Here is a 72089-nt window from a genome sequence, read left to right as displayed (position 1 = left end):
CTGTTTGCGCAATTTTCTCAGTCAGCGGAGCGGGCATGGTCTGCAGCCTCTGCACAATTTTTGAGGGGAGTCAGTCCTAGGCTGATTGCCCGGTCAAACTCTCTAGTTGACCAGCAGGAGGGTTGATTGATGAGCTTGTGGTCAGCACAACTTGAAATGGCTTATTGGGTGCTTCCACGCTATTCTAGTGAGAGTCGATCGAGTCGATGACGGGTGATGGTCCGGCTGTGAGAGGGTGATCTGGTCATCAAAATTTCAGCAAAAATGACTAAGTGTGTGAGCGAGTGAAATGGTGCATACATGACCTTGCAAACACACACTCACATGAGTTGATGACAAGACGCCTCAAAACATCAAGACACACATGCTCAACATGACCAACCGACGGTGCAAGCGACAAGCGCGACGCTTGTGATAGATTATTGGAAAACCACGACGATGCTTGCACGACAGTGCATACGACTCCGTGTGTGAATGCGACCGTTGTTTACCTAGCAAACACAACACGTACCCACGAAGTGAAGACCTTGTGCACGACCAGAACATGGTCGCAAGCGAGACATTGATACCAACATACAAAATTTGTTCGTTGAATGATCAAGCAAGGTGGGTGCAAAGACTCACAAGAGCTCACAGTGTGAACCCAAGTGCGTGTAACCATCAAGTAAAACTCTCAAAGGAGGCTCTGAAATTGGACGTGGGCCAACATTTTGGAGGGTGTTGTAGCTGTTACAACACTTGGTGACACACCAGTAGAACTCCAGCTTCTCTATTTTGGTTCATTGACAATACAGGGCCTTGGTCTTTTGGGAAGTATTGAATCATTGTGCGGGTTGCTCTGGTTTCCCCACTTACCCCATGGGCATACACAGTTCACCATTTGCCAACTCAGTAAAACACAAAAAAAAATTCAGCTTGATCACAATGTTTCGAAATCGGGGAGGGTAGTTTGGCTCGCGAGTTGAAAATTTTCAGAGTATAAGGTTTCATCTCTGGTGTTGCTCTACTGCCAGCAGGCTTGGACAGTACCCCGACGGAGTCACGTAGGAACACACGCATTGCTCCACTACCAGTGAGCCTGGTCAACACCTCGGTGGAGTTGCATGCTTCACCTCTCTGCGCAGGAAGCCTTTCTCTTCTTTCTCCTATGTATATTTTCAAGAGGATTGTGCATTGGAACTTATTTGTTTTTGGGCAGAACAGGGATCCCGACTTATTGACAGCAAAAGAAGTTGTTCCTTCAGATAAGCATATAATACCTCTGACATAGGTTTTCTTATTTAGATATTTCTCCTTCTCTGTTTCTACTAGTTGGATGAGCTTGAATACACAGAGCAGAAGGCTGAGTACAGGCATGGGGTTTCCCATTGTGGACACAGGTTCATGGTTGGACCAAAGTTCCCCTTGCAAATGGCTCGTATTTTACGTTAAGACTTCATTTGCCGAAGGTTACAACTAAGCACAAAGAAGATGAACGCAAGACTGGGCAAGTGTTGTAGTGTCACAAGTCTCTTAGATTCCAGAAACATACTCATTCAAAAGCCAGAACTTAGTAGATTGCAACACTTATTTCCGGAAAACCAAAATAGCAATATATCAATCAAACGAAACAAAATAGTAAGCAAAGCCAACAAAACAACAAGCAAGCAAAGCAAACAAGCACACAAACTAAACCAAGTCAGCAAGCAAAGAAACATGCAAACCACAAAGCAAAGACAAGAGAAAAAGCAAACACTACTCCTACTCCTACACTAAACAATCGGGGTTACGTGAAATGAAATTTCCATTGAAGCTACCGTAGGCTTACCCGACCTGCAGTCACAAAGATACGAGCGATTAAAATAGATAAAAAATAGTGTGCAATAGAAAATGAAAAAATTGACAAACTTGCACATGAGAGAGAAGGTCTCGCCAGTGGGCAGAAGAATGTGTCACAACCACCCAACACACATGCTTACCTCTTCCGTGACTACTGTTTTTCAACAAAACTCGGAGGCCTCTTGCAAGTGTGTGTTGTTCTGCACCAAGTTTCTTAGCGAGTGCGAGGAAGGACTGAAGCTTGTTACCTGCAACACGACTCGCCAAGTAAGATTGTTCCAACCATTCAATGATTGGATCATAAAATTCGTGATGGTTGTTTTGAAAGATTTTTGATCTTTGAGAAGATGGATTCTTGATTTGAGAGAGGGGATCACGATGGGAATCTAATATAGATAGATAGATTTGGTCATTCTCATCGGTCATGTTAAGATAGTGAGGGCTTGCCATAGCTATCATCGCAGGCCGAAGTGCCTCATTTGCTTGACAAAAGTCTAAGAATAAAGATGTTACACGGTGAAGATCATAGTGTACGAAGCAACTGTCATTGGATGTAATGTTGGGGAAATTATAATCTGCATAACATCCACCCAAGATAGAATAAAAATTAGACCAAATGGTCGAGATGCTAGATTCCCATTTTGACATGAACAAAGAAAATTTTTGAACAATCGTGCAAATGCTTTGAATGAGGGAACCAAGTTCGCTATGTGCTAGACATGATAGAACACCCACTTGCAACTGGTGAAAAAGTGCGCAGGCATCATGGTCATCACAGAAATGTAGAAAGGATGCCAGCACTGTGAATGTGTGAAACCAGTTGGGGTGTGGTGAAATGAGAGTAACTTGATTCGTGCGATAGGTTGTGCGCTTGTCATCACACAAGGAGATTGCTGGTGTGATGAGTGGGCAAATTTGACGTGCAAAATTTGAAAAAAGACCAAGGAGCTGATTACGAGAGAGAACATCTAATAAGTATGATTCCGGATAAAGATAGTCTTTGAGATGATCAACTTCGTTGTCCCATGATTGCATGAGGGACGAACACTCCCAACCCGAATTGGATGTAAGAGAGGTGCATGAAGACAGACATGCTGTAACGGACTCGTGGATTCGATCATTAGCAAAAATCTGAAATTTTGAAATATCACACCCAGAATAGTAAATATTCTTTACACGGGGATCCACGTCGAGTGCAACCATGCAGATAGACGGATTGTGCATGAGAAATGAGATCTGATTTGGTTTGATGGGCTTACCAGAGTCGCGAGGTCCTGACATAACCATCAACAGACGTTGAATTGCCTCGACTCCTTCGCATGTCCCGAAACTTTCCAGATTTGAAAAATTGCGTTTTGATATGTGAACCAGATCATGCATGGCTTGAGGATGGTTGTTGTCACTGATTTCAAAACTGCTCTTAGGATGACAGGCATCTCTTTCACAGGCTTCATCAAATTTTTTTAGCAAGCTGACTTGACAAGATGTCTTCATGCAACACACAAGATGATGACGAGTGGGAAGAGTCTTGTTTTTTGAGACTATTTTCATCATGGACAACCTCATTTCCTTGTGTCGATCGAGGATATAACTCATAAGATGAAGAAGCAAGAGATTTCAGAGTACCTCCGATGCATGTTGATGTGCTGTGAATGATATTACACACATGCAAGTGAGGTGCAAAGGAAGCTTCGATATGGATGTCTACTTTGACCAGTGCGCATTCCAGATTTGAGTTAGAGTGTACATGAGATGATAGTATATCATATGATGTGCTTGGGTATTCATCATAACATACAGAAGCATGTGAGTGATGACAACCCAAGGCTGGAAGTTGATCGAAATAATTGATTGTGCATGATGTTTCACCAATATTCGCGGATCGAGAATTGATCAAGAATGGAAGATCAATGTTTTGAGAGGAATTTATTGTGTCTTCACCATCTTGCTCCTCTGCTTGTATGATGAGACTACCTTGCACATGACTGCAACTTGAGCCAGTAGCTCGAGAATCAAGAGAGTTAACGTAGCCAGCTTGTGAATTAGATCGCTCAAGCGAGTCATGGTGCAAGGAGTCATGGCTTGTAGATGATGGAGGATGGCAGAGATGCAAATTAGACTGAAGACTTGGGTTATGAATGGTGATGTCCTCTTGCAGAATAGAGGGGTGAGTTTTCGCCATAGGCTTTCTCAACCATTCTGGAATTTCCTTCGTTGGGGCGGGAGATAGTTGAGTAGATGGATTGGGAACATGCTGCGCAGATTTTTCATCTTTGCAATCGTTGTGAGGGGGTACATCTGCACAAATTTATTAGCTTTGTGGTCGCTTCGAGGGGGCACCCTCTTCGAGACATGAGGTGTCTTGTGATCCTCAAGAGTTGAGGAAGAATGTAAATTAGGAGGTTCACCATTTCGGGAGACATCAACCAAACATTTCAGCTCTTGGCTCATGAAGTCAAGTTCCACAAACCATTTAGGAATTTCGTGACAGAGGTGAAGGAAGCAGGTAAGAAAGTCCTCAACTAATTTTCCAGGCTTCATTCTTAAATGAGAGATTCTTTCATAGACATCTTGGTGGTCACACTCATCGAAGGCTTTATGGATCTCCTTAACGAAAGTGAGAAGGGAATGGACAAAAGCAGGTGGTAGGGTATGACACCACCGATTAGCACGACCTTCAAGGGTGAGGAAGAAGAGTACGCAAACAAGATCATCACTATCGATTTCATGAGATTTGTAGAAATGAAGAAAATCAGAAATGTGCTCGGTTACGGACATTCTGTCCTCATTGTCAAACTTTAACAAGGACAAGTGATTGAGGAGCTCATTGGGGATTGATAGTTAATTAAGGGAGAAATGAGAGAAACACCTAGGGAGCACAAATTGTGTATGATTCATTGGGTAAGATATTCAACCCAGATGCACGTGCTCATCTTTTCATCTAGCCCTCCTTCTAGTGCCAAAATGTTGATGTTGTTGGACCCACCAACATCAGGGGATCTCCCCGGTATGAAGTCCCAACTAGAACTTACATTGTTTGGTGTAGAAGTCCCATCCGGTATGATGGCCCGGTTACCATTATGTTAAAGATATGCCTTAACTCTTGCTTATCAGCACGTGAGAGTGGCCTGCTTTGTCTTTGAACGACAAGGTTCGTGTGCCTGGTGAGTGCTAGTGTTACTTGTGTCAAGGCTCTTTCACCGCAGAGAGAGAGGGTGGGAGTGAGTCTCAAGTCGGAAGGGAGGAAGTCCCAACTCTGTCAAAGACACACAACACAACAAGACATGCACAGCTTCTGGAGGAGCAATCCACACAGATGCGACAGTCACAACACACAAGGGAAGGTAGCACATACAACACCCAGCGGGACAGTCTGCGTGAGTGCGACGGTCGTTATAACAGGTTTACGTGAAAGGTTCTGTCTGATGTCTAGGGAGGTAACCAACATGGGCAGGACAACGTTAACAACTTATACAACACATTTTCATAAATATATGTATTAGAACAACTGAATGAGTTCAATTGTTTAACACAAGTTAAAGCAACATGTATTACAAGTGTTCAAGATAAATCTTACAAATAGTTACAACACATGTGTGAAAACGTGCTGGCCTGTTAGCAGGCTTCTAAATTAAGTGAAAGTTCCAAGACACATTGGTACACCATTACATCACTAACCCTGTGGGCAGGGAGTTGGAACCACTTCTTGCTCCTCAAAGAAAATATTACAGACTCTTAAGGCTATGTGGGAGGAGCCAAGGTGAAAAGTCCTTTGCATGTACAAATGAGGGTTATTTATAGCCAAGGGTAAAATTGACCCTTGTGACTATTCGACTTCCCTCATGACTGTTTGACTTTCATGAATTTTCAACTTTACATGACTCTTCATATTACAAGTGAGTCTCTTGGACTTCCACGTTACATTACATTGATTGACACGTATGGCTCACAGTAGTGATGTGGCCGACATGACTCATGACACTACTCAACATGACAGTGCTGGTATGTTCGTGCTGTTGTTGGTGTGCATGTCGAGCTGCAGTGTTGCTGAGTGATGGATGTCCTCATGGTGTATCACAACTTCACCTCCGCATGGCAAGGTGTGCGGAGTCTTCGATGGTCATTGGGTTCACTTGATGTTGCATTTGCACGTTTCTCCTTGCTTGTACTTTGGCATGCTTGACATGTTCGTCCATTCATCCATCCGCGAAAACATCTCCACATGTTCGTCTATCCATCCATCTGCGAACAAATCTTCGCATGTCCTTCCGTCCACGAACACATCTTCACATGGTCATCCATTTGTGAACACATCTCCTTACATGGATTGTTTGTTCATCCATTTGCAAACACATCCTTTTGCATGTACTCTCCTTGTTCATCCCATTTGTCATCGCGTCATGTCTATTCATGTACATGTATCTGCAATCACTCATGACGAGACGACATAAAATCCATAAACCTCCTATTCTACCATGATGCATGATCGTTTTCGGATGCAGGTGATCGGGAGAGAGGACAAGGTTACGAAACTGCACAAGGCAAATTTCAAGTTGGGATGCGGGCTCCGGCACTGCTGGTGAAAATTGCATAGAAATCACTGGGAGGCGGAGAAGGGCATTTTGGATTTGCAGTGACTATCTACAGGATCTGGCTCGGCTGGAGGAAAATTCTACACAATTTTTTGGAGAAGCTGTGCGGGTTGCAGGAGGACTGGGCACGCAGGATTTGCATAATTTTTGGAGTGAGTGGGAAGTGGGAACTTGGCAGCAAAAATTGCGTAGTTCCTGGAGGGAGATGGCAATGGGCTGCTGGGAGCTGCTAGCGGGAAAAACTACGCAGTTGTTGGGAGGTTGACACGATGACCACCTCTACACAGTTTTTGAGCTGATTGGACTGTTGGGCTACAAAGGGCTTGCTCATGAAATCTATGGAGTTTTTCGGGTGAGCAGCCAGCCGATTGACTGGTGATTGGCTGGGAAAACTGCGCAGTTGTTGGGAGGTTGACTTGGTGACCACCTTTGCGCAGTTTCTGAGTTGAACAAACTGCTGGGATGTAGAGGGCTTGCTCATGAAATTTGCGCAGTTTTTTGGGTGAGCAATTGGTCGACTGACTAGTGACTGGCTAGGAAAATTGCGAAATTTTCTGAGGGAGATAGGGATGGGCACTAGGTGTTTGTCCATCATGTCTGCACAATTTTCTCAGTTAGCGAAGTGGACATGTTTTGAAGCCTCTGCGCAATTTTTGAGGGGAGACAGTCCCGGGCTGACCGCGCGGTCAAACTCTCTAGTTGACTAGCAGGAGGGTTGATTGATGAGCTTGCAGGCAGCGAAGCTTCAAATGGCTTACTGAGTGCTTCTACGCTATTCTAGTGACAGTCGATCGAGTTGATGACAGGGTGATGTTCCGACTGTGAGAGGGTGATCTGGTTGTCAAAATTTGAGCAAAAATGACTAAGTGTGTGAGCGAGTGAAATGGTGCATACACGACCTTGCAAACACACACTCACATGACTTGACGATAAGACGCCTCAAAACATCAAGACACACATGCTCAACATGACTGATCGATGGTGCGAGCGACAAGTGCGACGCTTGTGATCGATCATTGGATGACCGCGATGATGCTTGTGCGACAGTGCATATGACTCCGTGTGTGAATGCGACAAATGTTTACCTAGCGAACACAACACGTACACACGAAGTGAAGACCTTGTGCATGACCAGAACATGGTCGCAAGTGAGACATTGATACCAACATACAAAAGTTGTTCACTGAATGATCAAGCAAGGTGGATGCAAAGATTCACACGAGCTCACGGGGTGAACCCGAGTGCGTGCAAACATTAAGTAAAACTCTCAAAGGAGGCTTCAAAATTGGACACGAGCCAAAATTTTGGAGGGTGTTGCAGCCGCTACAATAGATTATTAATAAAATGCTTTCATTGTGCTTAAGGATGCTATTAGTGCCTGCCAATCATGTCAATCACCAGTGATCAAATATGTCATCATGATTGTAAAAAAAAACATGTCCATCATGTGAGTCAGTGGGTAAAGGGAGTTAGAAGCTTAGGGAAAGAAAAATAAAGGTAAAGGTAATGTTTTATTTCAAATAAGAAAATGTTGCAGTACACTACCTCCTCTCATCATTTCTCAAAAGGACATATGATGTCCTACCACTACCAAAGAAAAAATAAACTTTCAAACTACAAAGGACCATTCAAAGAATCAGAAGGGTTTCATTTTAGTGTTCACATGTTTAAGCATCTCCTTGGCAAGTAAGTAAACATTTGGCACCTCTTATGCATCCTTCATTTTTAAGAACTTAGTGAAAATCCCTCTCTTAGGGTTTCGTTGTACTTTTGGTCTCCAAATGATTTTGCTTCAATATAGTGAGAAAAATCCTAGTTTTTTGTGTTCCATAACCCCCATACATACCTTATATACCCCTCCCAACCATTTCCTATACCCATTCCCTTCATTTCCCCTCATTTTCCCTAAAGCCTAGCTCAATGTTGTGTTTTTGCAAATTTTTAGGCTAGGACTATGTTTTGGACTTTTTCACACATTTCCCTCACTCTTTTCAAGAAATTCCACCTCCCTACACTCCCTAACATCTATCCCTACCACCCAAAATTTCCCCAAGAATTTAGACAACCCTTAACCCCTTCATTCCCCTCCATCTACAAGACTGTCCCAAATCCCCTGTTTTTCCCTACAACTAAAACCCTAATTTCTCTCCCATAGAGCTAGGTTTTGCCATGGAGTCTGAATCATATGAACAAAAGAGGCACAAAGGAGGTCATATCAGTAGATATGAGCCAACTTCAACACAAGAGATAATGTCTTCACCATTTCTCAAGAAATCATTCCAAGAGACAAATCATTTGCTACACATAGGGATAATTTTGCTTCAAAGTATGTTTCTAACCAAATGGAGATGAATTTTACAAAAGTGAAAGAGATTTTTGTCAATAATAGACCAAGGAACACAAACCTCCTTCAGTTTATACACAGGTGTTATGATATGGGATAAATTCCCAAAATATAATTGCTACAGGAGAGTTGCTCCACTTCTGGGAGTAGTCTTGGGAAAATGCATTTTTATCTATCATGGAATGTCCAAATGACTTTCTTGATGAGTCAAATGATAACTAGACATCCACATATTTCCAATGATCTATCAAGAGCTGAATTTGGAGTAGGGGAAGGCCCTCAAAAGTCCTCTAAAATCTAGGCTTTACGCATATCCCTGATGGCACTACGCTTTTCCAATTTTAAGTGACCAACTTCAAACTTCGATTATGAACAAATGGGGAACTATTTTGAAAAATGGAGGATTTTTTTCTTCCTAAAATACCAAATAACAAAAACCTCTCTCATTTTTCCAAAACTACGTATGGGTAGAGATATATTGCTTCATCTTTGAGCCCTATTTTTACAAAAAACTCAGAATTTTTGGTGACTTATAGCCTATTTTAAAACTCAGAAACAGTTATATGCACAGCGCCTAGGTGCCACACTTTTTCCTCAGAGCTCCTTTTTCCAAAAACTCACCACCATTAGATAGATAATGTCATAAGAATATCAACTATCCAGTTTTCCAGACTCGTCAGCAGAAAGGTTGGGAGAAAATGTCAAAAAAGGGGTCAAAAAGTCACTTTCTGCCACTGTTTTGAAGTAGGCGCTGCGCATATCGGAGCAGTCCTGGGAAAATATTTTTTCTCCCTACTGAAGTGTCCAAATCACCTTATTTAAGAGTCAAATGACAACTAGAGATCCATATCTTTCCAATGAGCTATCAAGTTCTGAATTTGGAGCATGGGAGGGCCTCCAAAATCCTCCCGCAAGCTGGCACTATGCAAATGCTTGAATGCACTACGCAAATGCCTAATGGCATTGCGCATATCCCTGTAACAGTTTTTTCTCAACATGTCTTCAACAAATCTTTACTTTATGATGTAATTTCATTAGTTTGATGTTTTGATGATGTAATCATGAATAAATTAGCATAATAGGTTGTTTTTATGGTTAATTAGGCCTCATTAGTGAAGAAAAACTCAAAACAAAGTCTAAGAGAAGAGTTTGTTTTCAACCTTCTCACTCTCTCTTGTTGGTTGAGATATTCTTGGAAACTATTCCACCAGTCATGGATTCGACCCTTGAAGGTGGGGAAATTATTTATCTTAGTATATATGTATCATTTTCTAAGTCAGAGAGAAGGGTTGGACATTTGAGGAGAGAACTCTTGTAACTTGTGCTTCAGCATTTTCAGGAAATCAAAGAACAGTTGCAGCTATTATCTAGGAATTCATGTGCAGTGATTTTGTGATCTTGTTTCTTCTCTGTTATAGTTTCATATGATAGATATTCATCTCTTCTTTCTATTCATCAGTTTCTTCAGTGATTTTTCCTAAGTTTATAAGCATAATTCTTTTATTAAAGCTCTGTTTTGATGGAATTATCATTATATGTTATTTTCTTTCATGCTTAATGAATTCATGACATATATGCTCATTAAGTCCTCTTATTTCTTCTAAACACTACACTACATTGACAAACCCTAAGCCATCACAAAACTACTGCTACCTTGCTCCTTTATATTTTTGCTGCTGTTACTTTTTGATCTTTTGACCTAGTTACCTAGTTTTCATCCCTTGTTCAGCATCAAAACCCTAAATTTTCAAACCTATCTGAGCCTAACATATCTAGCCTAAAATCCTTTTATATTCCAATCAATTCTTTGGTTGTGATCTCATAGAGAGAGCCCTCTCTGGTTTGGTAGGGCTAGCTACCAAACTGAAAGCTTGGTCTGTGGTTACCTTCGTTGATTCCTCTCAGCCCGGGACATTGTGGGGGATAACAGATTCATCAATTTTTGCAAGTAAAATGAAGAGCTTTTATGTTAATTTTATGAGCATTAACATAAACCAGAAATTGAACAACAACATAAACATGTACAGAACATCATCAAAAACAAATTACACCAAACATGTGATAAAGGAGTTCACCCCTCTTGTGCTACGTCTCTTGGTCCAGCTTCCAATGGCTTGGGCCTCTCTATTATGCTCAAAAGTGTAAAAATATGTGTTTTCAATGCTCAAATGCTTTTGAAACTTGCTCCAATTAGTGCAGAATACTAAAAAATGGTTATTTAGCCTCTTTTGTCATCCAATTTGGTGAAAAACTGAAGAATTTATGACTTTCCCTTGTTTTTCCATTATTCGCTCCACAAATTGTGTTATGAAACTAGCTCAAAAAAAGATAGAAAAGATAGATGAACGCCTTATAAATAAGCCTCTTTGAGGGGGAAACCTCCTTTACATTACACAAATGAACAATTCTTAGATGATACAAATGACAAGACCTCCTTTCTATATATAGGAGTCTAAGGGATCATAATATAATCAGAGCTGACATAACAATAATAATGTAAGGGCACAATAATAAAAATATGGGGAATACATGGGCACAACAATATAATAAGGGGGTTGTACTAATAACAATAAGGGGTTACACTAATAGTATAGGGACCTAACATGCCCCTCTCCTTCAAAAAGTGTTGTCCTCAACGCTTGAGTAGTTTTTGCTACTTCTGTATAAAATTCTTGTCCTCCCATGTGGAATCTTTAGCAAGTAAGTTCTTCCACTTGATGAGATACTCTGAAATTGATAGATTTCGTAGTTGTCGGGTTCTTATTTTTTTGACTGTTCCAGGCTCCAATATGATTTTTCCTTCCTCGTCAAGTTTTGGCAATATTGTTTGAACTGGGATCTTCTGCAACTTTTGAATGAGTGGCCACACTTCTTCATCCTTCTTCCATTCATACCTTGCTTCATTTGTCCAATCTAGTTGGGTAATAAAAATGGCACACAACAATGCTTCCACATCCTCACCCTTTCTTGAGAGTGCATATGCCACAACATTTTTCTTCCCTTTTTTGTAGATGATTTCAAAGTCATAACCCAACATCTTTGTGACCCATTTTTGTTGCTCTTCAGAGGATAATCTTTGTTCTAAAAAGTATTTAATACTATCATGATCCGTTTTTACCTTGAAGTGTCTTCCCATTGGGTAAGGTCGCCATTTCTTAAGTGTATGTAGTATTGCCAACATTTACTTCTCATAAATAGCTTGCTTGAGATGTAGCCTTAAAAATACCCAATCATCTACATCAAAACTCTTTTCACTGCGATGTTGATCTACCTATTGTTTCATTCGATTCTGCACCAAAGTGGCGTTATCCTTTAAAAGTTGGAGAACTTGTTGTTGATTCTCGATGTGATCTTTCACTGTTTGAACCTTTTTCTTCTTGATATCTCCTTCTATCTTGAGAGTTTGAGGAGTGGTAATTTCTTCCAATGCTTTACAAAACATGGTCAGATTCATTTCTTGATGCTTGATGTGATCTTTCACTTCTTGAACATTTTTCTTCTTGACATGTCCTTCTATCTTGATAGTTTGAGGAGTGGTAATTCCAGCCAATGCATTACAAGATATGGTTGGATTCATTTCTTCTTTCTCGATGCGATCTTTCGCTTCTTGAACTTTTTTCTTCTTGATATGTCCTTCTATTTTGAGAGTTTGAGGAGTGGTAATTCTTGCCAATTCTTTACAAGATATGGTCAGATTCATTTCTTCTTTCTCTAAGGTTGGTTCCTGGTGTATATCCTCTTCTTTTGATGTTTCTTGATCCTTTTCTTCCTCCTCTTCATAATCTATGTAAAATAATTTCTTCTCAACAAACTTATGACCTTTAATGTATTTGTTATCACAATTGTAACAAAGCCCTTTTTCTCTTTTTTCTTCCAATTGTTGTGGTGTAACCCTTGTAGGTTGTGGAAGGCTAGGAGAAGCAACACTTCCATCTTTATAGTTGTGAGGGGTAGACTTTCTTGTTGCCATAATTTTGATTTCCACTTTGTAACAAAGCCCTTTTGCTCTTTTTTCTTCCAATTGTTGCGGTGTTACTCTAAAGAAGGTGTTGCTCTTTGTATCCTCATAATGTGCTATCATTTCCTCCGTGAAAATTGACCACGTAACAAGTTGTTTACGAGAACAAAGCCCTTTATACCATAAAAATTGATCCAACTCTAAATATGAAGATGTAATACATACCTTTTGTAACAATGGTACACCATGTAGATCAAAATATTGCTCCATCTGTAGTATCCAATTTACCGGATCCTTGCCATCAAACTTCCTCATATCGCATTTTCTTGATTTTAGGAGCTCAATTTTGAAACAATTGTAACTCCGTAATTTTGGATCTTTTAGTTCTGAAATCATGACCTGAAGTATCCCTCTGAGTCCTCTTTCTAACCCCATAAGTCTGATCAAGATTGGATTCTTCAAGGAAGAGTTATGCAAATCTCCCACGGTGACCTAATTATGGACTAGTTCAGTAGAGCGAACTTGTACAATGTGCCACGTGTCACTGTTTCGACCTTCGGATCTGAAAAATATATACAGGAAACTACAATCTATCCTCTTTCTGTAACTTACGAAATTTCAATCTGATGCTCAAAACGAAGATTATGATGATTTTCCCCAGGTCACCTGTTTGTAATGTAATTCGAGAGTCTGCAAAAATGCCAACTTCCTCAGATCATATCTCTGCAAATATAGTGAGACAAGATCTAAAATTTGGACCCGAAGTTCAGAACGATTTCAGCCCAAACGGTTTTTTTTTTAGCTTCTGGAACATCACAGAAAAAAAGGTATAGGGAAAAGGCCCTGATGACCTGTTTGGAGCAGCGAAACCCTAGAATCCACAACTCTAATACCAAATTTTATGAAACCAACTCACAAAAAGATAGAAAAGATAGATGAATGCCTTAGAAATAATCCTCTTCGAGGGGGGAACCTCCTTTACATTACACAAATGAACAATTGTTAGATGATACAAATGACAAGACCTCCTTTCTATATATAGGAGTCTAAGGGGTCATAATATAATCAGAGCCATATAACAATAATAATGTAAGGGCACAATAATAACAATAGTGGGCTTCTATGGGGCACAATAATAACAATATGGGGACTACATGGGCACAATAATATAATAAGGGGGTTGTACTAATAACAATAAGGGGTTACACTAGTAGTATAGGGACCTCTAACTTCCTCAGATCATATCTCCAAAAATATAGCGAGACAAGCTCTTAAATTCGGACCCGAGGTTCAGCGAGATTTCATCTCAAATGGGTTTTTTTTTTTAGCTTCTGAAACGTTGCAGAAAAAAGGTTATAGCAAAAATGCCACGATGACTTGTTTGGAGCAGCGAAACCCTAGAATCCAAAGCTTTGATACCAAATGTTATGAAACCAACTCACAAAAAAATAGAAAAGAGAGATAAACGCCTTAGAATTCAGCCTCTTCGAGGGGGAAACCTCCTTTACATTACACAAATGAACAATTATTGGATGAGACAAATGACAAGACCTCCTTTCTATATGTAGGAGTCTAAGTGGTCATAATATAATCAGAGCCGACACAACAATAATAATGTAAGGGTACAATAATAACAATAGTGGGCTTCCATGGGGCACAATAGTAACAATATAGGGACTACATGGGTACAAAAATATAATAAGGGGGTTGTACTAATAACAATAAGGGGTTACACTGATATATAGGGACCTAACAAATTGCCCCATTTCCGGCATGATCCTGCAAATTAGCCCCAAAAATGTGTTGTCTGGGCAAAAATTTCGCTGCGTGACGGGCCATAATTTGCCTGCACTGACTGTCTTATCGCAAATCGTATTCGGTGAAGTCCTACAGGGTTACGGTCTATGAAGAAGGCGAGCGATGTGCGATTGCGATATTGGCAGACCCGAAGGGACATTAAATTGTAGCCTATAACATTATCGCATCCAGGATATCGCAATTGGCGAAAAACTGGTGGTCTTATACATATACAGGGCTTGTCATGTTGCAATATGCGATTTCAATATCGAATCGTAACCCTGATCTTGCTGGGGGCCGATTCTGTAACACCTCCCTTCGTCGATGTGCAATTGCGATCCATCACATTGCGCCTCCGAGTGATTCTTGAAAGCCTTCCCGCCTGCCTATCACATCACACCCTTGGCTGTTTTGGGGCCAATTTTAATGTCGACCCAATTGCGATTGTGATTTGTGACATGCGGGGGCCAATGGCAGCTTGCCACTTGGCACCTCCTCATTCGCTGAAGGATATTGCCACATCATCCAATCCTGCCATGTGTCCAAGTCAAATCTGAACTTCGACTTGCTCTAACTTCTGCATATGAGCTCGAATTTGAGTGTTGTTCACACCAATAGAATCAGAATGATGAGCTATTCGATATGAAGCTAAGTTTATCAAGATTCCGTTACTTTGATTTTTTAGACTAAGTTTGAGCACCTCATCAGTCCTACATTATTTTTTTCTCTCATACATTAGATTGTCATTCTTATCTCCAATCTTCTCACATATTTAGAGAAAATTGTGCAAGTATCCTCTTTTACCAAATCAATTCTAAGCTCGACCTCTTGAGTGGTCAACAATGTGTCTAATATATGATGTATGAACTATTCCCCCTAGTTTATGGTGACCATATTGGAATTATTCAAGTATGTCCGAAATTGAATTTATGTTGTTTAGATGGCTTATTTTTAACTGTGATTACTTAAGTAAGTGGCCAAAATCACTCTTTTTGTTGAACTTAATCTCCATTCTTTCTTGTGAATCTGCCACCTATTGGAAGGCCTTCTATTTGCATACTTCATTTATTGTAGTTGTTCTTGCAAGTTGGTTATTTCTACAAGCCTTGCTTCCTTATTCATTCCACATGTTCAGAGTACATTTCTTTATCACATTTAGGCTCAAGATATGTTATATTTCTACTCAACTCTAATAGCTCATACATACCCCTTTCTGGCGTCATTCTTATATGTTTCATTTTTGTTGCTATGTCCTATTGGTTGTGCTTGCTATCTTTGAGCTCTTGTATTTCCTTATAGATTTCGTTATTGATTTTTTCCAATTGTGGTGCATTGTGTTTGTTTCTTCTCTTGTTGTTTTTTCCACCCTTTCTAAGTAAATCCTTGATGATAGTTCCTCCAAACTTGATCAAATTGCTTCATCTTCCATGTTTCCCCTTAGAACTTCCACTTTAATAAATATGTATCCAATATTTTCTCTAACCTTGCTAGTTTTCTTTGCAATGACTTTATCTCCTTGTCTCCTTGTGTGTTCCTTTGTAGCTTCTAGTCAATATATCATGTCACACCTAACCAAATTATAGGTTTCCATTCCTTGAAGTATATGATAGCACTTCATGTATTATGTAATTCAATGCTTGCATCCAAATCCCAAGTTTATTTGATACCTTAGGAGTTATGACGGTTGCCCTCATTATGCCAAAGACTTTGCCATAAGATAGATGTGTGTGTATCTATCTCTTATCGCTCTGCCTTTCCCTTCAATTGTCAATGTGGTTTAGAGGTTGATTTTCTATCTATAACATTGTTGCTATATGTTTTGGATTTATTTCCTTCTTCTCACGAGGAATATATATCTCAAAGAATGTTGGTACTAGCAATATATATATATATATATTTTGCTAGTACCAACATTCTTTGAGAAACAGGTTGAACTAAAAGGGTTAATTTGTTTTCCCAATTTTTTTGCCACTTGCTCAAGTGCTTGCTAGGTCCTATGTTGTTCAAATTTCATTCCTAAAGGATTTTTCTTCCCCCATCCCATTCTCTTTCTCCTTTTTCTTCTTTCTTTCTATGTTATTTTTCTTTTCATCCTCCCTTTCTTCTATTCTTCTTTTCTTCTCCTAATTCATTTATTCGTCCTTATTTATTTCTTCTTTCTTTGTTTACTTCTTCTCCTCTACTTTCTTCTTCTATTCTTCTTTCTTTTACCTAATTTTTTTTCTTTCTTCCTTTCTCCCTCCTCCTATTATAGTGTTATTTTCTTTTCTTTTTGTTTCTTCATGTTTTCTCTCTTCCTCTTTTTTTCTAGCTTCTTCTCTCTTCTTTTCGTCTACTTGCTCATCCTCCCTTGTTTTCATCTTTCCTACTTATCCCTTCCTCCACTTTATTAGTTTCCTCTCCTTTCTTTTAATCCTCTACCTTTTTTTCTTATTCTTCTTTCTCTTGTGCCTTTGCATTTTTTTCCTTATTCCTTCCTGTTGGCACGAAAGAGTCATTAGGGGGAGACCATTGGTTCAGGTGCAGAGGGCCAACAATTGTTCGTTGTAGTTTAGGACAACGCCGACATTTTCACCTTACCCAAAGGATAAGGAGTCTCACCTGAGGCGTGCCATGACTAGAACGAAGAAGGGTTCGTCATGGGGTCAAGGGTATGCCAAACATCAATATATATCTAACATCATACATGCAACTAATACAACAACATATCGTTTAATCACCATGAAGCCACTACATGCCTATACTTGCAGGACAATTTAAAATTTAAGTGGGTTCATACATCATAAGTAGTCACATACATTGTATCGAGAAACCAATCCAGATCTTACTTCATATTAAGTCCATAGAAGACAATACATAATAAACTGGGCTTAGCCATAGATGATTACAAGGAATACTCAGTTACAGACTCTATCTGCCTATGCCAGATTCATAGGTTCAATCTTCGATCCAGAGGTCTAGCTCGCCTGCATCCTGACACTCTTGTTCTATCATTCTGCAACCAACCAACCCACTAGCAACAACAACCTTTCTCCTTACGGGTTCCTCCTTTTATATTTCCTCTACCACTTGGACTACCAGTTCCCGTTTGAATGTTTCTTCCCTTGGTTGCCTCTCCATCCATCTCATCCACTTGGCTGCCTTTGCCTTCTGCTGACACTTTGCCGCAACCACCTCACAACTGCTTGTTCTTGCTTCCCACTCCAGCTGTCTTCACTTCAACCTGATCGTTGTTGTCGCCACCCGTTCCCTCTCCATTCTATGGAAAGCCAAAATAATCAAAATATTTTACTATCAAAACAAAGGCCACAACAAGCCCCAGCCACAATCCTTTGACTCGTCCCCGAGTCAATTCATTTCGAGTTCTGCCAGTCTTGTTGGTGTCTCAATGGGTGCTCCTATTGGTGGCTACACTAATTCTGCGGGCTGCTGAGCTAGTGCTCCTGTTGTCTCGACAGTCACTTGCGGGGTGGTGTCTTCTCCTCTTGCACCTTCCTCTTTTTGTTGCCCTTCCTTTTCAAATGAATGCTCCAACTCTAGGAAAACAGTGATCGTTTGTTGCCGGAATTCGTTGTACTGCTGGAGGGCAGTCTGCCACCCAGCAATGATTGCGTCAGCCTGTTGCGTGAAGTTTTTGGCCGTATTGGAAGTTAATTCGGTTGGCGTTTGACTTTCTAGAAGGTCCCACTATTCCCCGTTGTTGTTGAAAACCTCTTTTAGAGCCAGAACCTGTAGACGGACTGGTGGGCATAGGTCTCTTATCACCTTTTTAGTTTTTGTTGATTCTTCCTCAATCTGATCCACCTGCGCTTGGATGGCGAAGATATGCTCATTAATCTGCTGGAGTTGGTTAGAATCCATGTAGTCCTTGCTACTGTTGAACAATACTTGTATCTGCTCTCTCATGGGGTATACTAGGTGATTTTTCAAGGCCAGGCTTCCCGGCCAATCGTGAAATTTGTTCATCAAGGCATTCCCGTCCGCTAGTGCATCGACAAGTGCTTACTTCTTAGCCTCTACTTCGCTAATCTTGCCCTCGATAGTCCTCGCATATATCTCGACGGGGTCTGGCAGCACTGATCTTCCCGTCTCTAGTTTCTTCCTCATCTCAGCATTAGTTGCTACCAGATTTGAGCATGTTGCTTGGATATGGTTGTAGTAGCTCACCAGTGTGCAGGCTATAATATCCTTTGGTGCTTCCATGTTTGCATCCGTGATAGTCGGCCATAAGGACCAGAATTTCTCCATTACATGATCAACCTACGCTTGCAAATCTGTATTTGCTCATCGTAGTTGATCTCTCTCCTCCATCACCTCCTACAGTTGTTGTCTTTGTTGCTCGTTTTCTCAGGCTAGATCATCATGTATCCTCTCGGCCCTTTGCACTGCTTCTTGGATAAACGCAAACAACTGTGCCGAAGAGTAGTGTTTCAGGGTGTCGACATGCATTGTACTAGGTTCTGGAAAATTATTGGTAGGCTGTTGGCTATGGATTTGTCAGAGTGGGAAGTGGGTGAATGAATGGGTTGTGACTGTGGAGTGAACTGGGGAGTGGGAGGGACGATATTAGGGTTAGGGACCACCAGGAAATTTATAGGGAAGAGTGACTAGTACGGTTCATCCCCTCCCTCTTGCGAAATAATTGTGGTTGGTCCTTTCTCCCGGAGTGGGTTTGACCTAAGGAGTAGGGACACTAGCGATGTTTGTTGGGTGTCGCTAGCAGAGGTCGCCCCTCTAACTTGCTCCGTTGACTCAACTTCCATTTCTACCATTGCTCATCACGTGTCGGAAGGGAGGGTTTCAGACAGGGTTACAAAAGTGGAGGCTGTGTGAGGGGAAGATTCCCACGACTGAGAGAGGATGGTGGAGGTAGTGGGGGGAATTTCTTCAACTATGGGTGATGCAGAGATTGACTGTTTGACCTCATCAGTAAGGTCGACGATTTGAATTGCCGGGGTAGTTCTCAGCTTTTTAATAGCTGGGTTCCGCATGACTCTTTTCTTCTTGGGCTTGGGGACTGTTGGCTGGGATGGGGTGCGAGCACCCCCAGTGGGGATTGCTACAACCAACGGAGTTGTGATGATTGGCGAAAACATAGTGGAACCTTGAAATTGCAAGGGTTGGTGAGCCTCACCTGATTGGTCGTCGAAACTTGCAATTGTCTGCCTCAGCGTGAACATCTTCTCCTCCATTTGCAGTACCATCAGGTGGAGGTCATCTTCAGCTGGCCTCTTTCAATTGCTTTCCCCTGCTTCTCCCTCTTGCAACTGAGGCTTCAAGCCCCCGAACAAATATTTATACTTCCCTTCAGTAATTTCATAGGCGACCCCCAACCATGATCCAAGCTCACTGTGGAGTGCCTCTTCAGTTAAAATAAATTTCTGTGGCCTCATCTTGAAGGTGTCAGGATGGACGCATCATGGTCGAAGGTATGTGTGCCCGTGCGTGGATCCAAACTAGAATTACTTAAAGAACTCATCTAGCAGAGGTGTGGGTATCCTCTGCGTCGACCTGATTGTGATCAACATCATCTCATACCACTCTTTGAAAGTTGCTTCATTTACTTCTTTAGTGCTCGGATCCCTCGAAGCTCTCCATGGCTCGTATCGAAGTGCTAACGACTGTCCTTCCATGATAGGCATCATCCCCCTCCTGCCTGGTGGCCGCCATTTCCACATCGCTAGAGACATCAGTATGTACCCAAACAGGAAATTGGTACTCCGCTTGTAAATATCTTCGTAGGCCTCAAAAAGATCATTCAAGACGAACGCAGACCAATTGAGCACCTCCCCATTGCAGCAGTGCTCTGCAACCGAAATTGCATCTAAAGTGCATTCATTCTTCGCGAAGTGTCTCATGGTCTTACCTGCTATGATGTAGTAGGAAAATCTGATGTCAATTTTGCTGATCAGGTCAATTTTTTCTCCCCTTCCGCCTCGTTCCATTCCATATTTTGCATAGTAATTCTCCTCTCCGTGCTTCTTCGCTCTCTTAGCATCTACTTGGAATGCTGTGTTAACTGCATTTCCTCCGACTGACATCCCTGTAAGATGATGAATATCGTCTACGTGAATTGGGTACTCCCTGTCGAGCCACAGGGACCCGCCACTCATTCTGATGGCCAGTAATTTGGTACATTGCATTGCGGCTAGTTGGGTTCCGAAGACCGGTAAGCTTCTCAAATTGAGTAGTGTCGACCTCTGCAATCCTCTGAACTCCTCCCTGACTCTTGACGTTTTGGTGCCATCTTCCCTCTAGATTTCTTCTGCGTAAACCTCCCTCTTTAGAGTCGGAAACTGGAAGTAGTCAGTCAGGTCATTATCGACCAGGATCGCCTTGTCGTATTTCCCATATAGATTCTCCATCAGCTCAATCCTTTCATCTAGCTTGTCTTGTGGAACTGAGATAACTCCCTTCGCCATCGCTCTGTGTCTTTGATAAACAATTGTCACCTGAGGCTTTGCACTCTTGCGTTTTTGCTGCTGGTCTTCAGACCATACCTATATTTTCTCTGCTATCTGTAATTGAAATTCTGCAGTGTTCTTCATTATCCTTTGCAAATTAAGTAGCCAGGCTTGACATGATGTTTCCTGATTGGACTTTGGCAATTAACTACTACGACAACTTTCCCCATGTATCCTAACCATGCTTTACTGCCGTTGGCTGACCTGGACCTGACATTTTTGACGTGGATTGGGAACGTACAGAGTGGGCCGCATGGCTTATTAATTTTGCCATGATGGGGGTTATTTATTAACTAAACTTGTTCCTAACGAGAAAATATTTTACGGCTCCCACTTGACAGTTGCATTATTGGTTACTTATTATGGAAATGACTACTAGTACGATAGAAAGGATGGATACAATGTGTGACCATAAAGACAGAAAAAACAATTGCCTACGTGTAACCTGGAAAGCATGCGCCTACAAATGATTGTTAACTTTATCTATTGCCGCAACCTTATTGACTCTATTTCCTTATTCTTATTAAAATGATGTAAAAGACATAAACTCAAATGGATGCTGAAAATTATTTTACTATAATTTATTAACTCCTACCTACTTGCGGGCTCGTTTCCGAGACCCTTTCAACTTGAGATTGTGTTTCTTGGCATGTGGAAGGGCTATGCATCGTTTACCCAACCTTCTAGCATATCTCCATCCAGTTGCGCCAACCTTACCGCTCTAGAATCTCTGATTTTCACGACTATGAACAGGCCCAGCCAGTGCATCTGTAGTTTACCTGGGAACTTTTGAAACTTGTTGTCGTAGAGAAATACATGATCTCCAATTTTGAATGTTTTCCTCCTAATGTGCCTATCGTGCCAAGATTTTTGCCTTCTCTGCTCTACTGACTGGTGAAACTCTGCTAAGAACCTGGATTCATAAAGTTTCATTAGTTGACCTAGCCTTTCTCTCAACATGACATTGTCTGTCATTCTCGTCACCTGCGAGATGAACATGCTCAATATTATGAACTATGCTAGCACCACTGCTTCCTTCCCATATACTAGCTGGAATGGTGTTTGTTTATGAAGTCTTTTTACCATTGTTCTGTATGCCCATAGCGTCGCTGGTACTCTTTCATCCTAGTCATCCCTGTTAGTTGATATAATCTTCGTGAGGCCCTTTTCCAGTATTTTGTTGAATGCCTTGACAGTCCCGTTGGCCTGCGAATGATATGGACTACTTTTATGATGCTGAATCATGAAATTCTTGAGAAGAGACTCAACAGTTTCATTTATAAAATGTGTTCCTTCTTCACTTGTTAAGATTTTTGGGCACATCTTGAGATTATGTTCTCAAAAATAAACCTTGCGGCAGTGTCGGCTGTACAAACTCTGGTAGGTGCTGCTTTTGCCCATCTGGTGAGATATTCAATGGCGATTATTATATATCTCGCACGTGAATGCCTCACTGGTGGTGTTATAGGGCCAATGAAATATATTGCCCAATTCTCGAATATTTGCACTGTATGCACAAGATTTAAAGGTAGTTCATCCCGTCGGGAAGGCTTCCAAAGCCTCTGACAAACGTCACAATTCTTAGCATATTCCTTAGAATATTTGTGTAGGGTTGGCCGCCATACTCCTGCATGCAATATCTTCCTTGTGATGGCTTTTCCTCCTACGTGGCCTCCTGCAACCCCTATGTGACATTCCCATAGCACATCTGTCGTTCATGCTGGAGTATGCAGCGCCTTATGACATAGTCCAAGCCCATCTTATAGAGATTTCCTGCAACTAGTTGGTAGTCTATTGCCCTTACTATTAAGTGTCGCTTCTGTGTTGCTGTATACCCCTCCGGGTAGTGGCCTGTTGTCAACAACGCAGCGATCTCCTCTAAGTAGTCCGGGACTGCTTCTATTCTGAATAAATCGACATTAGGCAGCTGATCATCCAATGCTCCTTCGCTCTCTCCGGTCTCTAGTCGTGACAAGTGATCCAACCCCACATTTAATCTTTCGGGTTTGATGACCACCTCGAAAGTGAATTCTTGGAAGAGTAATAACCATCGGCATATCCTGCCTTCTAACACTGGTTTTTTCACTAGATACTTTAGTGCTGAGTGATCTGTGAAAAACTTGAATGGCACCCCCAATAGGTAATGCCTGAATTTATGCAAAGAGTAAACCATGGCCAACTCCTCCCTCTCTATTGTCATATAATTCCATTTTGCAGTTGACAACTTCCTGCTGGCATAGTACACCGGGTGATCTATATTTCTTTCCCTTGGTTGCACTAAGTGTTGGGTTGTGTTATATTCTTTCCACGACTAGCCCACGTAGTTAACTGGGGGGTTAAAGGGGGGGGTGGAGCCCCCCCTTCATTGTGCTGATTGCGCCGCGGGGGGGCCATAGTGGGTTTGAGGAGGGTGGGTAGCCCCACTCTACGGGGTCCAGGGCAGTGCCCCGGGGACATTTTTTTGGACCCTATATTAGGTTGGTCAGATCTACCTATGGTTTTGGACGTGATGGTTTTCGGTCCATGGTATTGGATGCTTCGGCATGTATAAATATGTATTGTAACATTGAAAGGAATATAATGAAAAATCAAGCTGGTAGTCTCGGTTTTGGGATCCAGGGGAAAATCTTTGTGTATATGTGTTTTATGTGTTATGCTCTTGCATTGTTTATTTTCTGTGTTTTAGAATTCGTATGCAAGTAATTTTTGTACGAGGTTAAAACCTACATTTGTTATTAGAGCTGTTTTGGCTTCAAGGGAACGCCTTTGTTGCTGAGGGGTTTTGCTTGGGCCTGTGGTAGACCCTGTTCAGTGGGAGATCTGCAGGATTGATTCTAGTGGTGAAGGAATATGGTGAGAAGTGGAAAGATAGAGATTGATAAATTTAATGGTTAGAGTTTTGAGTTATGGAAACTCAAGATGGAGGATCTGTTGGTGGATAAAGATCAGTGGATTGCAGTAGATCTAGGTACTAAACCAACGGTAGTGTCCAATGAAGAATGGAAGAAGTTGGTTCGGAAGGAAAAGGGCACGATACAATTGTGTGTCTCAGATTCAGTATTGTTGAATGTATCAGGGGAAGCTACAGCTAAGGCTTTGTGGGACAAGTTAGGGACTTTGTACCAATCTAAGTCTCTAGTGAATAAACTGTTTCGATGGAAAAGTTATATAACCTAAGGATGAAAGATGGAGACTCGGTGACAGAGCATCTGAACGCATTTAATACTGTGGTAAGTCAGTTATTATCTATTGATATTAAAATTTCAAAGGAAGATAAGTGCATCAGTTTGTTGTGTTCTCTACCAGATTCATGGGATAGTCTGGTTATTGCAATAGGTAGCAATGCAACTTCCTTGCAGTTTGATGAAATAGTCTCATCCTTGCTCACGGAGGAGATGAGATGGAAAAATATGGAGAGCCAGAATGGTGATGCCTTGTTTGTACGAGGACGGTCCTAGAACAGAAACAAAAATAATTCATCGAGTGGGAGATCTAAATCTCCAGGAAAACCTGTAAAGCTAGTTTGCTGGAAATGCGAGGGCACTACAAGAGGGACTGTAAATCTAAAGCTCCTGACAAAGGAAAGGGATCTGATGATGCTCCTTCTGCAGAGGCGAAAATCACCTCAGATGAAGGTGGGGATGTGTACTTGGCTTCTTCAAGTACACATGTAGATCACGAGGCATCGTTGATTGACTCAGGTTCATCCTTTCACTTCACTCCCCATAGAGAGTGGTTCTGCGAGTATGAGAAATACGATGGTGGTGATGTCTTCTTAGGGGATGATAGGAAGGCTAGACTTGTTGGTTGTGGAAAAGTAAAGTTGAAGCTGCAAGGTGGAAGGGTTAGAACACTTCCCGGTGTTTTGCATATTCTTGCATTGGCCAAAAATCTGATTTCTGTAAGCAAGTTGGATGATGCAGGTGTAAAAACAGTGTTCGAGAAGGATACCTGCAAGATGGTTTGGGGAGCACTGGTATTGATGTGGGGAGTTCGGATTGGAACTCTGTACAAGCTGCAAGGTAGCACTGTTGTTGATGGGTGCAACAGTTCTATGGTTCTTGAAAGTGGAGCAGAAAATCTAGTGGTCTCTAGAGAGAAGTCCATGCTGTGGGATCAAAGGCTTGGACATATTGGTGAGAAGGGCCTTCGAATACTTCATGGTAAAGTTACGGTAGAAGGTATGAGTAATAGCTCTCTGGATTTTGATTTCTCTAAAAATTGTGTATATGGGAAGTAGAATCGGGTGAGTTTCCCCTCAGGTGGTAAGAGGGTGAAACAAATATTAGAGGTTGTGCACAATGATGTGTTTGGACCTGTGAAGGTTTCATCACTGGGTAAGTCTGTGTACTATGTATCATTTATAGATGACTTCTCAAGGAATACATGGATATATTTCCTTAAGAAGAAATCTGAAGTCTTTGACAGGTTTAAAGAATTTAAGGCTCTGGTGGAAAACCAGATAGAGAAGAAGATAAAGGTGTTGAGGTCAGAAACGGTGGAGAGTTTTGCAACAAGGAATTTGAATAATTCTGTAAGAAGTGTGGTATAGCACGACAAAAGACTACTCCATACACACATGAGCAAAATGGAGTTGCAGAAAGAATGAACAAGATGTTGATGGAAAGGGCAAGAAGCATGCTTAGTGGTGCTAGGTTAGGATAGGAATTCTGGGTAGAGGTGATGGAGACAGCATGTTACCTGGTCAACAGATCACATTCATCAGCGTTGGAGGCTAAGACTCCACAAGAGGTATGGACTGGTAAGAAACCCTCTCTTTCACATTTGAGGGTATTTGGGTGTAATGCATATGTACATGTTCCAAAGGAGAAAAGAACCAAGTTGGATAGTAAATCTGAAAAGTGCATCTTTATTGGGTATAAGGATGGTTTAAAGGGTTATAAGCTTTGGAACCCAGTAACAAGGAAGGTTGTGTACAGCCGAGATGTGGTGTTCAGAGAGGTGAAAGGTGTTATTAAACATGAAGTCCAACCAAAGGAACATGAGAAGATAGAGTTTGAGCTTAAGGAGGAAGAATCAGACTCTACAGCAGAGGAGGAATCGGAAGATGAAGAGCCACAAACTCCGGGTGTGAGAAGATCAGTTCGAGAAAGAAGGCAGCCAGAAAGGTATAGTCCATCTGCTTTCTATTCAATTTTTTCTTTATCTGTTACTGATGATGATCCTAGAACTGTGAAGGAAACAATAGATTCAGAGGATGAAAAACTCTGGAAAGAGGCCATGGTTGATGAAATGGCATTTTTTCACAAAAATGAGGCTTGGGATCTGGTGGAGTTGCCGACTAGAAGGAAACCCATTGACAACAAATGGGTGTTCAAGAAGAAGACAAATGCAGAAGGAAAGGTGGAGAAATACAAAGCTCAGTTGATAGCAAAAGGTTATTTCCAGGTGTTGGGAATTGATTTTGGTGATATTTTTTCTTCTATTGCTAAGGTAGCTTCTATTAGATTACTTTTATCTGTTGTTGTTGCTTTTGATTTTGAGGTAGAACAGATGGATGTGAAGACAACATTTCTTCACGGGGATCTGGAAGAGGAGATCTACATGAAGCAACCTGAAGGTTTTGCGATGACGGGTAAGAAAGAACTGGTATGCAAGTTAAAGAAGTCTCTATATGTGTTAAAATAGTCACCAAGGATGTGGTATCAGAAATTTGATACATTTATACAGGCACTTGGCTTCACCAGAAGCAAAGCAGATCACTGTGTGTATTTTAAATTAATTGGTGACCATGTTATTTATCTAGTCTTGTATGTGGATGATATGTTGCTGGTTGGAAATGACAAAGAAAATATCCAAGATTTGAAGAACCAATTGTCCTCCAAATTCGACATGAAAGATCTTGGTGCTGCAAACTATATTTTGGGCATGGAAATTAAAAGAGATCAGGAAAAGAGGAAGCTCTGGTTAAACCAGAGGAAGTATGTCGAGACAATATTGCAGAGGTTTAATATGCAGGATAGTAAACGGGTGAAGGTTCCTATTCCTGTAGGTGTAGAATTATCTGCCAAACAGTCTCCCAAGACACAAGAAGAGGAAGAGGACATGTCCCATTTTCCATATGCAAGTGCAGTCGTTAGTCTGATGTATGTGATGGTCTATACTAGACCAAACATTGCACATGCAGTTGGAGTATTGAGTAGGTTTATGTCAAACCAGGGAAGGAGCATTGGACAACAGTGAAGCGGGTTTTCAGGTATTTGCGTGGCAGTAGTGATTATGGTTTGTTCTTCCAAGGAAGACCAAGATTGGATAGAGTTTTGGATATTTGTGGCTTTGTTGATGCAGACTGGGCTGGAGATCTAGATCAAAGAAGATCTACAAGTGGGTATGTGTTTAACCTATTTGGAGGTGCAGTCAGTTGGATGAGTAAGAAACAAACTGTAGTGGCACTATCAACTAAAGAGGCAGAATACATGGCAGCCACTCATGCAAGCAAGGAAGCAATTTGGTTGCAGAGATTGTGTTCAAGTATGGGGTTAATGCAGGAAGCTATAAGGATAGACTGTGACAGCCGAAGTGGAATCTTCTTGGCAAAGAACCCTGCTTACCATTCAAAGGAAAAACACATTGATGTTCAATATCACTTTGTGAGGGATACGATTGAAGACAAAAAGGTGTTGCTGGTAAAGGTGGACACTTTGAAGAATACTGTAGATGCATTGACAAAATATGTGAGCTCTGAGAAGTTCTCTTGGTGTAGAGAAACAATGGGCGTTGTAGGGCTGGATAAATGACTAAGCTCTCCTGTGGCCCCCTGTGGAAAGAAAACAACAAGTGGGAGAATGTTAGGTTGTGTTATATTCTTTCCATGACTAGCCCACATAGTTAACCAGGGGGTTAGAGGGGAGGCGGACCCCCCTTTATTGTACCAATTGCGCATCAGGGGGGTCACAGTGGGGGCGGCAACCCCCCCTGTCTAGGGGGTTTGAGGGGGGCGGGTAGCCCCCTTCTACGGGGTCCAGGGTAGCGCCCTGGAGAAAAGTTTTTTGGACCCTATATTAGGTTGGGCGAACCTACCCATGGTTTTGGACGCGATGGTTTTCGGTCCATGGTATTGGATGCTTCGACATGTATAAATATGTATTGTAACATTGAAAGGAATATAATGAAAAATCAAGCTGGTAGTCCCGATTTTGGGATCCAAGGGAAAATCTCTGTGTATATGTGTTTTATGTGTTATGCTCTTGCATTGTTTATTTTCTGTGTTTTAGAATTCTATGCAGGTAATTTCTGTATGGGGTTAAAACCTACACTAAGGCTGCTCCTAGCATGATCCCTAACGCATCAATGTGTACGTGAAACATCTTGTTCCAATCTGGATAGAAAAGGATCGAGGCACTTACCAGTTTCTCTTTTAATTTATCCAATGTTGCTTGAGAGTCTTCTGTCCAATTAAATGCTTTCATCCTCTTCAGTAGCTTCTCCACCGAGCCTATTATTGATGCATAGTTCTCGATGAAGCGTCGATAATACCTTGTATGTCCTAGAGTGGACCTCAGTTGCTTTACATTGTGTGGCGGTTCCATGTTGGTAATTACCGCAACCTTTGCCAGATCTACACACTCCTTCCTTGCAGATTATGTGGCCTAGTAGTGTTCCAAATGGGACCGCAAAAATACACTTCTTTAGGTTCAAATAAATTTGCAACTGTCGACACCTTTCGAACATGATCTTTAGTAGGCTTGTGTGTTTCTTTAGCAGGCTATATATTGTCCAGTCATCCATGTACACTTCTAGGAACCTATGAATGTAATCTCGGAACGCAACTATAACAATTCATGAGAAGACTACAGGTGTGTTCTTCAACCCAAACGATATTACATTGTATTCATATGACCCCCACTCCGTGGTGAACGTTGTCTTTCTCTTGTCTTCCTTGGCTATTCGGACCTGATGGTACCTCGAGAATTCATCTATGAATGAGTATGCTTCATTTCCCGCTACATTGTCCAGGACTTCATCATTGAAGGGTGTCGGAAAGGGATCATGCAGACATGCATTGTTCAGACTTCTATAATCAACACATACCTTGATTTCTATTGTGTCTTTCTTGTTTTGTATAACTATCGGACTTATCCACTCTCCATCTATTGGAAATATAATCCCTACCTGCAACATTTTGTCGATCTCCCTCTTAACCTTTTCCTTTACCCTGGGGTTCAATCTATACGGCCTGTGCTTCACTGGACAGGAATCTAGCCTCAGAACAATCTTCATCTCCCCTATGTCTCCTTTTATTCCTTTTAGCTCCGCTATTGATGCTGGGAACAAGTCTTGGTATTCCTACAACAGATCAAAGATTTCTTTTGTCATCTGTTCATCCCAGTAATCTCCCACAACTTCCATCTTAGGTTTATCCTCCATTCCAACATTTTGCTTCCTTAACTTCATCGGTAAAAGGTGGGCAGCTTCTCCAATAGGACTTTCTCGTATATCTCTTTCCCCTTCTGTTTCTTCAAAGGTTAGGTGTCTCAATTCTTCTAACCCATCCTCATCTAGTTCTGCATCCACCTTGTCGCAGGCTACGTATTCTAGAGAGCCTGTGTCATAGAGGTATTGTAAGAACTTTTCATCTATGCAACCTTCAACCACCTGTCCTGGGGTGAACAAGATTCTTTTAATTTCTTGCAGTGTTTCGGTCATGCGTATATCCCAATCCACCATTTGTTTACGAAGCTCCTCTTGCACGTACCAAGCTTGGGGAATGGTACCTAGGGTATGTATGAATACATGTACCCAAAGTTCTTTCAGAATCCCCTGTCTTTCCCAACTTCTCATGCAGTCATCTAAGTGCTTCTTAGGATCTGAATTACCTCTGTACTTCATATTATCTTGAGGGTTATCATCCTCCTGATCGAACCTCTCCCTCATGGCTTGCTTTATGGCTCCCCATTCTCACAACTTGTTGTGGTGTGCTCTCCACCACCTTGCCGGTGTGGCAAGGAGTGCGACATCTAGCAAGGGAACTTTGTGATCCTCCCTTACCTCTCTGTCCACTTTGTTCAAGAAGATGTCCACTAGTTCGATGCCATGGAATTTTAGATAGTTTCTTACCTCCGTTCCTATCCAGTTTATTCGCCTATCGTTGCACATCATCTAGTATTGAGTTCATATCTACCTTGCTGCCATGCATCCCACGTAGCTTCCAAACCAGTTTCTGAGCTTTGAATACTCCTCCAGTTGACAGATCCTCCTGCTGTAGGGTTTATGTAATCTTCTCTTTTACCTGCTGTTAGGGTGTATAACTGGTCTAGCACTCCTGGCTCATCCCTGTCATCTACAGGTTCTATGAACCTGGGTCCCTGATAGGGATCCAAGGGTTGTATCACTCTCATCCATTCTGCTTCAAAAATCATTAATTCTTTCTTTAGATCGATGACAACATAGTTTTCATAAGCCTAGTCGATCCCAAGGAGCGTTGGGTATGGGTCCTTATCACCCATTATGTCGATCACTTCAAATTCAGTGTACGTCTTTACTCCCGCCACATCTACTTCTACATTCTCTAGCCTTCCAATGGGTAGAATGCAGTATTGGTTTGCCATTCTCAATTGTATCGGCGAATATCTCAGTTGTGACTTCCCCATCGCCATGTTTTCCTAGGAAGGATGTTTACATCCGACCCCAGGTCCAACATTGTGTCTTTGATTTGGAATCCCACAACCTGGGCATTGATTCAAAATTCCTTTCCACTTCTCTTCTTATTTCACCGCACTCTTCTGGTATGCTTTTCTGGTAAGTTGGCAGATGGTCGTTTCATTTCCCCCTCCTCCTTGGACAATGCTGCCTTTAAACTTTTGCGCAACTCTTTCAACATGTATTCATCCTCAACGATTTGCAAGAACAACTTAAACCATTCTTCTATCGGGTGAGCATTGTTGAGAACGTGGCCATTCTGTCTCTGATTCTCCCTTGTCTTAGTCATCTCTTCGAACAATTTAGCCGCCTCATGGTAATACTATTTTTGTTGCTCAGGCTGGTATGATTTCTTTGGGGATGCTACCTTAATGACCAAGGGTGGGTCCACCATACTTCGATCTTCCCTCGTCCTCTTTCCCCCTCTTTTGACTATATTTATATTGGTTACGGGAAGACCGTCATCGGTATGAGGTTCAATGTTAACCAGGTTAGCCCCTCTCTATCTAGTCCTTTCTTCCCACTTTGTAATGAGGTATGGGAAATCCTTCGTGGTGTGAGTATTGATTCTGCATTGTGAACACCATGGTATTCTAGGGAGCGGGCATTCCCTGGCGACGTGCCCCTCTTGGTCACAGTTGTAACATCTCACAGGACCTCTTCCTCCTGTTCTCCCTCCTCTCCCATTTCCTCCTTGTCCTCCTCGGTTGGACTCATTGATCTTGAATGTCGACCTGTCCAGTCGTTCTGCTAAAGCATCCAATGCTCTGCACTAGTTAGTGTGATGTGTTGTGGATGCACAAAACTCACAATAGTTGTTATTGGGGATGTTGGAGTACTTCTGTAGTATCAGGCACATCCGTGGTAGATGTCCATACATCCTACAGATCTCACAATATTCCTGATTATTTCGTCCAGGGAAAAATCCTTGTGCTCCTATTACCGCAACTCCTGCTGTTGGTGGGGTTCTTGACAATCCTACAATCCCCCCTAGATGATTAATTCCCCACAACCTCAAACACTCCGTTGCTACATGTCCCTCCACCATGCAGTGTGTGCACCACACGTTGGGTCTGGCTGGCCGTACTGGTTGAAGGTCCTTCAATTTATTCGTTAAAGTTGCAATCTGGTTTTGAAGGCCCATAATCAACGGATCCTGCAACTCTGTCCCTCCTCAGTATTCATGAGGATATCCAGCCATAGCTTCTATACGTGACGCTTTCTCTAGAGCATCCTGGAGGGTCCCAATCTTCTATTGCGTCAACGACATCCTTGTAAGGGGCAAGAGCGCCTTGATGAACCAGTCTCTCTGGTGATTAGAAATTAATGTGTAACTCAACTTAGAAATGGCGTCCTTAAATCTTTGCATTAGTTCCCAAGTAGTTTCGCCTTCCTTCTGCTTGATTTCCCATAGCTCTGATAGTCCTTGCTAGTTAGTCTGAGGTACTTTGAATTCTTGTACGAACCCCCTCTTGATGTCATCTACCATGGGATTCTGGTTCTGTTCTGCCCATTTTATAAACCAATGCAGAGCCCTCTCCCTTAACGTAGTCTGGAACTCAACTGTTTTGACATTGTCGAGGGTCTGTTGTGCTCTCCATATAGCTTCCCAGAGATACCAATGCTATTCTACGTCTTCATTTCCCCTACTCCCAAACTCTGGGTATCTGGTAAAAGATCTCGCCATGTTTATTTGAGTATGCGTCAATAACACAAATCCCTTGGTTCCGGGTTGCTGAGATCCTTGTAGTCCCAAGTTACTAATACCACTAATTCCCCTGTTGTTTACTGTATTGAAACTGGCCTTATATCTCTTGTGTACGCTGTGTACCCGTATTGCTTTAGCTAATTTAATAACAAAATTTTCCGGATTATAGTAAGGTACTAGGGGAAGGACAGGAGGAATACTACTTGTACTTTGGGGACATTGTTGTTGATTCCATGCGGAAGCTTCTTCTTCGGTAAATAACCTTCTCATGATGTTAGGATATTTCGACACATAGGAAATATTTAAGTATAACTTGGTCTAATGTAGAGTCAGGTAAAGCGTGTTTCTTTACTATGTACTTTTGTAACTTACAATCCGACAGTCACGGTATGTTCTAGACATGAAGTGATCCCACGGTTCATTCTCTTCTCGGTATTATCGACACTTGATCCATGGCTTAACACCTGATTGGTCCATGATCTGTATTTAATGAGCATGGAGGGTCATTTGTAGGTTAATGGTTCATGAGAGAAGCTTATGTAAAATTTCATTCTTTTATTAATAAATTTCCTGAAGTGGCCTTGTTGGCTCAGGTCATGGACTGTTTCCCTCTTTGAGGGTTTTAACGACGTCAAGAACACTGGTGTATTGATATGTGATCTATTTGTGAGTGGTGTCCTTTGGTGTTCTGTCTGAGGAACTTACCCTATAAATTCCTACATGGTATCAGAGTTATTTGAGGGCTGCATCCGTTGGTGATCCAAATCTGAAGCCGGTAGAACTGCATCCGACTGTCGTTTCCTAGATCTACTGCTTCTGACTTCTTTCGGGCCGAGGGTACTACTTTATTGTGTTAGGAGCATCTGTTCCAATGAGGAACCCCTTTCGTTTGACGCGAAAAAGTTTTCGGTAGCCCTAGCTACATCATTTTTAAGATCTGGAGGTATACAATGTTTATTTGTAGTTTTTAGTTATTTTCTCTCTGTTTATTTAGCTCTCTGTTTTTTATTACCGGATCTATACCTTTCATTTCTGCGTATGCTCTTTGCCTTGTGACTTTGTGTGATCTGGGCAAATCAGAAACAGAAAGGAAGGATTTTTCTCATGCATATGCTCTTTTCCACCACGCCTTAGTGTGATCTCGGAAAATTAGAAACATTGAGGAAAATATTTAGTTTCCCGCTAAAGCTAACTTCAAGCCGTAAAATTTGTTTTTTTTTGTATGTCCGTGTTTGGTTTTGTGTTTTTTGTTTTGTAGGCAAAAAGAGCTTTCTCAAGTAAGCACACACCCTAAAGCTTTAGTGACTAAAAAAAATAAAATTGCTAACCTTTTAAACTAGCTCACTTGGTCCAAAGTTACTTTATGAGAATAGAGGTCATGGGTTCAAGTCTTTCTTTTTGTTGAGTTATTTTTTCAAAAATTACATGTAGCTTATGTTTTAAAGTTACTTTATGTAAAAGTGTTCTCACCCATTATAAAAAGTGAGTCACTTATAATTCTAAAGTCTCTTTTTCTTTTATTTAAGTTACAATTTAGTGGATAGCTTATAAAGTACCATTGTAAAAGTGACTTTCATTTATTTATAAAAGTGAGTCACATAATTTTTTAAAAAAAGTGAGCTAATTAAGTTTATGTTTGGAAATGGGGGAGATTTTTTTAAATATAACATTATCATTCATTTCCACACATTTATGCACTTCGTCGGTATCTTCAACAACTTTTCTTCAAAAAGCCATAACTTCTTCATCCGGAAGCCGTTTTCAGAGCTCTTTTTTTTGAATCAGCTTAATTTTTCGAGATCTTTCCATTGGAACACTTAGTTTCAGTATCTATAGCTTCAGTTTCTATTAAAATGGAATTCAATGCCAAGTTATTATTGATAGCACCAACTACTTCCAATGGTGGTCCTACATTGTGGATTTACTTAGAAGTAAAGGTCTTTACAGAATAGCCTCAGGCCAAGAAATCAAACCTCAAGTCGAAGATAAGGCAGCCAAATGGGAAAATAGGCAAGATCAAGCACATGGGTTGATAGGGATGTCTATTTCTCCAGACCTTAGATTCCATATCGTAGAACTTGATACTCCTAATGAAGCAATGAAACAAATCACTAAAGTTTTTGGAATTAAAAATGAAATTAGAGCCCATCAACTTGAAAATGAGTTGCTTACATTCGACCCCAATAATTTTTCTTCCATTGAAGGTTTTTTTGTCCAAGTTCAAGACCCTTAGACTTCTCTTGGAAGGTGTTAAGGTTAAGAAAGAAGATGGTAGCCTTATCTATTCCATTCTTACTAAGTTGGGACTAGCCTACTATGTGTTTGTTTCCACTTTACATTCTACAAGAGAAGCTTTCATTTCTCAAGGACAACACTACAAGTCCCCTTCCTTTGATGCCTTTTGTGATTCTTTAATAAGAGAACAAGAAAAACTCTTACATCTTGGTCTTCTTAATCTTGGAAACCCTTCTAACAAAGCCTTAGCCGCTCAGAAGCAACCAAATTCGAAGAATCCTAAGAAGTCGTATCCTAAAAAGAATGGTCCTAAACCAAACAAGGGTCCTAAGCAATTTCAGTCTCAAAATGAAAAATAATTTCAACAAAATGATAAGGCAAATAAAAACAAAGGGAAGAAGACTGATAGACATTGCCAATTTTGTAATTGAGATGGCCACTTAGAATCCAAATGCTTTAAGAAGATGAAAGCCTTGGAAGCTGTTAGAGTCTAGATTTACCTCAGGCTGAAAAGGTAGGATCTAGGGCCAACATCAAACCACGCTCAGCCTGGTAGCTAGCCCTACTAGGTGAGGAGAGGGCTCTCTCCGGGTCAATTTCAGCAAATTATGATCGATGAGGGCTTGAGATGACTGAAATATCTTCTGATCTTAGGCTAGGTATATGTGCAAGAGAGTTTGATTGAATAAAATGATGGTTTTGTTGGCTCAGATGGAAAGGAAAATTTTGGGTGCGGGGATTGAGGCTCAGTCCTACAGAGATCCCAATGGGGCAAGGTCGGCAATTGTTTTTGGCACTTAAAATTGAATGAGATGGAAGGAATAGACAGGTGAGGTGTTGAAGAGGGAAAGAGCAATCATGAATCCTCCCTAAACAGCTGAAAACATCAAGAAACTAAAGCAAACTTCAAGTAGAGCACTGCAATTTCAATGGATTCTACTTACACTCTTGTTTGTTTAGTTCAGAAGAAACAAGATAGAGAATGGCATACATGACATATAAGAAAATTCACAATTACAAAGAAAAGCACTGTACCAAGACAAATTGCCACATGAATCCCAAAGAGTGCTGCAAACCCTGGTCTCAATTCCTTAGCCAAAATGCTGAAATGAATGTACAATGAAGCTCAAGGCTTTCTCAAAAGTCCAACCATGCTAATGACTGAAAAACAACATAATATAGACAAACATAGCTCATCCTTGCCTCTAGGGGTCGAGCACACATGTTTAGGAGCTGTTTCAACTAATTCTAAACTGAGAACTAGAAATTAGGCAACATAACAACATGCCTCTAGAAACAAGGGAACTGATTCATTCAGTTTCAAACAACCTTTAAACTGATGAATCTACCTCTACAAGTGAAAATTTAACATATTTACATCATGATCCATCAATGTACATCAAATTACATCACAAATTTGTCATTAGAAAAGTGAAAAAGTCAAACTAGCCAAAGCTGGGCGAAAAACAGAGCAAAACTTGGTCAAACTAGCAAATTTTCCTCTATGCGCCATGCTTGATTCTCTATGCATAGCGCCTGTTTGGACCCACTTTTGGAGGCCTTCCCGGTGTCCAAATGAGCTCCAAGTGTGCTTGTTGGAAAGGTCTGCCTGTCTACTTTCCAACCCAAGTGGAATTTTTCAATTTGGCCTCCATTTGCCCCCCCCAAAAGTCAGTTCTCCCAACACTGCTTCCTGTGTGTCAAAATAGGGGCAGTGAGGTCATTTTTTGAGTGTTTTTGACCTTTTTGAGGGCTCAAAACCTGTCCAAATTTCTTGGCCATTGGTAGGAAAACATATTTTTTCATGCCAAATCCAAAAATGCTGAGTTTTTATGCTTTGGAAGCTCCTAGCAAAAGCGAGCGCCACGTGGCGTGGCGCATAGGGCAGAAAAACCTGTTTTTTGTGCCAAAAATTTCAAAAATGCAAAAAGTGCTCCAAATTTTTTGAAATTTGAGCTGAGTCTTCTCCATCAAACATGGTGTTGGGCCAAGGAAGCTTTAGCCAATATCTAAAGTCCTTCATCCTCTTTTTGTTGGCATTATGATATAGGTGTTGTCCTTGATGGCAACTCACTCAGAGGTATGATACAGGTGGCAACTCAATCAGATGACAAATCATAGTATAGCAGGTCAAGAAAGAGGTATACGCATGTTAACCTTGATGAAAGTGCATATACATGCGGAAGAGAAGAACAGAAGACGCGTATACGTACACACGCAGGTTCATAGAAGGAAAGGCGCGTACATGTCGGAAAACTAAGTTTTGGTCCGTGGTACTTGGTCCATGGTATTTGGTCCGAAGTGTTGACCCCAGGGATTGGGTCCAAGGTATTGGTTCTACATGGTTTTGGACCATGGTATTGAGAGAAGCCTAAACTTGTATAAGGAGAAGATCATTAGGCCAAGGGGAAAGTGTGTAAGTGATGAATATCTAATGAAGTGTGAGATCTAGTATGCTGGTTATGGGTTTGTATGCTTTGCTTGAACTGAACCAAGGATGCACCTATGCGGTTGATGATGGATGATGGATTGGGATCATAAGGCTTGGAATGTATTATCATTATGTGGTTTGATCATGGATAGACTAGATCTGAATTATTGACGCATGTTTTATTGTATGAATGTTATGATCTGGGTATGACTGATGTCTGGAACAGCTGCAAAGTTATGAGTAAATATTTGCAGATCTGTACGCGGGTTGGCTTTGGTGAAAGCGCGTATGTACACTGGTTTGGTTCTTCATAGTAGCATATACATTATGAGATATGATATTTGAAGTTGCAGTTGGATCTAGTTATTGTTGTAGAGTTCTGTTGTCTGTTCTGTGGTCTGGTGACTGTGTTGTTGACAGGGTTTCAGTGTTTCAGTATTGGGGGATTCAGAGATTGATGATGTGGGCGTAGTTGATGGGTGTATTGCTGTGATGATTAATTCTGTGCTTCAATGTTGTTGATGGGTCTAGTATGAAAATTGGATGAAACGTGGCCTTCAGATTATGGTGTTGTGCTTCAGGAGTATCCAGTATGAAAATTTATGAAATGTGGTCCCTAGAGGAAGAGAGAAGATCGTAGAGTTCTGTAGGCTGGCGCCTACGTACTGGTAAACATATCAACCAGTACAAGAGCCAGGGGGTTGTAGCTCCCTTCCAGGAGCAGCTGGAAAACGAGTGAAGGTTGGAGCCTTCAGTAGGCCGGCGCCTACATACTAGTAAATGGATCGGCTAGTACAAGAGCTAAGAAGGTTGTAGCCTTCTATAGGTAGAAGCCTTCTTACTAGTATAAGACTGCACCAGTACATAAATATTGTAAAAAGAAGTTTCTTATTAAAGGAAGATATAGACGAATTGCAGCAGGTGGTTTTCACCCACATTGGGTTTCCACCTTATATCATGGTGTTCATGTGTGCTCGTTATGTGTGATGTTCTGTTCTGTTTTACTGCACCTGTTTACTGTTAATATGGCTAATAATGTTCTGATGCACTAATTGAAGATCAACTAACTGAATCATAAGTTTACTGGATATACGCTAGTTGCAATTAACACAGTTGCGTATATACGCGGGTATCATTAATTGAAGTAGCGTATATGAGTATGGAAATGAAAAAGTGATTGATTTGATAATACTGATTCACCCCCCCCTCTCAGTATTATTTCCAACAATTGGTTTCAGAGCAGGTCCTTTGGTAGAAGCTTGATCGCTTGAAGGAGATCCGTAGAACAATGGGAAAGAAAGCGCGTTAGAAGAAGAAGACAGATCAAAGGAACATGGATAGCTTGCCATTAGGTGGAAGCAAGTATTCAGAGTCTGAATCACCTCAGATTGAAGATGAACAAGCAAATGGAGCACCAGATAAAGTGATAGATCAACAAGATCTACTTAGCAAAAGGGAGAGTGCCCTCAAAGAAGAAGTTATCAGCTTAAAAGCTTAGCTGGAATGTGCCTCCAGAATTCGTCAAATGCTGCAGGAGCTGAATGAAGAACAAGAAAAAGAGCTTCTCAAACTAAGGCAACAAGTGGAAGAAGGAAGAAAGTTTGAAGAAAATTTTGAAGAAGCAATGTCTGGTAAAGGAAGAACAACATCAGGTTGAGGTAAATATCTTGAAAGGTAAGTTAGAAGAAAAGGATAAACTATTACGATTTCAAGACAGTACTAAGATTTTGGATAATATTCTTAGTAGTCAAAGGTCGCCTGCTATCAAAACTGGTCTTGGTTTTTCTGAATATGTTGAAGGTGAATCTAGTTCACAAGGTGAGGCAAGGAACTCTAATGAGAAATCAGAAATGCTCAACAAAGAGATGAGAGGACAATCCCATCAACAACCAAGGAAAGAAATTCCTCGAAGAAAATCTTTTGCTCCTAACTGTGGAAGTGATAGATGATTATTTCCTTCGATGAATAATGTTGAATGTTATGTATGTCATAATCTTGGACATGTTGCAGCCAGATGCAGAAGTAGAATGGTTCAAGACCATCACTCAGAAAGATCATCACGTTCCAGATATTTTAAGGGATATTGTTTTGCTTGCAATATGTTTGGTCACAAAGCCATTGACTGCTATAGGAGGAATATGAGACATGTAAGATGTTATGCATGTAACAAGCTTGGACATATAGCAAAGGAATGCAGGAGAAGATTTTGGACACCATACCAAAAGGAGAAAACGTCATCACAGTTGAAGATATGGAAGAAAAAGGAAGTACAGCTAGAAAGATGTGGCATAGCAGAATATACAGACATCACAGACTTAGAGGAAGCGGAAAGTGTGGAACATCCATGTTCTAAATCTCATACGCAGGTTTCATGAAGATAAGTCGCGTATATATGCGAGTTAGACGCTGCACAGTCGCGTATATGGAGCTCTGAAGAAAAACAACAGAACAGACTCAGGAAATGGTTCTGTCGTGGTATATGATGGTTGGCACAGGCTCAGGGGGAGCATATGCTTCGAATAATGCATTGTTGGCATTATGGTTAGAAGTCCTTGGTGATGATGCTTATTGACATATCTTGCTACTGATTGTTGATTGACCAAGAGAATGGATTGCAGGTTAAGATGCTTATAGTGCAGATCATATAGTGTATGATAGCTGCTGATATCTGTCATGGTCTTGTCTAGGTCCTTGGTCTTTGTGAGTCATATGATGTATCTTGTTACCCCACTATGCATGGGATGGATGATGTAATGGTTTTTGTGTTTGAGTCAAAAAATGGTGTATCCCCACTTGGTTGGGAGATTGATGTATGTATGAGTCCTTAGGAAGGTCATTGGCAATGTATGTATAGAGTTATGCTTTTGTAGACCTTGAATGTGCTCAGGGGGAGCATGGACGGATTGGTACAAATTGGCATGTACAAAGGGGGAGCTCAATCAGAAAATTCAACATGTACTCAGGGGGAGCATGGACAGCAGAATGTATATCAAAGAAGTCCACCCTTTGCCCTTGATGTCAAAAGGGGAGAGTGACTCGGTGTGGTGGTTGCCATCAAGTCCAAAGGGGGAGATTGTTGGCATTATGATACAGGTGTTGTCCTTGATGGCAACTCACTCAGAGGTATGATACAGGTGGCAACTCAATCAGATGACAGATCATAGTACAACAGGTCAAGAAAGAGGTATACGCATGTTAACCTTGATGAAAGTGCGTATACACGCGGATGAGAAGAACAGAAGACGCGTATACATACACACGCAGGTTCACAGAAGGAAAGGCGCGTACATGTCAGAAAACTAAGTTTTGGTCCGTGGTATTTGGTCCATGGTATTTTGGTATTGGTCCATGGTATTTGGTCCGAAGTGTTGACCCCAAGTATTGGGTCCAAGGTATTGGTTCTACATGGTTTTGGACCATGGTATTGAGAGAAGCCTAAACCTATATAAGGAGAAGATCATTAGGCCAAGGGGTAAGTGTGCAAGTGATGAATATCTGATGAAGTGTGAGATCTAGTATGCTGGTTATGGGTTTGTGATGCTTTGCTTGATCTGAACCAAGGATGCACCTATGCGGTTGATGATGGATCAGGATCATAAGGCTTGGAATGTATTATCATTATGTGGTTTGATCATGGATAGACTAGATCTGAATTATTGACGCATGTTTTATTGTATGAATGTTATGATCTGGGTATGATTGATGTCTGGAACAGCTGCAAAGTTATGAGTAAATATTTGCAGATCTGTACGCGGGTTGGCTTTGGTGAAATCGCGTATGTACGCTGGTTTGGTTCTTCATAGTAGCGTATACATTATGAGATATGATATTTGAATTTGCAATTGGATCTGGTTATTGTTGCAGAGTTCTATTGTCTTTTCTGTGGTCTGGTGACTGTGTTGTTGACAGGGTTTCAGTGTTTCAATAATGGGGGATTCAGAGATTGATGATGTGGGTGTAGTTGATGGGTGTATTGCTGTGATGATTAATTCTATGCTTCAATGTTGTTGATGGGTCTAGTATGAAAATTGGATGAAACGTGGCCTTCAGATTATGGTGTTGTGCTTCAGGAGTATCCAATATGAAAATTTATGAAACGTGGTCCCTGGAGGAAGAGAGAAGATTGTAGAGTTCTGTAGGCTGGCGCCTACGTACTGGTAAACATATCAGCCAGTACAAGAGCCAGGGGGTTGTAGCTCCCTTCCAGGAGCAGCTGGAAAACGAGTGAAGGTTGGAGCCTTCAGTAGGCCGGCGCCTACGTACTAGTAAATGGATCGGCTAGTACAAGAGCTAAGAAGGTTGTAGCCTTCTGCAGGTAGAAGCCTGCGTACTGGTATAAGATTGCACTAGTACATAAATATTGTAAAAAGAAGTTTCTTATTAAAGGAAGATAGAGACGAATTGCAGCAGGTGGTTTTCACCCACATTGGGTTTCCACCTTATATCATGGTGTTCATGTGTGCTCCTTATGTGTGATGATCTGTTCTGTTTTACTGCACCTGTTTACTGTTAATATGGTTAATAATGTTCTGATGCACTCATTGAAGATCAACTAACTGAATCATAAGTTTATTGGATATACGCTAGTTGCAATTAACACAGTTGCGTATATACGCGGGTATCATTAATTAAAGTAGCGTATATGAGTATGGAAATGAAAAAGTGATTGACTTGATAATGCTGATTCACCCCCCCCTCTAAGTATTATTTCCAACACTTTTTGCCTCCTTGATGCTCTCTTCAACTTTGCCTTTAAACTCCTGATTCTTGCCTGACACACCAAGTTCCTTGACAAGTAATGATATGACAGGTTTCTAAGCATATTCTTCTCATTGATGGCCTTTTATAGCTTCCTCTCCAAGTGGATATTAGCTCTTTCAAGCCATGACTCCCTATCAGCATTAATCTCCTGCTCAAGTGAAGTGAACTCCACCCTCCTCCTTTGGGCAGCTTGGCGATTCTCCCGAATGTTTTGCAACTCCATAATCACCTGCTGGTCCTCAAGCTGCTTATTCCTTTGCTCCAAGTACTGTATTGTCCATTGGGCTCTATCCAAGTTGATAGACAAGGCATCAATGTTTGCCTGCTGCTCCTGAATGATTTCTCTAAGATTTGTGCTTTGCGGGCCCATATCAGTATCATCACCCTCAATGAGAATGAAATCAGTCTCCCGCTCACCTGATGGTCCTTCCTCTTGTAGTGGCCTCTTGCCTCGGTCCTGAACCTGTTGTGCTGATGACGGAAGTGAGGCCCCTTCCACCCCGGGTGGAGATAACACTCGCTTGGCTGCTGCAAACAACCGTCTAGTGCCCTTCTGATAGGTGATGAACACCGGCATGCTAGCGGTCTGTGTCTCATGGCCCTCATGCTGATAAGAAGGTCCACCTATCTCATGCAAAGCCTCTGAAGGTCCCTGTGGAGCTCTGAAAAACTCACGAGAGATGAAGTCCTCCCAAGTGATGCCCTGTAAGCCAAGCTGATGAATGACCACAATTTTAATGAGAGCAAAATGGTAAACACTGTTGAATTGCTGTTGAGGAGTCTTGTGCTGCACTAGGGTGGTCATCTTCTCTATGTTTCAGCACATGAAGTAAGGGATGTTCATCATCCTTACCCTGGTAAAATGCATCAGCAGCCTGATATGATAAGCATACAAACGTGAAAACCGGCCCTCACAGTTGAAATACCTCATGATCAATTTCATCAAAGGAGCATAAGCATCTTTGAGGTACCGGAAAGGAAATACTCTACTGAGTTGCCTCATATAGCCAGGTTTGATGTATGGTTCATAATGCTGCTGGTCAATTTTTTGCCTCTTGTTCCATTTCTCTCCAATGTTGGGAATACCGGTTGCTAGTGAAATGGATTCTGGTGTTAATGTGAAAGTGACACATGCTAGAGTGGCTTGACCATCATGTAAATGTAGCACAAACAAACGAGCCAACTCATGATGAAACTGAATGCTAGCAACCTTCTCACAAAATTCATAGCAGGACTGATGTTGGAAACAAGAGATGGTAAGAGGGCAGGCCTGTAATTCAGCAAGAGTGGTTGGTTCTTCTCTAATATGTTTGCCAACTCTATGAGGTCTCCTAGGTGCATGTCCCTCTGTAGGTGAGTCACTGTGGGTCTCCTCTTCATAATCATATGAAGGATCAAATGCCATGTCTGCTGGTGGATAAACTGTCTTGGAGCTGCCTTGATGAGAAGTAGGTGATTGTGATGTTTTTAACTTTTGCTACCAAAGGAAACAGTGAAATGAGGGACTGTGGGGGGAGGGAAACAGTGAGGGATTTAGGGACTATTGGGGTAGGGTTTAGTTAAGGGAACAGGGAATTAGGGAGTAGTTTGGGAGTTTTTAGTATAGGACTAGGGTTTGGGAGTTTGAGTTTGGGACTTTGGGAAATGGGAATGGGGATAGGGGATTAGTGAATTTGGGGAATAAGGAAATCAAGGGAGAAATGGAGTAAGGGAGTGGTGAGGGAATAAAGGATGGACTTGGCAGCAAAACAACAGTTTGAAACCCTAGGCAGCAATTTGCTTTGCAAATTTTGAAGAGATAGGGTTTGATTTCTTTAAAAAATCACCATACATCAACCACCATGAAGCAAGCATTAATCTTGGATGAAAAAGAGTGATAGAGGTTCAACCTACTTGTACCAATGACAATCCACGCGTTTTGGGAAATTTTGGAGCAAATGTTTGAAGTTTCGGGCTTGCTGGCTGTGTGCACTGCGCATCCAACCCAATGCGCTGCGCCCAGTGTATGCGCCGCGCCTGTGCAAAACTAAACTGGAGGTTGAAGCCCAGTGCGCCGTGCCACCTGCCCAGTGCGCTGCGCCCAGTGACTTGGAGCCCCAAAACAATTTTTCTTTGCTTTCTCTTTGATCTTGGAGTGCAAATGAGCTTTAAACATTTGGAGACATGACTTATACATGGAGCTTTTAAATTTTAATTTTGCAAAACCCACTTTCATAATGTTTTGAAAATGACTTTATTTTTTAAACTCTGTTTTTGGACTTTTTCACTTCATTTGAGCTTTGTGATGAACTAAATGACCTGAGCTTTGCTTGTTTTGCAGGTGTTGGAACTACTGGGGCTAGGGAAAGAAACCAGGGTTACAGATGGAGTGATTTACATATGGAGAAAATAAAATTACATAAATTTATACCATAAAAGCAAAAATACTCTGTTTTTCCTCAAAACAGAGTTTTGAGGAAAGACACATTTCTGAGCACTTGATGATGAAATTTATTGATGCTGGAACCTCCTCATGGCCTGCTGGTAATTATTGGACACTTTGAAACATTTTTTGACGAAACCCTAATGAAACCCTAGACCTAATGACAATAAAACCCTAAAGCAAAACCTTTGCAATCTTTAAGACAAAAGATGACTGTATATGCTTTGAAATGAACAAACATGAGCCAGCAGGTAGATAACATGAGGGAAACTGTAGGAAAGCCACTATTGTCAGATGATCCATGTGCCTAATGGAATGCAGCTGACTGAACGAGACACCTAATATGCAATGCAACAAGAGGATTTGATCTTTGACGGAGGGATGAAGATACCGACACTAACATTGGCTCCAATGGGGATGGTAGCTCCTTAGAGGTGCCAAGAGCTACAGATCTCTGGGAAATTAGGGAGTGCCTTCGTCCATTGGGCTATGGAGTTAATAACTTCGACAAAACAAAACTAAACTCTTGACTTAAAGACTCAATTTCAGGACTGAACGTGACTCAAATTGACTCATTTTCAAGACTGAAATTGACTGGAAGACTTGACTCTAATAAACCAAACCAAAACTGAAATCAAACCTCAGCTTTATAGCCTTCACCTCGGGCCCCAAACTGAAGAATGAAAACAGTGCACACTTGCAATGGAATTTAAACAAATCGGTATATACAATGATGAATAGGATAGCAGAAAATAGTTCACACATAATACCATTTGAGGAGCCGACCATTGATCGGCCACCAGGATAGTCTTCGCCATTCAGCTCTTGCAAAAGGAAAGCATTCTGGCCCCGATGTGCAGCAATCTTGTACGATCCTTTCCAAAGATTTTCAAATTTGCCATGTTTACCTTTCTCTTCGTTCCTTGCATCCCATTTCAGCACTATGTCTTCGATTTCAAACTTGTCCGCCTTTGCTTTTCAGTCATATATCCTCTTAATTCTTTCCTACAGCTTGGAAGTGTTCTGAAATACCTCCTCTCTAGTTTGCTGCAAATGTATCATTTGATTGATCCTCCGTTGCAAACTATCATCTTCGCTGCCAGCTTCTTGCAACAGTTTTACCACCGGGACTGCCAAAGAGGTCGGGAAGACTGTGTCCACACCGTACACAAGCTCAAAAGGAGACATGCCGATAGATTTCTTTTGACTTACCCTGTCTGCCCAAAGTGCATTGACCAGCTTTTTGTGCCAACTCTTCTTGTTAGTTTCCAACAACTTTTTGATAATGTTGACAAGAGATTTGTTTGAGGATTCTGCCAAGCCATTGCCTTGTGGGTAATAGGCAGTCGAATGCCCCAAAGTGATTTGATACTTATGACAAAAGTCAATCATTCTTTTCGATTTAAAGGCTGCTGCATTATCAGTGATCAGCTTATTTGGACAACCAAAACGAGACAAAATGTTGTTTTCAAGAAATGAGATAATTACCGAATCGGTGGCTTGCCTTGTAGGAATTGCCTCAATCCATTTGGTGAAATAATCCGTCGCTGTGAGGATCCACTTATGCTGTGCTGAAGAAGAAGGATGAATCTCACCAATAAAATCCAAACCCCACTACTGAAATGGAGCGCTTACTTCAATGGGCTTGAGTGGTAAAGGCTGCAACTTCCTCCTACCTTGAAAAATTTGACATTCGTGACAGCTGGCCACTGTTTTGTACACATCAGCAAATAGACTTGGCTAATAATACCCCGCTCTTAAGATTTAATTGGCTGTTGTATTCCAGAAAAGATGGCCTCCACAATCTCCCTTGTGAAAATCTTCCATAACCTGTTTTGCCTCTTCTTCTACTAAACAATTCAGCAAGACACCACCGGGATCTTTCCAATAGAGTGCACCATTCATGATACAAAATTTTGCAGCTTTCAATTTCAGTGTCATACTTTTGTTCTTAGCCATTCCAGGAGGTGATGACAGATTTTGGAGTACATAAACAATGTCTGAATACCAAGGAGAAAGAAGGAAAATTTCTGATACCTGAGTGGGCAGATTTTCTTCATCTTCCTCAGACATAGCAGCAATTAGATTAATGTCCAAGGCGTGCAGATTTGACTTAGCCATTAGTTTAGCCAGCCCCTATCCTTTGATGAGCTTTGTCGGTTTGATTTCCACGTCATATTCCAGCAAGGCAGCAATCCATTTGCCTCTCCTTCCCTCCGGATCTGTTTGCACTAGGACATCCTTAACAGCAGCATTAGGGACATAAGCAAGGATGTGAGAATGAAAAATATAAACCTGAAAATATTTCAATGCTTTTACCAATGCAAGGGCCTGTTTTTCAATAATATTATACTTCAATGCCGCATCCCTTATGGTTCTGCTGAAGAATGCAATTGGTTTCTCGAGCTGGTCTCTCTTCTGCATCAAGACTGCTGCCATAGTATGATCCGAGGCAAATGAAAACAAAATAAAATCCTGAGTATAGTTCGGGCTGATCAAAACCAGAGCTGAAGAAAGAGCTAATTTCACCAAATTAAAAGACTTAACTGCTTCCTCGATCCACCTTACTGCACTATCCTTTTTAAGCATGTTTGTGATTTCTCTTAAGTGTTCTGCAAGATTGGGCACAAAGCGACGTAAGAAATTTATCTTACCATTGAAGGATTGGATTTCTTTCTTACTTCATGGGAAATCAATCTTTTGAATGGCCTCCACTCGAGCTGGATTGATGCAGATGCCCTCCTTTGAGATAATATGCCTGAGAAGCTTGCCTTCATCCATGGCAAACAAACTTTTCTTTGGATTGAGCGAGATGCCATATTTCCTACACCACTGAAAAACAATCTTCAAATGATAGAGGTGCTCTTCATCTGTATTAGAGAAAACTGTTAAGTCATCAAGATAAACAACTAGAAAGACATCTTTTTCATTGGCAAATGCTATATCCATCGCCCGCTGAAAGGTTGCTCCAACATTTTTCAATCCAAATGGCATCTTTGCATAATGAAAAGTTCCCCACGAAGTGGTGAACGCTGTTTTGTCACGATCATCCTCATGGACCAGAATTTGGTTATAACCCGAATAACCATCGAGTAGTGACATCCGTGATGCTCCAAATACTCTCTAAAGTATGTGATCCATCTTGGGCAATGGATAATTGTCTTTCAAGGAAACTTTGTTCAGATTTCTAAAATCAATGCATAACCGGATCTCACCTGTTTTCTTGCGGACGGGCACCAAGTTTGAAATCCAATATGAAAATCTTATGGGGACTATGATACCAGCTTTATACAACCTATTCACTTCCTTCTTGATTGAGGGCAGCAGCTTTGGATTTATTCTTCTTAGCTTTTGATGAAAAGGCTTTTGATTTGGCTTGATTGGGATGACACGCTGAATTATGCTCGTGTCATATGCCTTCAAATTTGAATAATCCCAAGCAAATACATCAGTAAAAGAGGATAACAAACTGATATACTTTGCTTTTACCTGTGGAGGCAATGCCTTTGATAATTTCACCATCTTAGGATTTTCAGCTGATCCAATGTTCACATCCTCAACTCCTTTTTCAGTTGGCAGCAAGCTCGATTTTCTAACCACATCGTCCTAATCGAAGAGCTCCTCTAAAGGTATTAGACCTTTAGGAATGATGTTGTCTTTGAGCTGCAAAACTTCCATCTGATTGACTTCCATATCCTCATCACCATCATCATACTCCACATCAATAGAAGTGTCCTTGAATTTACCTTTATTTTGCAGAAATTCATCGATCTCATCATCATCTTGGAACACTTGCCAATACCTTTGATTGTCGGGGACAGCTGGGCGATGCTTCACGTGAATCTCAAACTTGTTGTTTGAATTCATTGGAATTTTCAAATTACTTGCTGTTGTTGCAAGTGAATCTGCAATGACATTCTGAGCACGGGGCACACAGGTTATAGTATAATCAGAAAATACTTTCAAGATATCCAACACCGCATTGCGGTAGGCCCGCATTCGAGGATGCTTAGCTTGGTATTCCCCTTTCACCTGCTTGATAACTAACTCGGAGTCACCATACACTGAAATCCTTTTAGCATTCAATTTTCTAAGAACTTTTAGACCAGCAATTAAGGCTTCATATTCAGCCTCATTGTTTGAATAGTCAAAAGCTAGTTTATAAGAGCAGACCCTTACATTGCTTGGCACTTTGTTTGGGGCGAAAACCAGGCTACGTATCCAAATACCAATTCTAGCACCTTCCCTTCCTACCGCACCATCAAAGTCCATGCTCCATAGGCCTGTTTCATCCTCTTCCAAATGCTGAAATTCTTTTCCTTTTCCTTGCTGTCCATCAATATGTTGCTGCTGTCGGACTACTGATTGCTCAACGGTACCATCAAGTCTTTGTCTTTCTTGTTTTAAGACTTCTCTGAAATTTTTAGTGATCTCGGGAATGTCTTCTACTTCAACTATTTGGCTATTTACATCATTAAAACTATCTGAATACAAAACAAATGATTCTAGATCAGTATGTACATAGTTGATTGGATGATTTACCGGTTTCTCCTTGCTAGTGATCATGTACTTCATTTTCTGTTCCCGGTATAGTTTCCTCATCTGACCGAACACGGGAATGGTAGCATAGGAGAAATCAAGTTGCATTGTCCCTTTAATCTTTGCTCCCCAAGATCTAGAAAGAAGCATGCCAAATCTAGGAGGTATATCCGCCACCACCATGTCCATCAAAACATTTTTAGCCGGAATCTGATCCAAACTGACCACCAAATCCTTGATAAGACCAATGCACCTTACTCTACTGGAATCGAAAGAGTAAAGGTCATGATATTTTCTGGTGATATCCAATCCCAATTTCTCCATGATGGCTTTCGACATGAGATTATGAGAGGCTCCGGAATCAAACATAGCATTATGTAGCACAAAGTCATGCACCCTGAGACTGATATAGAAAGGAGCGACATCACTATCTTGGGACTGACCTTCCAATGCTGGCCCAAAGATCAGCTCGGGACTATCATCCTCCACGTTTACCATGTCGGATGATGGATCTAAACTCAAAATTTTAGACACCTGACCTTTATAATTGCTGTTCTTCATCAACTCAGTCAAAGGAATGGATATCTTCAACTTAGCAATTTCATTTTCTAAGTTAAAAACTGAAACTTTTTCTACCTCTTTCGCTGGAACATCCTTCTTTTCCATTTTCTCCTTTGACACATTTGGCTGATTTGGTCTTTCACTTGCTGATGTCGTTTTGCTGGTGTTAGGATCAACTGTCTCTTTTCCCTTTTTCTGCACATTGGGAGGATCATTCTTTGACGCTGTTGCCTCCTTCCTTTTCTGAATTGGATTCACAGGCACATCTCTATTTCGAAGTGAATATTGCCGCTGATGAGCTGACAAAGAATTCATGTATCCTCTTTGGTATTCATCGGACTCTTCCTCAAGAACTGTCTCATTTGCCAAAATGAAATTCTCATCCCTTTGTTCAGCTAAATTCTTGGAGTACTCCTCATCTTCAGTGATGAAAATTGGCATGTCATCAGGCGTAAAGAAATGATTTTCTTCTCCAATCACATTCTCCTCTTCTTCTGATTCCGGACCATGTACAAAATTCTGCTGTAGAGGTGTCTGCACTTGCTACTGTGCTACTTGATCTTGGGCTCGCTGCTCTCTTTGTTTGATCCTATATTGGGGTTGTTGCTGGCCACGGAAGTTAGGATTTCTGATTTGTGGTTCAGACTTGTCAAGTTTCATCCTATCAAGCATCTGTTCCACCTTTCGAAGCACTTGATCTGACGAGGAAGACTCTTCTTTTATTGTGACTTTCTTTTTAGCTCTTGCTCTAGCTCTCTTGGCAAGCAGATTTGCTTCAACGCTGACGGCAATCTTCTGCATGTCTTCCAAAGTAGCTAGATCTCTCTCTCTTAATTGATAAGCCATATCAGTATCAAAACCGTCCGGAAACTTAATCAAGGCTAGCCCCATGGGTGGCTTTATATGATCAGGGATTGCATTGTAAACTGAATTGAATCTAATACAGTAATCTTGAACAGACTCACCAACGTTCTTCTTGATGTGCTCATATTCTGAAAGGATTTGAAGAGGATTTTTCTTCACTTCCCAACGGTCTAAGAATTGTCTCTGTAGATTGGCCAATGTAGTGGTGCTTGCAGCCAACAAGGCCCTGAACCATTTCCTTACTTCACCACCAAATGTTTGTACAAAGAGTCTCATGGTTACATTTTTTGCATCAATCTCATGGAGATCGAAGAAATTTGTCATTCTATCCACATGTTGCTGAGCTGTAACACTATGAGGAGTGCCATCAAACAAAGGAATTTTGCTTTGATAGTCGGCGGGCATATCATCCAAATTTTGAGGCAGTACAAGAGGTGCAAAATGAGCAGCCATTGCTCTTGGTGGATTTGCAATCGGTCTTGGGGATGTTGGGGGAGTGGGTGCAGCTGATGTATGGGGGGTATGAGGAGGTGTATGCAGAGGCGAAGCAATCTTGGATGTTTGAGGAGTAGAAGGAGTAGATGGAGGCGACACTACTACAGATTTTTGATCAGAAACAGTAGGCTGCACGGGAATGGTAGGAATGAAAGGAGGTTTGGTGGGAATTCTTGAACTAGATGCAATTGCAGATGACCCAAGGGTTGCAGAAGCAGTCTCTAAGAAATCAACAATATTAGAAGCCACAATTGAAGTCTGGAGCTGATTCAAGATATAATCATCAATAGATTTATTGGCCCTTTCCGTTTCAAGATTTCTAAGAAACTTAGGATTTAAGGCAGTTGAAGTAACAGCGCTTTCTGATTTGGTTTCAAACAAAGACAACTCAAATTGCTCATCAAACTCAAGATCCTCGAGATACTCAAAGCCAACAGGACACGATTGAGCTTTGAACATGGGAATGACAAAACTTCCTTGGCGAAGGATTCTTGGAATAAGATTGGGATTTTTGTAGACAGGAGGGGGATCAGGATCCGGATTTGCTCTGGTATGTCTTCTGGAAGCCAGTGTGCTATTATTTCCAAAAATCAAATGGACATTAACAACTTGTTCAACCTATCAAATCCTAAACTTATCATCCAAAAGCTTAGAATTATCAGATGTACTGGGGTGATTTGCAAGTTAGATACTCCGTTTATAAGACTAGACCAAATATTGACAGAAGTAGCATTTATCTACTTGCGCTAATGCAAATCAAAAGTGTTTCGAAGGCTACCTGGCTAATCTTCAGGCTCCGTCTGTAGTTTATAAAGTGAAGAACACTAACAAACAAACAATTTCGTTTCCCCAGTATGGTTGCCACTATGTTAGAGCCTAGATTTACCTCAGGCTGAAAAGGTACGATCCAGGGCCAACATCAAACCACGCTCAACCTGGTAGCTAGCCCTACCAGGTCAGGAGAGGGCTCTCTCTGGGTCAATCTCAACAAATTATGATCGATGAGGGCTTGAGATGACTGAAATATCTTCTGATCTTAGACTAGGTCTATGTGCAAGAGAGTTTGATTGAATAAAATGATGATTTTGTTGGCTCAGATGAAAAGGCAAATTTTGGGTGCGGGGATTGAGGCTCAGTCCTGTAGAGATCCCAATGGGGCAAGGTAGGCAATTGTTTTTGGCACTTAAAATTGAATGATATGGAAGGAATATACAGGTGAGGTGTTGAAGAGGGCAAGAGCAATTATGAATCATCCCCAAACAGCTGAAAACATCAAGAAACTAAAGAAAACTTCAAGTAGAGCAAAGCAATTTCAATGGATTCTACTTACACTCTTGTTTGTTTAGTTCAGAAGAAATAAGATAGAGAATGGCATACATGACATATAAGCAAATTCAAAATTACAAAGAAAAGCACTGTACCAAGACAAATTGCCTAATGAATCCCAAAGAGTGTTGCAAACCTTGGTCTCAATTCCTTAGCCAAAATGTTGAAATGAATGTACAATGAAGCTCAAGGCTTTCTCAAAAGTCCAACCATGCTAATGACTGAAAAACAACATAATATAGACAAACATAGCTCATCCTTGCCTCTAGGGGTCGAGCACACATGTTTAGGAGCTGTTTCAACTAATTCTAAACTGAGAACTAGAAATTAGGCAACATAACAACATGCCTCTAGAAACAAGGGAACTGATTCATTCAGTTTCAAACAACCTTTAAACTGATGAATCTACCTCTACAAGTGAAAATTTAACATATTTACATCATGATCCATCAATGTACATCAAATTACATCACAAATTTGTCATTAGGAAAGTGAAAAAGTCAAACTAGCCAAAGCTGGGCGAAAAACAGAGCAAAACTTGGTCAAACTGGCAATTTTTCCTCTATGCGCCACGCTTGATTCTCTATGTGTAGCGCTTGTTTGGACCCACTTTTGGAGGCCTTCTCAGTGTCCAAATGAGCTCCAGGTGTGCTTGTTGGAAAGGTCTGCCTGTCTACTTTCCAACCCAAGTTGAATTTTTCAATTTGGCCTCCATTTGCCGCCCCCCCCCAAAAGTCAGTTCTCCCAACACTGCTTCATGTGTGTTAAAATAGGGGTAGTGAGGTCATTTTTTGAGTGTTTTTGACCTTTTTGAGGGCTCAAAACCTGTCCAAATTTCTTGGCCATTGGTAGGCAAACATATTTTTTCATGCCAAATCCAAAAATGCTGAGTTTTTGTGCTTTGGAGGCTCCTAGCAAAAGCGAGCGCCACATGGCGCGACACATAGGGCAGAAAAACCTGTTTTTTGTGCCAAAAATTTCAAAAATGCAAAAAGTGCTCCAAATTTTTTGAAATTTGGGCTGAGTCTTCTCCATAAAACATGGTGTTGGGCCAAGGAAGCTTCAACCAATATCTGAAGTCCTTCATCCTCTTTTTTCCTCCTTGATGCTCTCTTCAACTTTGCCTTTAAACTCCTGATTCTCGCTTGGCACACCAAGTTCCTTGACAAGTAATGATATGACAGGTTTCTAAGCATATTCTTCTCATTGATGGCCTTTTCTAGCTTCCTCTCCAAGTGGATATTGGCTCTTTCAAGCCATGACTCCCTATCGGCATTAATCTCCTGCTCAAGTGAAGTGAACTCCACCCTCCTCCTTTGGGCAGCTTGGCAATTCTCCTGAATGTTTTGCAACTCCATAATCACCTGCTGGTCCTAAAGATGCTTATTCCTTTGCTATAGGTATTTTATTGTCCATTGGGCTCTATCCAAGTTGATAGACAAGGCATCAATGTCCGCCTACTGCTCCTGAATGATTTCTCTAAGATTTGTGCTTTGCGGGCCCATATCAGTATCATCACCCTCAATGAGAATGAAATCAGTCTCCCACTCACCTGATGGTCCTTCCTCCTATAATGGCCTCTTGCCTCAGTCATGAACCTGTTGTGCTGATGATGTAAGCGAGGCCCCTTCCACCCCGGGTGGAGATAACACTCGCTTGGCTGCTGCAAACAAGCGACTAGTGCCCTTCTGATAGGTAATGAACACCGGCATGCTAGCGGTCTATGTCTCATGGCCCTCATGCTGATAAGAAGGTCCACCTATCTCATGCAAAGCCTCTGAAGGTCCTTGTGGAGCTCTGAAAAACTCATGAGAGATGAAGTCCTCCCAAGTGATGCCCTGTAAGCCAAGCTGATGAATGACCACAATTTTAATGAGAGCAAAACGGTAAATACTGTTGAGATGCTACTGAGGAGTCTTGTGCTGCACTAGGGTGGTCATCTTCTCTATGTTTCGACACATGAATTAAGGGATGTTCATCATCCTTACCCTGGTAAAATGCATCAGCAGCCTGATATGATAAGCATACAAACGTGAAAACCGGCCCTCATAGCTGAAATACCTCATGATCAATTTCATCAAAGGAGCATAAGCATCTTTGAGGTACCGGAAAGGAAATACTCTACTAAGTTGCCTCATATAGCCAGGTTTGATGTATGGTTCATAATGCTGCTGGTCAATTTTTTGTCTCTTGTTCCATTGCTCTCCAATGTTGGGAATATCGGTTGCTAGTGAAATGGATTCTGGTGTTAATGTGAAAGTGACACCAGCTAGAGTGGCTTGACCATCATGTAAATGCAACACAAACAAACGAGCCAACTCATGATGAAACTGAATGCTAGCAACCTTCTCACAAAATTCATAGCATGACTGATGTTGGAAACAAGAGATGGCAAGAGGGCAGGCCTGTAATTCAGCAAGAGTGGTTGGTTCTTCTCTAATATGTTTGCCACCTCTATGAGGCCTCCTGGGTGCATGTCCCTCTGTAGGTGAGTCACTGTGGGTCTCCTCTTCATAATCATATGAAGGATCAGATGCCATGTCTGCTGGTGGATAAACTGTCTTGGAGCTGCCTTGATGAGAAGTAGGTGATTGTGATGTTTTTAACTTTTGCTACCAAAGGAAACAATGAAATGAGGGACTGTGGGGGGGGAAACAGTGAGGGATTTAGGGATTGTTGGGGTAGGGTTTAGTTAAGGGAACATGGAATTAGGGAGTAGTTTGGGAGTTTTTAGTATAGGACTAGGGTTTGGGAGTTTGAGTTTGGGACTTTGGGAAATGGGAATGGGGATAGGGGATTAGTGAATTTGGGGAATAAGGAAATCAAGGGAGAAATGTAGCAAGGGAGTGATGAGGGAATAAAGGATGGACTTGGTAGCAAAACAACATTTTGAAACCCTAGGCAGCAATTTTCTGTGCAAATTTTGAAGAGATAGGGTTTGATTTCTTTAAACAATCACCATACATCAACCACCATGAAGCAAGCATTAATCTTGGATGAAAAAGAGTGATAGAGGTTCAACCTACTTGTACCAATGACAATCCACGCGTTTTGGGCAATTTTGGAGCAAATGTTTGAAGTTTCAGGCTTGCTGGCTGTGTGCGCCGTGCATCCAACCTAATGCGCCGTGCCTGGTGTAAGCTCCGCGCCTGTGCAAAACTGAACTAGAGGTTGAAGCCCAGTGCGCCGCGCCACCTGCCCAGTGCGCTGCGCCCAGTGACTTGGAGCGATTTTCACCAATTTTGCCTTGCTCAACCCCAAAACGATTTTGCTTTGCTTTCTCTTTGATCTTGGAGTGCAAATGAGCTTTAAACATTTGGAGACATGACTTATACATGGAGCTTTTAAATTTTAATTTTTCAAAACCCACTTTAATAATGTTTTGAGAATGACTTTATTTTTTAAACTCTGTTTTTGGACTTTTTCACTTCAATTGAGCTTTGTGATGAACTAAATGACCTGAGCTTTGCTTGTTTTGAAAGTGTTGGAACTATTGGGGCTAGGGAAAGAAACTAGGGTTACAGATGGAGTGATTTACATATGGAGAAAATAAAATTACATAAATTTATATCATAAAAGCAAAAATACTCTGTTTTTCCTCAAAACAGAGTTTTGAGGAAAGACACATTTCTGAGCACTTGATGATGAAATTTATTGATGCTGGAACCTCCTCATGGCCTGCTAGTAATTATTGGACATTTTGAAACATTTTTTGACGAAACCCGAATGAAACCCTAGACCTAATGACAATAAAACCCTAAAGAAAAACCTTTGCAATCTTTAAGACAAAAGATGACTGCATATGCTTTGAAATGAACAAACATGAGCCAGTAGGTAGATAACATGAGGGAAAGTGTAGGAAAGCCACTATCGTCAGATGATCCATGTGCCTAATGGAATGCAGCTGACTGAACAGGACACCTAATATGCAATGCAACAAGAGGATTTGATCTCTGACGCAGGGATGAAGATACCGACACTAACATTGGCTGCAATGAAGAAGCGTAACATCCATTTTGAGCACTTTTCAACTTCAACTTCATCTTCAGGAATAGCACTTTCTGCATTTGGTTGTCAAACATCTCGGTTTGGCTATGCACTAAATGCATCTTCTTCTTCTCATTCTTGTTAGGAAATTATATATTATAGAGCAGTGGAACACATAAAATATTGCAGAAATATAAACACAGAAAACGCATAAAACAAGAGAGAAAAGATATACGTGGTTCACCCAGTTTGGGCTACGTCCACGGAGAAACAACTAGTCCTTCCTTTTATTATATTATCCAACAAACTGAAGAGATACAACCTACAGCAGATCCGCTATAACACCCTCTTCGCTCTCAATGTCCTCTCTCTTCCTCACTCAGAATACAGATCTACATAGATGCAATACAATTCTCTCATATATAGTGAGGGGTTGCCTTCTAGGGCAAAAAAACCCTAAATTAAACATAACTTCTACCATCAAATCATCCGCCTAATGAACGGCCCAGATTAACTAGAAATTACTAGACTTTTACAAGGCAATTTTACATCTATTTTTAGCTTCGGACCCCCGTGGGGGGGGACAAGTCCCCCTGCACCCCCCCGCGTGGAGGGGTGTACAGTCTTCCTGGGGTATACATCTGGCTGAAACCTTTGAATACAGAAGATAATCAGGCTCCATACCCAACAATTCTCATGAGTGGTTCCTTGATTTTGGAGCTTCTTATCACATGGCCAAAAATGAATCCATGTTTTATTCTTTAAATGATTGTAACACCAAAAATATATATGTTGGTGATGATAGATCTCTTAGTGTTGTAGGGATTGGAAATGTTCATATAGACAATGTTCAATTTAATGATGTATTATGTGTTCCAACCTTATCCTGCAATCTTCTATCTGTATATCAAATAACTCATTCAGGTGAAGGTAAAATTGTTGAATTTTCACCTCATGATGTTGTAATTAAGGACCTAAGAGATCCTAGATAGATTTTAGCTACTGGCATTGCTGATGATTCTACAAGGTTGTATAAGTTTAGCAACTTTGGGTCATCAACTCTTCCCTCAGTATTTGTTGCTCATAACGATGAAGTAAGCAAACTTTGGCATGAGCGATTTGGTCACTTAAACTATTGCTCCCTTCAAAATCTATGTAAAGAAAATATGGTGACATGTCTTCCAATGGTATCTTGCAGAGATGGTGTTTGTTCTGGATGTGTATTCAGAAAACATCATCGGGATAGTTCTGAAAAACGTGCCTCTTGGCACGCCTCAGCCCCTTTATAGCTTGTGCATAGTGATTTATGTGGTCCACTTCCAGTTGTTTCATTCTCTGGCTACAAGTATTTCTTAACTTTCATTGATGATTTCTCCAGACGCACTTGGGTATACTTCTTAAAACTCAAGAGTGAAGTATTTAACATGTTCTTAGCCTTTAAGGCCTTTGTTGAAAAACAATCTGGAGATCAAATTCTTAAGCTAAGTTCTGATAATGGCAGAGAATATGTTAACAACAAATTCATCAACTTTTGCACTGAGAATGGAATTCAAATGCAACATACTGTTCCATATACTCCACAACAAAATGGTATAGCTGAAAGGAAGAATCACACCTTAAATGAAATGGCTAATTGTATGCTTCAATCTAAAGGACTTAGTCTTAGTTCTTGGGCAGAAGCATTAACTGTGCAAATTACATGGTAAATCACACTCCTCCCAAGGTTTTAAAGAACATCACTCCAGAAGAAGCATGGTGCTCAATTAAACCAGATGTAAGTCACTTTCGTGTTTTTGGAAGTGAAGCATGGGCCCATATTCTAGATGAGAAACATAAATCTTTAGAACCTAAGAGTGAAAAATGTATTTTTGTTGGATATTCTGAAGATGTCAAAGGATATAGACTTATTCCACTTAAGTCCAAAAATGTTATCATTAGAAGAGATGTAAAGTTTGCTGAAAATATATCGACCTACAAGCCTAGTGCGGCGGATGTACCACCTCTCTCTATCCCTTCTACTTCTGAAAATATTTCTTCTTCAGATGATGACGTCGAGGATGACAATCCTCCCCCACCTTCTCAGGATTCTCCTTCAACTCCTCAACTTCCAAAATGGGCCCGTGCTACTCGGGATGCAACAGGTGCTTTTGTCGGTGATCCTACAGATCAGTGTCGTACACATTCTCAGTTTGATAGAGCTTCTTCTTTACTGGCTCAAGCTTCAGCGAATTATGATCCTGACACCTTTGCAGAAGGTTCAGGTCATCCAGATTGGGACGCAACTATGAATGAAGAATATCATTCATTATTGGAAAATGATACATGGGATCTTGTTCCTCTTCCAAAGGGATGAAAATTTGTTAGATGCAAATGGCTTTACAGAACCAAGTATGGCCCAGATGGAAAAGTTGATAAACATAAAGCTCGTCTTGTTGCTAAGGGTTTTTCACAAGTTGAAGGCATTGACTATACTAAAACCTTCTCCCCTGTTGCCAAAATGAACTCTATCTGCCTTGTTCTTTCCCTTGCTGCCTCTTTCAAATGGGAAGTCCATTAGATGGATGTTAAATCTACCTTCTTGCATGGAGACTTGCATGAAGAAATCTATATGGAACAACCTACTGGCTTTATACAAACAGACTCCAGTCTTGTATGTCAGCTTAAGAAATCCCTTTATGGTCTCAAGCAAGCCCCTCGAGCTTGGTATGCCAAAATGGATAGCTTTCTTTTAGAAACTGGCTTTTTTAGGTGTCATTCTGACAATACTGTCTACACCAAGAAAGTGGGCAAGTCTCTTATCATTCTTGTTCTTTATGTTGATGATCTTATCCTTAATGGTAGTGATCCCAACCTTCTAAACCATGTGAAGTCTAGCCTTAAAAAGAAGTTTGAAATGACAGACTTAGGACACTTGCATTATTTTATTGGTCTTCAAGTCTTGCAATCCAAGGAAGGTATTTCCTTTTCCCAGTCCAAGTATGCCTATGATCTTCAATGCCATTTTCACATGGAAGACTATAAGTCAACCTCTTATCCCTTTCAGTCTGGAGCCAAACTTTCACTCACTTGTACTTCCCCTGAAGTTGATGCTACCTTATACCGTCAACTTGTAGGAAAACTTTTGTATCTAACCCATACTTGTCCTGACCTTTCCTTTGCTGTTGGCCTTATTGCTCAGTTTATGCAAAACCCACATGAAAGTCATTGGAAAGCAGCTAAAAGAATACTTCTTTATGTTTGAGGTACAGTTCAGTTTGGGATTCATTACAGTGCAGAAGCATCTCCTCTATTGGTTGGTTTCACTGATTCTGATTGGGCTGGTGACCCTGATGATCGGAAGTCTACTGTAGGTTATGTGTTCACTCTTGGTTCAGGACCTATTACATGGGCTTGCAAGAAACAAAGTGCCATTTCTCTTTCTTCAGCAGAAGCAGAGTATCGTGGTGCCGTAGAAGCTAGTAAGGAGGCCCTATGGCTTTGTCAGATCCTGTCAGAGTTTGGCTTTCAACAGCAACATCCGACTACACTTTGGTGTGATAATCAAAGTGCCATTCAACTATCTAAAGATCCAGTCCAACATCAATGTAGCAAACACATTGAACTGCACATGCACTTCATCAGAAATCTCATTCATGACCATGTTCTTGAAGTGCAATATTGTTCAACAGATGATCAAGTTGCAGACATCTTTACAAAGGCTCTCACAGAGGCGAATTTTACTAAACTTCGATTTATGGTTGGAGTTCAGGAAGTTGTCACTAAGGGGGGATAGGCTCTAGTGCTTCCTTCCTTCTCCTATTGTGTCATATTTGCACATCCTTCAATCCTATCCCAAGTTGTTCTTGAGGGGGGATGTTAGGATATTCCGACACATAGGAAATAGCTAAGTATTACTTGGTCTAGTGTAGAGTTAGGTAAAGTGTGTTTCTTTATTATGTACTTTTGTAACTTACAATCCGACGGTCACGATATGTTCTAGACATGAAATGATCCGATGGTTCATTCTCTCTTTGGTATTATCGACACTTGATCCGTGGCTTAACACCTGATTGGTCCATGATATCTATTGAAAGAGCATGGAGGGTCATTTGTAGGTTAACTGTTCATGAGAGAAGCTTATGTAAATTTTCATTCTTTTATTAATAAATTGCCTGAAGTGGCCGTGTTGGCTTAGGCCATGGACTATTTCCCTGTTTGAGGGTTTTAACCACGTCAAGAATATTGGTGTATTGATTTGTGATCTGTTGGTGAGCAATGTCCTTTGGTGTTCTGTCTGAGGAACTTCCCCTGTAAATTCCTACACATGACGTTGCCCATTTCTTCTTCACAACTGCTCGGCATTTGTTCCTTCGCTATCCTTCCCGCAACCTGTAAGGAAGGATCCTCTTTATCATTCTAGCTTCCGTCTTTCCAATCACCAATCTTGCTTTGTTCGACATCTCCCTTTTCTCTCCCTTCCTCTTAGGGTTTCCCCAACATCGCTCCTACTTGGTGGGGTCCCATCTTTCTCTTCTTCAGAGTCTGAACTCCTCTTTCTTGCCACTTGTCAGCTAACAACACTCTCCTCTGTGCTCTAACATCTCTAGCTTTCCACAACCCTTCTACATCCATTCCTTCAACAACATTTCTATTCCCCAACCAGTAACATTCTCCCCTTAGGTCCTTCCCCCAGTACTGGGGTTTTATGCTACCATCTCTGTGGTAGGTGATGGAAGTATTCCTTCTTCTACCATGAACATCTTAATCCACAACGACATTTCCTTCACCAACCTTCCTCTTAGCCCAAACCCGAACACTGCTTCTGCCTTTGAAAAAGATTGATAACTTTCTACGGCAAACTCGACTATATACCCCTCCACTGTAGTCTTTACCCAAAAGTCGACTACTCTAGTCAGATCGCTATCTACCTACTTTAGCAATATAATATCTAACGAAGTACAACTATGATGGGCTGACGTTATCCCTCCTGATCGATTCTATGCTTTCACCCTTCTTAACCAATTATACAAGTATTTTGGGAATTTGTAGCAGAAGATCTCGTACTGGTCACTATCCCCCTCAACATACAATGTCTCTTTGCTGACTTTGGCAGCCAGTTGTCCTCTTTGAGTAGCTTGTTCTGCTATAAATTGATCTACTTTGTTATCCCACCAATCTTTAATCTCTTTCTTGAATATCCTTGACACCATGTTCCGAACTAGTTCTTGCAACTTCTGGTCCCAACAACGGAACCGTTTGTTGGCACGAAAGAGTCATCAAGGGGAGACCTTGGGTTCAGGCGCAGATGGCCAACAATGGTCTGTTGTAGTCTAGGACAACATCGACATTTTCACCTTACCCAAAGGATAAGGAGTCTCACCTGAGGCGTGCCACGACCAAAACGAAGAAGGGTTCGTCATGGGGTCAAAATTGGCAACCAGGGCAAAACTTCATGTGGGTCATCTTATTCATGGCTGATAATATTTTTATTAGATTCCTCTCATTGAGAGGTGTAGGATTGATATAAAGATCATCCGATTTCGATAAGTATTCATGGAGATATGAATTTATTTTGATTATGGAATTATTATCAAGCCGACCTACAACTCATGTAGGCTCAGAAGCCCAATAGTCGCATCTATTCACCCACCAACGTTGTGTATAAATATAAGAGGACTTTTCCTCATTTGGACTCACTCATCTCATCACATCTCTCTCTCTCTCTACTACGCAGAAATGAGTCTCTTCTCTACTGCGCTAAAATAGGTCTCTCTCTCACACATGTGAAGCCGGAAGCTGTTGAATTTGAAGCTGCAACTGCAGAAGTAAAGATTGACTTGCGTGGCCTAGAAGATCTCCTCTTTGGAACTGCGCTGTACTTTCATCTGAACCTCCTCTGAAAGCCGCAACTTTTGGTGGTGGAATGAAGTCAATCCGATGAACGGTTTGCAAGATATCGACTGCCCTAGTTTGAAGCCGGAAACTGCTGAAACTAAAGCTGCAACTGCAGAAGTAAAGATTGACTTGCGTGGCCTAGAAGATATCCTATTTGGAACTGCGCTGTAGGTTCATCTGAACCTCCTTTGAAAGCCGCAACTTTTGGTGGTGGAATGAAGTCAATCCGACGAACGGTTTGCAAGATATTGTTTGCCCTAGTTTGATAATGAAGCCGCTAATGCTGATGCTATTGATCTAGGGTTTGCTACTGCTGATATGAATCAGATTTATTGTACTATTTCTCTCTGCTGAATTATTGAAGATAAAAGAAGATTTGATCAAAGGGTTTCCCCACACATTGTGGGGTTTGTCCCTGGCTAGCCGCCACATCTTGTGTCTCTTGTCTTGGCTTGTTTTCTGTCGATCGTTTAATGTTCTATCTGCACTTTACTTTATGTACGCGTTATTGCTAATCTTTGGAATATAATAAGGAAAAGAAGTAAACTGTTATAAGCATAGAACATACCATAACTTAACATGGTTTCGAAGCTGAGGTGAAGACAAAGCTCGAGCAAGAGCAATCATCGAAGAGAATATTAGCAAGGCTATCCTAAAAGAACAATGGGGTCCTCAACACTCTTTCCTGCTGAAGACAAGCTTCGTGAGAAAGCTGACTATCACGGATGGAAGATGTCTATCGATCTAACCCTTGAGAATCAAGGAGTGTTGGATCATGTGAGAGGCAATATTGTTGAGCCTCCATCAAATGCATCTGCTGCTGCCTGGAACAAATGAAAAAAATGGAGAAGTCAAAACAATAGAAGATCATCCAGGACTCTATCGACAAGCACTTGGTGGCCTACATCTCTGAACTGGACACCTCCAAGGAAATCTACGATAGACTGGTGAGTTTATTTAAAGTTAATGATGCAAATCAAGTTTTGTTTCTTAGAAATAAGCTGAGGGAAATCAAGAAGGGTAAAGATGAAAGTATGCAAGCATACTTCTTAAGAATCACCGAGATCAAGAACGATCTCCTATCTATTGGGGAAACTATTACTGATAGAGAAATGGCACTCACAACTCTTGGAGGATTGCCATTTGAATGGTATGTGTTCAGGACTACTCTTTTGAAGTATAATGTAATTCCTGGTTTCGAGGAATTAATGTCTAGATGCATTCAAGAAGAAACAAGGGAAGAAGTGCAAGAAATGCCCATGCCTAAAGGTCCTCCTGCTGCCTTTTCTTCTCATGCAAAGAAAAGAAATAATTCCGGGACTAAATCAAAAGGAAAGGATGGACCTAAGGCTAGAAGAAAATGACGATGTTACATTTGCGATAAAGCAAGTCACTATGTATGAGATCATGAGCATCATGATGAATGAGATCATGTACATAAAGGGTAACATGAGATCATGGACATATAGGATAGCATGATGATGATGCACACTAGTTTGAGCAGCATTATGATGGATAAAATCATGGACATGGGCAACATGATGATAATCATGATTAGAGAAGCATGGTACAGTATGCAGTGGTGCAACTCGAAATCCCTCTGATGGCAATCAAAGGAATGACAAATTCAACAGCAAAGGTAAGAGGAGATCTGGGAATCAAGGAAGAGGACAAGCATTCAAGAAGGCTAGAAATTCTAGGATGTATTAAATGCACCTGACCTCAAAAGGAACCTAGTGTCCATCTTGGCAATGGAAGACAGAGGCTACAAGGTAACCTTCAGCAATGGCAAGGTATGTATATGGAAAATAATGTTAAAGATGCCTTTACTCTTGGGTTTAGTGTTGATTCATTATATCAGGTCGATGGAAGTCCGCTAGGTGTCATGTCTTGTGACACAACTCTTTAGTCCGAACTTTGGCATCGGAGGTTTGCCCACCTTCATTACAAAGCTCTACCCGATGTAAGACAGATGGTAACAGGGATGCCCGAATTCCAAGTAGAGAAAGAAGTGTATGTCCGGGATGTGCCAAAGGAAAGCTCAAAAGGGGACCATTCCCCTCAAGCCAAAGCAAGACCTCCGATATATTACAATTGGTTTACTCAGGCATACCTGAGGTTGGCATTAAGAGGGAGACTACTACACCACATACTCCTGAGCAGAATGGTGTGGTGGGAAGGAAGAACCACACGATGATGGAAGCTGTTCGAGCCATGCTACATGATCAAAGACTTCCAAAGTTTCTATGGGCTGAAACTACAATCACCATCATATATGTACAAAATCGATGCCCTCATCAAGCATTGAGTTCTTAAACTCCTGAAGAAATGTTCACCACCGGTCAAAGGGAAGTCGTGATTAGTCATGATGTCACCTTTGACAAAGATATGGCTCTCAGCAAGGTGGAAAATCTGCTGACTTTGAGTAGCTCTCAAGAAGCCGACACTAGGGAACCGAAAGAAAAGGATGATGAATCAATGCCTGATGTAGAAGAATCCATGGATCTGATTTATCCTCATCCACATGAGCCTTCCTCTTCTAGGAAAAGGCCTTCATGGCTTAGGGGCATACTTGATGATGCTGAAGGACATGCTGCACCTTGAGGAACCTTCCATCAAAGTAAGAAACTTAACAGGTATCAGGGATACCTAACCATCATGAGCATGATCATACAAAATGAACCTTCATCATTCTCAGATGTCATCAAGCATTAACTATGGAAGGATGCTATGACCATAGAATATGAGTCTATTATGGAGAATGATGTCTGGGAAGTAGTTCCCATACCCTGGACAAGATAATTGTTACTTCAAAATGGCTTTACAAGATAAAGCATGCAGCAAATGGAAGTATGGAAAAGTATAAGGTTCATTTTGTTGCTCGTGGTTTATCCCAGAAGGGAGGTATAGACTATGATATTTACACCTGTTGCCAGATATACGACCATCCGCTTGATCATAGCCCTTGTGGCTTCACAAGGATGGAACCTACATCAGATGGATGTTAAGACCGCGTTCTTGCATGGTTCTATCAAAGAAGAGGTCTATGTGGAGCAACCTGAAGGATTTGAGATTTATGATTGAAAATCTCATGTATGCAGGTTGAAGAAGGCTCTCTATGGGCTGAAGCAAGCACCCCGAGCATGGTATGAGAGGATCGATAGCTACTTGATGAAGCTGGGATTCACTAGGAGTGAAGCTGATCCTAACCTTTACTTTAAGGTTGAAGATGACAAGCCTCTCATACTGGTGTTGTATGTGGATGACCTCTTTCTAACAGGTGCAAACCCTCTCATTCACAAATGTAAGAGGGAGATGGCTTCTGAATTTGAAATGAAGGACCAAGGACTTGAAGTGTGGTAGAAGCCAAGGGAAATTTTCCTATCTCAAGGAAAATATGTGGTAAATATATTGGAAAGATTCGGTATGATGGACTGCAAGCCTGTGACTACCTCGAGGATCTTAACTTTTAGAAGTTATATGGTAGTGATGTCGGACCAGACTTGGGAAATGCCTCTGGGTTTCAAAAACTCATTCGCATTGATGTTCTTGGTGAACCTCCGTCTGAACATATGTTTTGCAATTAGCATTGTGAGCTCATATTTGGTTGAGCCTCACTGGATTGATGCCAGGAATCTTTTGAGATGTCTTCAGGACACAATCTCTCATGGATTAAGATACACTGCTGGAGATGTGAGACTACTTGGATATACTGATGTTGATTGGGCAGGCAGTGTGGTGGACCGTAAGAGCACTTCCGGGTACTGTTTCACCTTGGGATCTGCTTCGATATCCTGGATGAGCAGGAAGCAGAAGTCGGTGGCTTTGAGCACCACCGAAGCAGGATATATTATTGCTAGCATAACCTCGTGTGAGGCAGTCTGGTTGCGAAAGCTCTTCAGTGAGCTGTTTGGATTTACATTGGATACCACTGTGATTCTCTGTAACAACCAGAGGTGGGATTCGATTATTGAGGAATCCCGTATTTGTCAATTGCTCCAACAGATAGACATCATCTGGGATATGGTAAGTCGATGAGCAAGGAAGCTCCATCACATTAAGATGATGTACAGGTTGATACACCTTGTCAAAGCCCCGAGGAAAGATCTAATCTGTGATTTTCCCAAACGACTTGGAGTCGGCAAGAAACCCTTGTACAAGGGTCCTGCTTGTTGCATACATTGAGCTCTGGGAGCTCTAAGGGCTTGCGGTTCCTACTGGAGCAAAATATGACCACAGGGTGACTCACCCTCCCCTGGTGGTGCACACAGGAACAAGATGATTCGCTATCTTGTGGGACAAGATGATTCGCTCTCTTGTGGAACATGATGATTCGCTCTCCTGTGTAGCAGGATGATTAGTTCTCCTGTGAGGCAAGGATTGATGTGTTCTCCATGGCAGCCTGGATTGATGTGTTCTCCACGACGATTGTAGCAGGATTGATGTGTTCTCCTGTGAGGACAGGATTGATTAGTTCTCCTGTCGAGGCATCCTACCCATGCAGTCTGGGACTCATGGGAAGTACCTCTCATCTGATCAATGAGCAGGGAAATGAAGTTAGGGACCATAGTAGTATCGATGGACGCATCGTTGTATCTACCGTACTCCCTACGCTAGGATGACCTCCATTGATCTAGGATCAATGATACTGGTCTGGGACTAGTGGTAGGAGTTGTACCATACTATGACGCTGACTTCGGGTCGGTTGAGACTGGTCTGGGACCAGTGGTACATACTTCGAGACTGACTTCGTGTCAGTGCAGTACTGGTCTGGGACCAGTGAGAGTGGTATATACTATGACGCTGACTTCGGGTCGGTTGAGACTGGTCTGGGACCAGTGGTACACTCTCTGAGACTGCGATACTGGTCTGGGACCAGTGGTAGGAGTGGTACTTACTATGAAGCTGACTTTGGGTCGGCTGAGACTAGTCTAGGACCAGTGGTACGCACTCTGAGATTGACTTTGAGTCAGTGGAGGATGATACTGGTCTAGGACCAGTGGAGTTGTACTCACTATGACGCTGACTTCGGGTTGGTTGAGACTGGTCTGGGACCAGTGGTACATACTCTGAGACTGACTTTGAGTCAGTATGATACATCCTCGATCATTTCTTCTTCTTCATAATTCAGACAAAAGCAGAGCAGAACAGAACAATGCAAGAGCAGAGCAGAATAGAGCAAACCAGTACAGATTAGTGCAGGGTAGAACAAGACAAAGTAGAACAGGCAAAATAAAGTAGAGTAGGGCAAGGGTCAGGCTGTACAGGGCAGTGCATTTGATGGATGAATAGTAACGACCGATAGACAGATTGTAGATGAAGTTCTCCATGGTTGAGAGGGAGTGTTAAAATTGGCAACCAGGGCAAAACTTCATGTGGGTCATCTTATTCATGGCTGATAATATTTTTATTAGATTCCTCTCGTCGAGAGGTGTAGGATTGATATAAAGATCATCCGATTTCGATAAGTATTCATGGAGATATGAATTTATTTTGATTATGGAATTATTATCAAGCCGACCTACAACTCATGTAGGCTCAGAAGCCCAACAGTCGCATCTTCACCCACCAACGTTGTGTATAAATATAAGAGGACTTTTCCTCATTTGGACTCACTCATCTCATCACATCTCTCTCTCTCTCTACTACGCAGAAATGAGTCTCTTCTCTACTGCGCTGAAATAGGTCTCTCTCTCACACATGTGAAGTCGGAAGCTGTTGAATTTGAAGCTGCAATTGCAGAAGTAAAGATTGACTTGCGTGGCCTAGAATATATCCTCTTTGGAACTGTGCTGTAGGTTCATCTGAACCTCCTCTGAAAGCCGCAACTTTTGGTGGTGGAATGAATTCAATCCGATGAACGGTTTGCAAGATACCGACTGCCCTAGTTTGAAGCCGGAAACTGCTGAAACTGAAGCTGCAACTGCAGAAGTAAAGATTGACTTGCGTGGCCTAGAAGATCTCCTCTTTGGAACTACGCTATAGGTTCATCTGAACCTCCTCTGAAAGCCACAACTTTTGGTGGTGGAATGAAGTCAATCCGACGAACGGTTTGCAAGATATCGTCTGCCCTAGTTTGATAATGAAGCCGCTAATGCTGATGCTATTGATCTAGGGTTTTCTACTGCTGATATGAATCAGATTTATTGTACTATTTCTCTCTGCTGAATTATTGAAGATAAAAGAAGATTTGATCAAAGGGTTTCCCCACACATTGTGGGGTTTTTCCCTGGCTTGCCACCACATCTTGTGTCTCTTGTCTTGGCTTGTTTTCTGTCGATCGTTTAATGTTCTATCTGCACTTTACTTTATGTACGTGTGATTGCTAATCTTTGGAATATAATAAGGAAAAGAAGTAAACTGTTATAAGCATAGAACATACCATAACTTAACATTGATCTACTTTGTTATCCCACCAATATTTAATCTCTTTCTTGAATATCCTTGACACCATGTTCCGAACTAGTTCTTGCAACTTCTGGTCCCAACAACGGAACCGTTTGTTGGCACGAAAGAGTCATCAAGGGGAGACCTTGGGTTCAGGCGCAGAGGGCCAACAATGGTCCGTTGTAGTCTAGGACAACATCGACATTTTCACCTTACCCAAAGGATAAGGAGTCTCACCTGAGGTGTGCCACGACCAAAACGAAGAAGGGTTCGTCATGGGGTCAAGGGTATGTCAAACATCAATATATATCCAACATCATACACGCAACTAATACAACAACATATCGTTTAATCACCATGAAGCCACTACATGCCTATACTTGCAGAACAATTTAAAATTTAAGTGGGTCCATACATCATAAGCAGTCACATACATTGTATCAAGAAACCAATCCAGATCTTACTTCATATTAAGTCCACGGAAGACAATACATAATAAACTGGGCTTAGCCACAGATGATTACAAGGAATACCTGGTTATAGACTCTATCTACCTATGCCAGATTCAGAGGTTCAATCTTCGATCCAGAGGTCCAACTCACCTGCATCCCAACACTCCTGTTCTATCATTCCACAACCAACCAACCCACCAGCAACAACAACCTTTCTCCTTACAGGTTCCTCCTTTTATATTTCCTCTGCCACTTGGACTGCCAATTCCCGCTCAGTTTTTCCTTCCCTTGGCTTCCTCTCCATCTGTCTCGTCCGCTCGGCTGCCTCTGCCTTTTGCTGACACTTTGCTGCAACCGCCCCGCAACTGCTTGTTCCTGCTTCCCACTCCAACTGTCTTCACCGCAACTTGATCATTGCTGCTGCCACCCATTCCCTCTCCGTTCTATGGAAAGCCAAAATAATCAAAATCTTTTACTATCAAAATGAAGGCCCCAACACTTCCTTCAATCCTCAACTTTCTTTTTCTACCACTTCTTTCATATAATCCCTTGCTTTCTTATTTTCCTCTTCTTCTTGTTATTGTTCTTCATAGTTTTTTTGTCTCCCTTGGTCAATGTCTCTAGCTTCAACATCATTACCAATGGCTCCCAATTCATTTTCTTCTTACCATTCTTTTATATTTCTTCCTTTCTATCATTTTATATCCTTATGCTTGAAAATGTCTTTGTTATTATCTCTTTTTCTTTTTCTTTTTGTTATTTTTTCACATCTTCTATGTTTCAATAATTACTTAAAACAATTTCATTCACCCCAGTAACAGTTAAAGAATTATAGATAGAACAATAACAATAATGCACAATAGAAGATAGCCAAGGACAATGAGAGACAAAGATTTTGGTCAAAGACCAAGGCAAAACCCCACAAGGGGGAAAACCCCAAATCAATTCTTCTTCTTCTTAGTCAATCAATGTTCAGCTTGAGATACATAGTCCAATAATACATCCATAAACCATTCAAAGTCAACCCTTTGACTTTCCAAGTCAACCAAGTCAAACCAATCAAATGTGAGAGAGAGAGAGAATCAAATATGGTCAAAGATAACAGTTTGAAACATAGGGTCAAAATTCAGCCTATGGGAGCTTGGTCAACCACCATCAATAGACCCTATAATTCTCAGTCAAAGTCAACAATCAACCTTGTAGTTCATTCCCAAAAAAAATTGGTCAATGTAACAGAATACTCAACCTTCTTTCCTTAGTCAGAACTCGGTAAAACAAATTCAAAGTCTACTAGAATATTAGGCCTCCCAAAAGAATCCACACAACTGAGTCAAAACATAGTCAAAGTGCCCAGGCCAACGCAAGTCAAAAGAGAGAGAAAGTGTTGGTCAACGCAAACAAAAAAGGTCTCCTAACTCCTTTGCACGTGTGAACTCGCTCTGCAATTTCAGATCAGATTTTATGTGATGGATGTGTTGAAGAAAACGTAACTAGGTTCAATATTCATAAACGTACTTTTGATATTTGTACTTATTCAAGAAAATAAATATTATTTTTATAATATATGTCAATGAGTTTCTTTCTAATTGAAATAGGTCTAGCACATGTTAAGTGCTATAGGTGAGTCAAATAGTCAAAAGGAAATGTTGAAGGCCTTAAGGGCATGTTACACCATGTATGATTATGTATTAAAGTCAAGAGAATACCTCCAAGAAAATTCAAGTCTCCTCATATGAAAAGGCACCATCAAAAAAGCTCCTTTAAGCATGTTACACCACCATAGAAACCATCCAAAGTCTTCTCAACAAGTCAGCCTACAAACAGTTAACATGTCGGCCTTCTAGTCAGCCTAAAAGGAGGGACAATCCTTTATAAATAGAGGTTGTCCACTCCATTACAATGCCAATCAAGTAGCTCTGAAATCAACGAAGTAAAAGGACTAGAAAAGGTGGAAAAGAGTGAAGATAAAGGGTCTTCAAGTGCAGCGAGGAAGAATGGTACGCAACCAAAGTTAAAGATGTCTATTCTAGGGTAGTTGCAGTCACACGTGCGAGTAAACAAAGGGTTGTGCCTGCGGTTATGACAATAACAACTCACAATCATCCATCTCTCTTTGTTTGGGGCTAAATCTAGGCCTACAAGGCCTCCTACTCAATCGTAGAAGAAAGGTACTCAAGTGAAGGAGAGAAGGGTATACGACATCAAGTGAACCTCCCACACGTGCGAGAATCTAGGGCTGCTATACAGTCACTTTAGTCTACACTCTCATCTCAAGAAGGATTTCATTTGAAGGAAGGTGTTTACATAAGTAAATGATATCTCTAAGTATAGAAGAGAAGCATCTCATTTAGAGAAAGTGCAACAAATGTGTACCAAAAGCTGAAAGAAGAAGGAAGTGTCAGGGAACGAAGTGCCGAAAGAAGCAAGTGCCCAGGTACAGAGTGCAGAAAGGAGAAATGACTTGACTTGTGCTTGGAGGACATTCTAGTCAAGGGTCTAGGGTTTGGAATTGATCAATAAGAAGCTTCAATAAGAGAAACTTACTAAAGGGTTTTCCTCTCAAGAGAAGAGAGGTTTTGGCCTTGACAGAGAGCCAACATCTTGTGTTCTTGTTCTTATGTTTTGGTAGCAGTTTGATGAAGTACACACACATGCATTAATAATAATAATAATAAGAAGATTAGCTAACAAGAAAAAGTAAAAAGACTCCACAAATTGTTATCAAGTAACGAAGAATCACACTACACTTATTTTCCCTAGATTCTTCAACATGGTTTCAGAGCTAAGGTGACACATCAAGGAAAGGGCAACTCAAGAACACTTATCAAGGAAGGACATCTACAAGGTTGAATCATCAAGCCTAGAAGTCTCTATCACTTCAAGGACAAGAAGGTCTTCAATCCATCATTCATCAAGGAAGTCTACATATCAAGAAGAAGAGCCTTACATAAAGCCGCCTACAAACAAGATCAGATCGAAGCAATACCTACATCAAGCTACAAGTCATCAAGAAAATTTCATCATCAAGCAAGTCCACTTGGAGAAGGCAACTTGAAGAACATCATGATCCAAGAAAGGTAAGCCATCAAGTCTTCAAGGAGGAAGCAAATCCATTACATCTCAAAAATCTATGAAGTAAGTATATGTCCCCTTCTGAATATACATCAATGTCATTTTGCAAGGAAAGCAACAAATTGGTAGGTACCAATAACTTTCTAACATGGAAGAAGAGGATTGATCTACTTCTTAAGGAGAATGAACTTCTAGAACATATAAAAGGGAATAGCACTATCCCTGCTAAGGAACAAACTCAAGCCTTAGCTAAGTACAATAAGGATGAGACAAGAGAACAAATGATTCCAATAGAATCAATCAAAGATTCTCTCATTCCTTATGTCTCCAAATTTGAAACAT

The sequence above is a fragment of the Pinus tabuliformis genome, chromosome 6, assembly GCF_031772625.1.
Source record: "Pinus tabuliformis cultivar Carrire ecotype Pingquan chromosome 6, CPIR1, whole genome shotgun sequence".
Taxonomy (NCBI): Eukaryota; Viridiplantae; Streptophyta; class Pinopsida; order Pinales; family Pinaceae; genus Pinus; species Pinus tabuliformis.
The sequence above is the reverse complement of the archived record's forward strand: the minus strand, read 5'-3'. Positions refer to the sequence as shown.